This window comes from Bidens hawaiensis, unplaced genomic scaffold (assembly GCF_021521415.1).
Source record: "Bidens hawaiensis isolate Kalapana, Puna unplaced genomic scaffold, B.hawaiensis_p1.1 tig00003698_1, whole genome shotgun sequence".
In the NCBI taxonomy this organism is placed as follows: Eukaryota; Viridiplantae; Streptophyta; class Magnoliopsida; order Asterales; family Asteraceae; genus Bidens; species Bidens hawaiensis.
The window spans coordinates 2,124,099-2,196,187 of NW_027491212.1; the positions used below are offsets into that span (position 1 = coordinate 2,124,099).

The window sequence follows — 72,089 nt, forward strand, 5'->3', positions numbered from 1 at the left end:
TTTTGCATTGGTCTCGCGTACCTGTTGTACATCACATCATATCAACATTCACGTTACATTTTTCACACTGTATAACCAAAACATGTCTCCTCTAAAAACTATAGTGCTCAAGTAGATAAAAAAAACAAACCTTATGCCGATTAATAGATAGGGTTTTACAGACAGCCGGTAAGGGTTTATGACAATCACCAGATCAATGCGGTAGCTCTTCATGGCTGTTAACATCGAATCCAAATCGATAAATGAATCTACAACCAACTCATGTTGTAAAACGGTAATTTGTTTGATTTAATTATGTTAGTTTACTTAATAAGTTAGGTTAATTGTTGAAAAATTAGGTAATTGTTTGTATAGTGATAACAATCGGTTAATTGTGTTGATGCATCAGTGGGAAGTTAAATACCTGGAACTGCAAATGAAATTTAACAAAGTCGAAAGAGGTCGGAAAGCGCTCAAGCATGCGATCGGGATTTACGAGCAAGGGTTTAATATTGTTAAGAATGAAACCCTTACATTTAAAAATGGTAAGAGCATGTCATTTGTGGACTTGTTTTTAATTTAAATGTCTATATAAATGCATAATTATGCAATGTATGTGTGTTTGTGTTTCGTACAATAGGTACGCGAATCCCTTTTTTTCACGAAATCAGTCCATGAAATTACATCCCAACATCTCGGAATCGTCAATACATATCCACTTAATCATTGGTTCACCGAAAAAAACAGTTTTGGATCGTTAATCGATCAATTTTTTTTTTTACTTTTTTTCACAAAAACCGTTTTGAGGGTTTTCCCCGTATTAGGTTTTTGGCCGAGCGTTTTAGTATTTTTGCCTTGGTCTCGCGTACCTGCTGTACATCATATCATATCAACATTCACATTATATTTTTCACACTGTATAACCAAAACATGTCTCCTCCAAAATTTATAGTGCTCAAGTAGATAAAAAAAACAAACCTTACGCCGATTAAAAGTTAGGGTTTTACAGGCAGCCGGTAAGGGTTTATGACAATCACCAGATCGATGCGTTAGCTCTTCATGGCGGTTAACATCGAATCCAAATCGATAAATGAATCTACAACCAACTCATGTTGTAAAACGGTAATTTGTTTGATTTAATTATGTTAGTTTACTTAATAAGTTAGGTTAATTATTGAAAAATTAGGTAATTGTTTGTATAGTGATAATAATCGGTTAATTGTATTGATGCATCAGTGGGAAGTTAAATACCCGGAACTGCAAATGAAGTTTAACAAAGTCGAAAAAGGTCGGAACGCCCTCAAGCATGCGATCGGGATTTACGAGCAATGGTTTAATATTGTTAAGAACGAAACCCTCACATTTAAAAATGGTAAGAGCATGTCATTAGTGGACTTGTTTTTAGTTTAAATGTCTATATAAATGCATAATTATGCAATGTATATGTGTTTATGTTTCGTACAATAGGTACGCGAATCCATTTTTTCACGAAATCGATCCATGAAATCAAATCCCAACATCTCGGAATCGTCAATACATATCCAATTAATCATTGGTTCACCGAAAAAAATAGTTTTGGATCATTAATCGATCAATTTTTTTTTTACTTTTTTTCACGAAAACCGTTTTGAGTTTTTTCCCGTTTTAGGTTTTTGGCTGAGCGTTTTAGTATTTTTGCCTTGGTCTTGCGTACCTGTTGTACATCATATCATATCAACATTCACATTACATTTTTCACACTGTATAACCAAAACATGTCTCCTCCAAAAATTATAGTGCTCAAGTAGATAAAAAAAAACAAACCTTATGCCGATTAAAAGTTAGGGTTTTACAGGCAGACGGTAAGGGTTTATGACAATCACCAGATCGATGCGGTAGCTCTTCATGGCGGTTAACATCGAATCCAAATCGATAAATGAATCTACAACCAACTCATGTTGTAAAACGGTAATTTGTTTGATTTAATTATGTTAGTTTACTTAATAAGTTAGGTTAATTGTTTGTATAGTGATAATAATCTATTAATTGTAATTATGCCTTAGTGGGAAGTTAAATACCTGGAACTGCAAATAAAGTTTAACAAAGTCGAAAAAGGTCGGAACGCGCTCAAGCATACGATCGGGATTTACGAGCAAAGGTTTAATAGTGTTAAGAATGAAACCCTCACATTTAAAAATGGTAAGAGCATGTCATTTGTGGACTTGCTTTTAGTTTAAATGTCAATATAAATGCATAATTATGCAATGTATGTGTGTTTGTGTTTCGTACATCAGGTACGCGAATCCCTTTTTTCACGAAATCGATCCATGAAATCACATCCCAACATCTCGGAATCGTCAATACATAACCAATTAATCATTGGTTCACCGAAAAAAACAGTTTTGGATCGTTGATCGATCAATTTTTTTTTTTACTTTTTTTCACGAAAACCGTTTTGAGTGTTTTCCCCGTTTTAGGTTTTTGGCTGAGCGTTTTAGTATTTTTTTTCTTGGTCTCGCGTACCTGTTGTATATCATATTATATCAACATTCACCTTACATTTTTTACACTGTATAACCAAAACATGTCTCCTCCAAAAATTATAGTGCTCAAATAGATAAAAAACAAACGTTATTCCGATTAAAAGTTAGGGTTTTACAGGCAGACGGTAAGGGTTTATGACAATCACCAGATCGATGCGGTAGCTCTTCATGGCGGTTAACATCGAATCCAAATCGATAAATGAATCTACAACCAACTCATGTTGTAAAACGGTAATTTGTTTGATTTAATTTTGTTAGTTTACTTAATAAGTTAGGTTAATTGTTTGCATAGTGATAATAATCTATTAATTGTAATTATGCATTAGTGGGAAGTTAAATACCTGGAACTGCAAATAAAGTTTAACAAAGTCGAAAAAGGTCGGAACGCGCTCAAGCATACGATCGGGATTTACGAGCAAGGGTTTAATAGTGTTAAGAATGAAACCCTCACCTTTAAAAATGGTAGGAGCATGTCTTTTGTGGACTTGCTTTTAGTTTAAATGTCAATATAAATGCATAATTATGCAATGTATGTGTGTTTGTGTTTCGTACATCAGGTACGCGAATCCCTTTTTTCACGAAATCGATCCATGAAATCACATCCCAACATCTCGGAATCGTCAATACATATCCAATTAATCATTGGTTCACCGAAAAAAACAGTTTTGGATCGTTAATCGATCAATTTTTTTTTACTTTTTTTCACGAAAACCGTTTTGAGTGTTTTCCCCGTTTTAGGTTTTTGGCTGAGCGTTTTAGTATTTTTTTTCCTTGGTCTCACGTACATGTTGTACATCATATCATATCAACATTCACGTTACATTTTTCACACTGTATAACCAAAACATGTCTCCTCCAAAAACTATAGTGCTCAAGTAGATAAAAAAATCAAACCTTATGCCGATTAAAAGTTAGGGTTTCACAAGCAGCCGGTAAGGGTTTATGACAATCACCAGATCTATGCGGTAGCTCTTCATGGCTGTTAACATCGAATCCAAATCGATAAATGAATCTACAACCAACTCATGTTGTAAAACGGTAATTTGTTTGATTTAATTATGTTAGTTTACTTAATAAGTTAGGTTAATTGTTGAAAAATTAGGTAATTATTTGTATAGTGATAATAATCGGTTAATTGTATTGATGCATTTGTGGGAAGTTAAATGCCTGGAACTGCAAATGAAGTTTAACAAAGTCGAAAATGGTCGGAACGCGCTCAAGCAGGCGATCGGGATTTACGAGCAAGGGTTTAATATTGTTAAGAATGAAACCCTCACATTTAAAAATGGTAAGAGCATGTCATTTGTGGACTTGTTTTTAGTTTAAATGTCTATATAAATGCATAATTATGCAATGTATGTGTGTTTGTGTTTCGTACATTAGGTACGCGAATCCCTTTTTTCACGAAATCGATCCATGAAATCAAATCCCAACATCTCAGAATCGTCAATATATATCCAATTAATCATTGGTTCACCGAAAAAAACAGTTTTGGATCGTTAATCGATCAATTGTTTTTTTACTTTTTTTCACGAAAACCGTTTTGAGTTTTTTCCCCGTTTTAGGTTTTTGGCTGAGCGTTTTAGTATTTTTGCCGTGGTCTCGCGTACCTGTTGTACATCATATCATATCAACATTCACATTACATTTTTCACACTGTATAACCAAAACATGTCTCCTCCAAAAATTATAGTGCTCAAGTAGATAAAAAAAACAAACCTTATGCCGATTAAAAGTTAGGGTTTTACAGGCAGACGGTAAGGGTTTATGACAATCACCAGATCGATGCGGTAGCTATTCATGGCGGTTAACATCGAATCCAAATCGATAAATGAATCTACAACCAACTCATGTTGTAAAACGGTAATTTGTTTGATTTAATTATGTTAGTTTACTTAATAAGTTAGGTTAATTGTTTGTATAGTGATAATAATCTATTAATTGTAATTATGCCTTAGTGGGAAGTTAAATACCTGGAACTTCAAATAAAGTTTAACAAAGTCGAAAAAGGTCGAAACGCGCTCAAGCATATGATCGGGATTTACGAGCAAGGGTTTAATAGTGTTAAGAATGAAACCCTCACATTTAAAAATGGTAAGAGCATGGCTTTTGTGGACTTGCTTTTAGTTTAAATGTCAATATAATTGCATAATTATGCAATGTATGTGTGTTTGTGTTTCGTACATTAGGTACGCGAATCCCTTTTTTCACGAAATGGATCCATGAAATCACATCCCAACATCTCGGAATCGTCAATACATATCCAATTAATCATTGGTTCACCGAAAAAAACAGTTTTGGATCGTTAATCGATCAATTTTTTTTTTACTTTTTTTCACGAAAACCGTTTTGAGTGTTTTCCCCGTTTTAGGTTTTTGGCTGATCGTTTTAGTATTTTTTTTCTTGGTCTCGCGTACCTGTTGTACATCATATTATATCAACATTCACATTTCATTTTTTACACTGTATAACCAAAACATGTCTCATCCAAAAACTATATTGCTCAAGTAGATAAAAAAAACAAACCTTATGCCGATTAAAAGTTAGGGTTTTACAGGCAGCCGGTAAGGGTTTATGACAATCACCATATCTATGCGGTAGCTCTTCATGGCTGTTAACATCGAATCCAAATCGATAAATAAATCTACAACCAACTCATGTTGTAAAACGGTAATTTGTTTGATTTAATTATGTTAGTTTACTTAATAAGTTAGGTTAATTGTTGAAAAATTAGGTAATTATTTGAATAGTGATAATAATCGGTTAATTGTATTGATGCATTAGTGGGAAGTTAAATGCCTGGAACTGCAAATAAAGTTTAACAAAGTCGAAAATGGTCGGAACGCGCTCAAGCAGGCGATCGGGGTTTACGAGCAAGGGTTTAATATTGTTAAGAATGAAACCCTCACATTTAAAAATGGTAAGAGCATGTCATTTGTGGACTTGTTTTTAGTTTAAATGTCTATATAAATGCATAATTATGCAATGTATGTGTGTTTGTGTTTCGTACAATAGGTACGCGAATCACTTTTTTTTCACGAAATCGATCCATGAAATCACATCCCAACATCTCGGAATCGTCAATACATATCAACTTAATCATTGGTTCACCGAAAAAAACAGTTTTGGATCGTTAATCGATCAATTATTTTTTTTACTTTTTTTCACGAAAACCGTTTTGAGTGTTTTCCCCGTTTTAGGTTTTTGGCTGAGCGTTTTATTATTATTTTTCTTGGTCTCGCGTACCTGTTGTACATCATATTATATCAACATTCACATTACATTTTTTACACTGTATAACCAAAACATGTCTCATCCAAAAACTATAGTGCTCAAGTAGATAAAAAAACAAACCTTATACCGATTAAAAGTTAGGGTTTTACAAGCAGCCAGTAAGGGTTTATGACAATCTCCAGATCGATGCGGTAGCTCTTCAAGGCGGTTAATATCGAATCCAAAAAGATAAATGAATCTACAACCAACTCATGTTGTAAAACGGTAATTTGTTTGATTTAATTATGTTAGTTTACTTAATAAGTTAGGTTAATTGTTGAAAAATTAGGTAATTGTTTGTATAGTGATAATAATCGGTTAATTGTATTGATGCATCAGTGGGAAGTTAAATACCAGGAACTGCAAATGAAGTTTAACAAAGTCGAAAAAGGTCGGGACGCGCTCAAGCATGCGATCGGGATTTACGAGCAAGGGTTTAATAGTGTTAAGAATGAAACCCTCACATTTAAAAATGTTAAGAGCATGTCATTTGTGGACTTGTTTTTAGTTTAAATGTCTATATAAATGAATAAATATGCAATGTATGTGTGTTTGTGTTTCGTACTATAGGTACGCGAATCCATTTTTTTAAGAAATCGATCCATGAAATCACTTCCCAACATCTCGGAATCGTCAATACACATCCAGTTAATCATTGGTTCACCGAAAAAACAGTTTGGATCGTTAATCGATCATTTTTTTTTTACTTTTTTTCACGAAAACCGTTTTGAGTGTTTTCCCCGTTTTAGGTTTTTCGCTGAGCGGTTTAGTATTTTTGTCTTGGTCTCGCGTACCTGTTGTACATCATATTATATCAACATTCACATTACATTTTTCACACTGTATAACCAAAACATGTCTACTCCAAAAACTATAGTGCTCAAGTAGATAAAAAAAACAAACCTTATACCGATTAAAAGTTTGGGTTTTATAGGCAGCCGGCAAGGATTTATGACAATCACCAGATCGATGCGGTAGCTCTTTACGGCGGTTAACATCGAATCCAAATCGATAAATGAATCTACAACCAACTCATGTTGTAAAACGGTAATTTGTTGATTTAATTATGTTAGTTACTTAATAAGTTAAGTTAATTGTTGAAAAATTAGGTAATTGTTTGTATAGTGATAATAATCGGTTAATTGTATTGATGCACTAGTGGGAAGTTAAATACCTGGAATTGTTAATGAAGTTTAACAAAGTCGAAAAAGCTCGGAACGCCCTCAAGCAGGCAATCGGGATTTACGTGCAAGGGTTTAATAGTGTTAAGATTTAAACCCTCATATTTAAGAATGGTAAGAGCATGTCATTTGTGGACTTATTTTTAGTTTAAATGTCTATATAAATGCATAATTATGCAATATATGTGTGTTTGTGTTTCGTACTATAGATACGCGAATCCCTTTTTTCACGAAATCGATCCATGAAATCACATCCCAACATCTCGGAATCGTCAATACATATTCAATTAATCATTGGTTCATCGAAAAAAACAGTTTTGGATCGTTAATCGATCATTTTTTTTTTACTTTTTTTCACGAAAACCGTTTTGAGTATTTACCCCGTTTTAGGTTTTTGGCTGAGCTTTTTAGTATTTTTGCCTTGGTCTCGCGTACCTGTTGTACATCATATCATATCAACATTCACATTACATTTTTCACACTGTATAACCAAAACATGTCTCCTCCAAAAACTATAGTGCTCAAGTAGATAAAAAAAAACAAACCTTATACCGATTAAAAGTTAGGGTTTTACAAGCAGCCGGCAAGGGTATATGACAATCACCAGATCGATGCGGTAGCTCTTCATGGCGGTTAACATCGAATCCAAATCGATAAATGAATCTACAACCAACTCATGTTGTAAAACAGTAATTTGTTTGATTTAATTATGTTAGTTTACTTAATAAGTTAGGTTAATTGTTGAAAAATTAGGTAATTGTTTGTATAGTGATAATAATCGGTTAATTGTATTGATACATCAGTGGGAAGTTAAATACCCGGAACTGCAAATGAAGTTTAACAAAGTCGAAAAAGGTCGGAACGTGCTCAAGCATGCGATCGGGATTTACGAGCAAGGGTTTAATAGTGTTAAGAATGAAACCCGCACATTTAAAAATGGTAAGAGCATGTCATTTGTGGACTTGTTTTTAGTTTAAATGTCTATATAAATGCATAATTATGCAATGCATGTGTGTTTGTATTTCGTACAATAGGTACGCGAATCCCTTTTTTTCACGAAATCGATCCATGAAATCACATCCCAACATCTCGGAATCGTCAATACATATCCACTTAATCATTGGTTCACAAAAAAAACAGTTTTGGATCGTTAATCGATCAATTTTTTTTTTTACTTTTTTTCATGAAAACCGTTTTGAGTGTTTTCCCCGTTTTAGGTTTTTGGCTGAGCGTTTTAGTATTTTTTTTCTTGGTCTCGCGTACCTGTTTTACATCATATTATATCAACATTTACATTACATTTTTTACACTGTATAACCAAAACATGTCTCATCCAAAAACTATAGTGCTCAAGTAGATAAAAAAAAACAAACCTTATACCGATTAAAAGTTAGGGTTTTACAGGCAGCCAGTAAGGGTTTATGACAATCTCCAGATCGATGCGGTAGCTCTTCAAGGCGGTTAACATCGAATCCAAATCGATAAATGAATCTACAACCAACTCATGTTGTAAAACGGTAATTTGTTTGATTTAATTATGTTAGTTTACTTAATAAGTTAGGTTAATTGTTGAAAAATTAGGTAATTGTTTGTATAGTGATAATAATCGGTTAATTGTATTGATGCATCAGTGGGAAGTTAAATACCAGGAACTGCAAATGAAGTTTAACAAAGTCGAAAAAGGTCGGAACGCGCTCAAGCATGCGATCGGGATTTACGAGCAAGGGTTTAATAGTGTTAAGAATGAAACCCTCACATTTAAAAATGGTAAGAGCATGTCATTTGTGGACTTGTTTTTAGTTTAAATGTCTATATAAATGCATAAATATGCAATGTATGTGTGTTTGTGTTTCGTACTATAGGTACGCGAATCCTTTTTTTCAAGAAATCGATCCATGAAATCACATCCCAACATCTCAGAATCGTCAATACATATCCAGTTAATCATTGGTTCGCCGAAAAAAACAGTTTTGGATCGTTAATCGATCATTTTTTTTTTTTACTTTTTTTCACAAAAACCGTTTTATGTGTTTTCCCCGTTTTAGGTTTTTCGCTGAGCTGTTTAGTATTTTTGTCTTGGTCTCGCGTACCTGTTATACATCATATGATATCAACATTCACATTACATTTTTCACACTGTATAACCAAAACATGTCTACTCCAAAAACTATAGTGCTCAAGTAGATAAAAAAAAAACAAACCTTATACCGATTAAAAGTTAGGGTTTTACAGGCAGCCGGCAAGGGTTTATGACAATCACCAGATCGATGTGGTAGCTCTTCACGGCGGTTAACATCGAATCCAAATCGATAAATGAATCTACAACCAACTCATGTTGTAAATCGGTAATTTGTTGATTTAATTATTTTAGTTTACTTAATAAGTTAAGTTAATTGTTGAAAAATTAGGTAATTGTTTGTATAGTGATAATAATCGGTTAATTGTATTGATGCACTAGTGGGAAGTTAAATACCTGGAATTGCTAATGAAGTTTAACAAAGTCGAAAAAGCTCGGAACGCCCTGAAGCAGGCGATCGGGATTTACGTGCAAGGGTTTAATAGTGTTAAGATTTAAACACTCATATTTAAGAATGGTAAGAGCATGTCATTTGTGGACTTGTTTTTAGTTTAAATGTCTACATAAATGCATAATTATGCAATGTATGTGTGTTTGTGTTTCGTACTATAGGTACGCGAATCCCTTTTTTCACGAAATCGATCCATGAAATCACATCCCAACATCTCGGAATCGTCAATACATATTCAATTAATCATTGGGTTCATCGAAAAAAACAGTTTTGGATCGTTAATCAATCATTTTTTTTTTACTTTTTTTCACGAAAACCGTTTTGAGTGTTTTCCCCGTTTTAGGTTTTTGGCTGAGCGTTTTAGTATTTTCGCCTTGGTCTCGCGTACCTGTTGTACATCGTATCATATCAACATTCACATTACATTTTTCACACTGTATAACCAAAACATGTCTCCTCCAAAAACAATAGTGCTCAAGTAGATAAAAAAACTACCCTTATGCCGATTAAAAGTTAGGGTTTTACAGGCAGCCGCTAAGGGTTTATGACAATCACCCGATCGATGCGGTAGCTCTTCATGGCGGTTAACATCGAATCCAAATCGATAAATGAATCTACAACCAGCTCATGTTGTAAAAAGGTAATTTGTTTGATTTAATTATGTTATTTACTTAATAAGTTAGGTTAATTGTTGAAAAATTAGGTTAATTGTTTGTATAGTGATAATAATCTGTTAATTGTAATGATTTATCAGTGGGAAGTTAAATACCTGGAACTGCAAATGAAGTTTATCAAAGTCGAAAAAGGTCGGAACACGCTCAACCATGAGATCGGGATTTACGATCAAGGGTTTAATAGTGTTAAGAATGAATACCTCACATTTAAGATTGGTAAGAGCATGTCATTTGCGGACTTGTTATTAGTTTAAATGTCTATATAAATGCATAGTTATGCAATGTATGTGTGTTTGTGTTTCGTACAATAGGTATGCGAATCCCTTTTTTCACGAAATCGATCCATGAAATCACATCCCAACATCTCAGAATCGTCAATACATATCCAGTTAATCATTGGTTCACCGAAAAAAACAGTTTTGGATCGTTAATCGATCATTTTTTTTACTTTTTTTCACGAAAACCGTTTTGAGTGTTTTCCCCGTTTTAGGGTTTTGGCTGAGCGGTTTAGTATTTTTGTGTAGGTCTTGCGTACCTGTTGTACATCATATTATATCAACATTCACATTACATTTTTCACACTGTATAACAAAAACATGTCTCATCCAAAAACTATAGTGCTCAAGTAGATAAAAAAACCTTATGCCGATTAAAAGTTAGGGTTTTACAGGCAGCCGGTAAGGGTTTATGACAATCACCAGATCAATGCGGTAGCTCTTCATGGCGTTTAACATCGAATCCAAATCGATAAATGAATCTACAACCAACTCATGTTGTAAAACGGTAGTTTGTTTGATTTAATTATGTTAGTTTATTTAATAAGTTAGGTTAATTGTTGAAAAATTAGGTTAATTGTTTGTATAGCGATAATAATCGGTTAATTGTAAAGATGCATCAGTGGGAAGCTAAGTACCTGGAACTGTAAATGAAGTTTAACAAAGTCAAAAAAGGTCCGAACGCGCTCAAGCATGCGATCGGGATTTACGAGCAAGGGTTTAATAGTGTTAAGAATGAAACCCTTACATTTAAAAATGGTAAGAGCATGTCATTTGTGGACTTGTTTTTAGTTTAAATGTCTATATAAATGTATAATTATGCATTGTATGTGTGTTTGTGTTTCGTAAAATAGGTACGTGAACGTAACCGCATTCAATTGAGTTTCTAGCCCCATTTCCTTGTTATGTTTTCGGGCTGTGTGCATACTCAATGTGAATGTTAATACACTTACCTTAAATGGTAAGTGTATGTCTTAATGACGAATGTGATAGTTAAGAATGTATGCTTTACGTTACGTGAACGACCTTCGGGTATTGCACGTATTGTTAAGGAAAGAATAGTGTGGTATGTATGATATATGTATGTGATTAAGGAAGTATGTACGACGATATGTATGATATTATATGTATGGATGTGATACTGGAAATGATAATGAAAGGTAAGGTAAGGTAAAAGGGTTGCATACCTTAATAATATATGCGAAGGTTAAAGGGTTGCATACCTTAATGATATATGCGAAGGTTATAGGGCGTAATGCTCTTTAAAGCGTAAGGTATGAATATGAAAGAAAGAAAGTATGAAGGTAAGCAAGTATGAAGTATGTATGAAAGCTTGTAGTGATGAATGTATTGTATGTTGTATGATTAACTAGAACTCACTCAGCGTAGCTGACTTTTAGTATGCATACAGGTGAGTAGAATGAGACAGCTGGCTTGAGCGGGGGCACATAACAGAAGAATAAGAGTCTGGCATCTGAAGACTCAAGACATTTTATAATTTATGTTTGACTTGAAAGACAAGATGTTTGTTTAAGACGTCTTATGAATTAATATGTAATGTTTTATGAAATATTTAGAACTGTGTTTATGAGTAAATCCAATACCAAATGTAGGTCACCGGTAACGGGGCCTTACACAAAAAAGTTTGTTATTATGGTGAACTTAAAAAAAATATCATATGAAAAAATTATAGACGTTTTAAAATGATAGGGGAATTAACATGTGACTTGCATGTGGAGAGAGAAAATGTGTACAATTACTTTTATACCCTTTGTGTTTTGGTCTCTACTTGACACATGTCAATCTCTTATGTCTTCTCACACTTCTCATTTTGGTTGACTTTTGTAGAATAATTCAACATATCATTATCATATTATATCATGTTACATCTTATCTAATCTAACAATACTATTAAAACAAAACATATGATCCACGTGTCACTTAATTAGGGTGTCCACATCAATGTCACATCATTACCAAGTCACATATTTACTGTCCTATTATTGCCAAATCATCTCATACACTCTATTTAAACCTTAAGATTTTGCAACCCTAATCATTTTAATCTCTCTCTCTCTCTCTCTTTCGGCTTACTAACTCCACAATCTTCTATATTCCGGTAATGTAGATCGGGATTAATCGTTTTTCGGTAAGGTTATATATTATACTCTAATGGCGAACAATGTTATATGATTTTCCGGCAAGGTTATATCTTTTTCCGGTAAGGTTTTCCGAAAAGGTTTTATATATATTTTAATTGTTATATGATTTTGTAATAATCTTTTTAGGTTGTATATCAAAATCCAAGATTGAATTGATATTTTGAAGTTATTACGGTTTTCCGGTAAAGTTTTATTTGCTACTCTAATGTCCGATTATCATACTATTTCTTATTTCATTTACAAGTGTTTTTGTTTTCCATTTTTGTTTGTATTTATATTAATTATTATATGATTTTCTTATAATCTCTTTAGGTTCTATATCAAAATCGAAGATACAATGGAAATTTTCCCTATTTCGTTTTTCCGGTAACGTGATTCAAATATCGCGGTTATCAATTAGAACATCAATTTTACATTTGTTTACATAATTCAAATCTTCCATAATTGGTTATTTGTTTATTATGTGATATTAACTACAAAAAAATTGGCCTTAGGCAACCTTTATTTCACAAAAAAAAGCTGCATTAGGTGAAGTTGCATTAGGCCTAATGCAACCTTTTTATTAGATAATGCAACTGTTTCTTTCAAATGCAACCCTTTAAAAGTGTTGCATTTGAAAGAAACAGTTGCGTTATCTAACAAAAAGGTTGCACTAGATCTAATGCAACTTCACTTAATGCAACTTTTTTTGTGAAATAAAGGTTGCCATAGGCCAATTTTTTTGTAGATAATATTTAATTTTCTCATTTCAAGTTATATTCCCAACTTGATATAGCTAATTTCGTGGATTGAAGATTTGTTGATAAGATATCTTATTTTTTTGTTTAATATTGATGCATATTTTTGTTATTATTCATGTATTTATATATTTTTCACAATTCATGTAATTTATTTGATTTTTATATAATCAATCATATATTGTTGTTGGTTTTGTCCATTTAATATATTTTAATCAGAACCGATGTATTAAAGAAAAAATTATTTGTATCTTATATTTATCTATTTATTAGTGATAATCTCTATAATTTATAATAATTATTATAAGTTTAGTAATTTTGTTATTATTAACTTATTACCTTTTATAATTAGTTGTTACATCTTATTTTGACAGAAATAATAACATTTACACCTTACCATTTTTATATTTGAATATCTTTGACTTAAACATTATTCTGTTATTATATTGTAAGATACGTTATATTTTCTATATATAACCAATTACGTTATTATTATTATTATTTTCATTATTATTATTACTAGACTCTACACGGTTTAGTTTAAAACGTCTAACCAATCATTGGTTTGATTCATATCTCGGTCAAAGGTAACTATTCTCGATTTTCTTATGATTGTTTAATGGTTTTTACTTTTTACCAGTTTAACAAAATTTAAATTGTAATGAATGGTTTGGTCCCATTTAATCTAGCTTTAGACCGGTCCAAACCTAATTTACCCAAGTTACTAAAACCAAGAGTAAAACCAGAAGTTAAAAATCTTATCGGGTAATAAATTTCAATAAAAATAATACATGTACATTCAACCACACTGTATTCATGATTATATATAAAAAAATTAAATCAAATCGTATCAACATTCATGTTACATTTTTCACACTATATACCCTTTGCAAATTCCAAAAACTAAAGTGGTCAATTAGAGAAAAAACAAACCTTGTCTTGTGGTACGCTGCGTTCCAGAGTTTGTTTTAAGGATGGAAAGGAAAGGGTTTAGAAGGAATTGATGAAATTTTGTGTTCCTGAGTTATTTTTATGGAGAGAAAGGATGAGAAAAGAAATGAAAGTTGGAGTGTTTTAGTGAATATATCTTTCTTTTCAAATTGGAAAGATTTTGTGAGAAAGAAGAGAGAAACATCACGTTTATATTTCAGTACCAGTTTTACCCTCTTCAACAAGATACAAGATTATATCCCACAAGCAGCCTGTCTTCAACCCACCTTCCATCGTTAACCTGCAAATCCATTGCTTCTACGGGACCACAGGTAATGAATTTCTTTACTTCTATATTAAACATACATCTCGAATTTACGGTCTATGTCCCGCTTTATGTTTATTCAACAAGCTGTAAGATAATAATGAAACATTGAAAACGCAGACCTAGAACAAAACCACACCAACATCTGTTGTGTTTTAGACTCACTCACCATTAACATACAGAGTTAGGGTTTTACAGGCAAGGGTTTATCACAACCACCAGATCGATGCGGTAGCTCTTCACTGGCCATCAGCGACGAACGCAGAAATTTTTTTCACAGGGGTCGGAAATTTTTAGGTTAGTACATGGTTATATAAAGTTTTTTTTGGTCCAATTCGGGTCGCATCAAGTCGGTTCTTTTTGGTCAAATTTGACCGTTCCAATCGGGTCGGGTCATATAAAAATCAAGATGATCATATTAAATATCATTATAAATGCATAAGTAAATTACAATATATGTAAAGTTGTTCTTTAAGGATTTTTATTTTATTAAATCTAAACAAAATATCATTTACTTTGACATTTTTAAACACAAAACAACTCTTTCTAAACAACCGATGTACTACATACACAAAATTCTTTAACATTGCTTTAATTGTTTATTTAGAAGATTTGATAATTAGAATTTTAATTCTTTTAGAAAAATATTGTAGTAAAGGAAAACCAAAGGCGTATTAAGAATTTAAATTAATAAACAAAAAACTTAGTTTAAAAGTAAAATAAAACGAAGGCTACGTTCAAAAACTATAAAACGAAAGGAAATAATTGTTTGAAAACAATATATATATAAATATAAATATAAAGGTCCACTGTTAAGTATTAATTTAAGTTTTACTATAATTATTGGGCCGTGGTTTGAATAAAGAAGCCCAATTCATTGACTAATATTATGTCGTCTGCTATTTCTAGCGTTCTATGAACTCCTCTGTGCGCCGACAACCGTGGCTAAGTTTCCCTTGTGGTTCCACCAATCTTCACCATCAGAATTTCACCGGAGTTTTAACACTTTAACAATGCTAAAAACGAAAAATTCACAGGGGACTGCGATAAGGGTAGGTGTCCGCCCCTGCTGGCCATGGCGGTTAACATCGAATCGAAAACCAACCCATGTTGTCAAACGGTAATTTAATTATGTTAATTCACTTCTCAAGAAATTAGGTTAACTGTTTGTGTTTGTATACTGATAATCGGCTGATTGTAATGATGTATCAGTGGGAGGTTGAATACCTGAAATTGCAAATGAAGTTTAACGAAGTCGAAAAGGGTCGGAAGGCGCTCAAGGCGGCGATCCGGATTTATGATCAAGAGTTTAAGAAGATTAACAATGAAACCCTCACATTTAAGAATGGTGTCATTTCTGGACTTGTTTTTAGTTTCAATGTTTATGCAATCGTATTGTTTTATATAACAATGTGACTAATAATATTATTTTGAACATTGTATTTATGAAGAAGAGACTGACAATGAACGTAAGGAAAACGAAAAAGAAAAAGAAAAAGATTCAGCTGCACGGGTTTCAATGGAGATTTTATCATTGAGTAAAAAACAAGGATCAGTATCTGAAAATGTGAGTGAAGAACTTATACAAGACAAAGAAAACGAGATAAGCTGTCTACAAGAAGAAAAGAAAAGAGCCATGACCGAGCAAGGATTAAATCATCTTAAAACTCAGTTGCATAATGCACAAACTGAAAAGAAAAGGCTAATGCAGGATCTTCAAAAAGAGAGAAAACGAGCTGAAGAAATGTTGAAAACTGCAAAAACCAAGCAGGCGGACGTTGAAGATTTGGAAACAGAAATAGGCCGTCTTAAAGAGCTTGTTGAAAACGAGAGAAAACGAGGCGACTGTGAGGCAAAAAAAGCTGAAACCGAGAAGAAAGCTAAAGAAATGTTGAAGGCTGAACAAAGTAGAGCTGATGAATTGTTGAAAGCTGCACAAATCAAGCAGGCGGAGGTTGAAGCTCTCAAGACTAATCATTTGGAAACAGAAATAGGTCGCCTTTTAGAGCTTCTTGAAAACGAGAGAAAACGAGCAGATTGCGAGGCAAAAAAAGCCGAAACCGAGAAGAAAACCGCTCACAAAGTACAAAGTAGAGCGGATGAACAAAGAAAGCTAGTTGAAGCTGAAAGGAAAAAATATGAGGAATTTGCACATCAGTTGCAAAAGTTAAAGTGTGAGGCGGATGAAGCAAAGTCAAAGTTGGAAGCTGAAAAGAAAAGATCAATCAAAGAGAAAAAGAAAGCCGAAGAACAACAAAAGATTGCAGAAATGAGTACAAAACATGCTTTGGAGGAGAAACAAAATGCTGTTCGTCTTCAACAGCAGTTAGACGAGTGTCAAAACAAGTACGACAAACTGAAAAAAGAAATGGAAAATTATGAAACAAATATGAAAAATCGTGGGCAAGTAAAACAGAAGACAAATTTAGATATGGATAAAGAAAAAGCCCGTGCTGATAAGTTAGTGAAGCAACTAAGTTTTGCTGAAATGAAACTTTTGAAGAAAAAATTGAAGTTTGAAAAGGAAAGAGTAAAGCATTATGATCAAGTAGCCAAGCATTTTGAAAAGAAAAAAACAGTTGAAGAAGAACTTATTCGTCTGAAGCTTGAGTTTTCTTTGTTTTCAAGTCGTGTAGGACTTTGTGGCTGTTTTGACCTCAACAATGTAGGTAAATCTTGCCTCGTAAATGTTTGTTTTTTTCTTTGTGCACTTTATTTTTCAGTCATTGCAAAATCTTGATAAAACCATTTTTTGTTTGACAGAATGAGAGTGTGAATTTGAAGAGGCAATGTATGCAGGCTGGAAGTGGAAAAGAACATGCAAAGATTACAAAACCATCTGAATATTTGAAACCGAATTTAGATACTTCTGCACCATCTCTTCCTCTATCTGGGACTTGTACCGAGTCCACCGCAGGTACTGCTTCTAAAATGGAGCCTCTGTGTAACAGGAAAAAATTAGACAGTTTTGCCCTTGTTTCAAGCAGGTCATCTTTTTCTGATCGACATTTGCCTTTGCCTATTTCTCGGTTGTCTAGTGCAAATGCTGAGGTGGCGGATCATAATGTTAAAAGCCCTTATAAAGTGAGAAATAAAGATGGAAACACCAAGAAGCGAAAGCGGCTTCTTAATGCAACTGAATCAGTTGGAAATGCAAAAATTGCAAAGAACAATGACAAACCATTGCTTATTGAGTATAATAAAGAAAAAATAGTTGTGAACGAAGAACTTGAGAATTTTAAGAAAATGTTTGATGGTGACTGCATGAAGTTGCTTAGTTTGGATAGTGAAGTCGAGGAAGAAAGATACCGTGCTGCAATCGAAAGGCCTCTTTCACCTACTCTTCCAACCATTGAGTTTGAAAGCAGTCTGTCTGAGATCCCTGTCATCACAACAGAATCTTGGTCCATTGTTGTTTTTTCGGAGATCAGAAATACCTGGAGTCTTTCTAAGATACTTCACATGACAAAATCTTTCGGTAGTGAATTGAGCGCGTATTCTCGGAGTGATTTACTGGTTAAAAACATAACATCAACTATTTCTGCAGATGAAATTCTATCACCCAAGTAAGTATCCTGTAACCAAATTGGTTTCTCTGATTATTTTTAATATATTTAGATGTGCTTATTTGTTTATATATTTTTTATTTAGGGAAAAAGTCTCCGTGTTCTTTTCCTTGTTCTTGAACAGTTTCTCGAGCGTTTTTTTGACCAATTTTGACCATGCTAATGATGGGAAATTTTTTAGCAGTATACACACCGTTTCTGGACAATTAAAGAAAGGTTTGTGTTCTTATAATATCATATAGGGGTGGTAAATGTGACCCATGGGTTGAATGGGCTGTATTAAAATGTATATAATGGGTCAAACTAAAAAAAGAAAATGATTGAAACGGGTTGACATTTCTCGAGTTTTTTTTTTTTATGGAACGAGAAAAACGAAGAAAACTTTATAGTGTTTTTTCTTTTTTAGTTTTTGATTTATATTTCAAGTTATTATTTTTTAATTATTTTTTTTATTATTTTAATGAGGGTTTTTTGAAATCTCAACCCATTTTGACCCATTTCAAAAACCCCTCACTAAAAAATTCAAAAAAAATAATATAAAAATCATAACTCGAAATATTAATCAAAACCTAAAAAAGTAAAAGTAGTAAAAAGTTTCCTACGTTTACTCGTTTCAAAAAAAAAAACCCTTCAAGAAATGTCAACCCGTTTTGACCCGTTTCAATCATTTTTTTTAGTTTGGACCCATTATATACATTTTAATACAACCCAATGGGTCACATTTGCCACCCCTAGTATCATAGTTTCAGATTTTCTTCAAGTTTTACAATTTCGTTTTCTTCTGTTTGCAGTGATGTCTGATGCGGAGACAAGAACCGGGTTTGAAAAAGTATGAGACTTTGAAGAACTTATCGCTCTCATTCAAGATTTTCTCATTAATGAAGAAATATTGATTTGCAGTACCGAAATAAGTTCCGAGACACCATCATTACCCAGCTCTAAAGCTTCGTTGCATGAGTTGGTGGTTGGGGCGGTTTTTCTAGCTTCAGTTTGTGAAGCTTTTGACCGTGTTGACTTTTTATGTGAATTGTCATACACCATCTCTCGCGACACCAGTTCGTTGACTTCGACTCTTCTACACGTGTTTGCTTATGTGTGTGGAGAAAAATTGTTAACCCATGGTGACTACAATTTGATCATGACAGTAGTAAAATCTTTAGTTATATATCATGAGAGGGAAAATGTGTCATCGGGCTTCTCTTCTTGCGCCACATGTCCATTTTCTATTGGTGCTATTTCCATGGAAGAACTTGCATCGCGTCTCTTGAAGAAACTTGGTGACTGCACTATGCGCATGTCATGCAATTCATTAACAGTTCCCGATGATTTGTTTTCTGATTTGGATGATGTTTTGACTCTGTTGGAACTGTTGGCAACTAAGAGGGTATGAAATGTATCTTTGACTTTTAAATATTCTTTTATTAAATACATTATCGTGTATCTTTTAGTTCCTTTTCATTGGTTTGTGGGGATCTAACCAACTAAATAATTTGACACGCAGAGCTGGAGTTGGGTTTGCAAGAACATCGTGAGTTTGTTGTTGAAGATGTTGGAAGCAAGTGTTATGGAAACTCCTTTGACTTCTATTTTTGCTCTTTTAGGCCAAATGGCAAGGTGAGTTGGTCTTGCATCTGAGTAATTAATATTTTATACTATTATTCTGCGAATTATTTTTATATATTACAGACTTGGTATTGATGCTAATGGATTTCAAGATGCTGAAGTTGAGGGTATAAGAGTCAAATTAATGTCATTTATATCCGAGAGTGCTTCAAGCAAGATCAGTTTCCCGGTTCAGTTTGCTGCTGTAAGTGCTTTATTGGGTACAACACCTCTCAGTTTTAAGGATACTTGTATGAATAGTATCGAACTGCTGCCACCTGTAAGTTCTGCAACTGCAACTGATTGTATACAGAGATGGTTTTCTTTGCTGAGTGATGAGCGCAGGTCACTGTCAGTTAAGGCCCTTAACCGCTGATGCTTCTTAGCCGCTGAAATGCATAGACCATTGTTACTGCAACTACACTTTTAAGTCTTTTGTAGGTGTAACCAATCAATTTTGTAGCTATTGACAATTGATCTACCGTGTATTTTGAAGGCTAATCGTTTCAGTGCCAGCCGGGTTTTTTGCTTTTCACCGTTTGCCCTTTGTTGGTATGGCGTGGTTTAATTCATGAGTGGCCTTAGTGAAAGAGGAATATTATTTTTGTTTGTAATTGTACTTGTCAAAGTATCGACTCGTAATACAATTATAGCAGGGCTGTGAACTAGCTGAGCCGAACCTAGACAGGATGGGCTGGGGCTCGGCTCGTTTATTTTTACGAGCTAAAATTTTGAGCATGAGCTAGCGAGTCAGCTAATTGAGCCTAACAATCCAGCCAACGATCCGGGCTTGCCCAGTTACCCTGGTTTGTGCTCAGCTCGTTTACAAACGAGCCAGTATTGAGTGAGCCGCGAGCTTTTTGAACAACTTAGGTGGCAAGATGAGCTTGGGTATGGATGTGGCTGACCTGCTAACCCACTTTTATCCATTTTTCTTTATTTATTTTTGTAAACAATGAATGTTTTATTTATGATTATTGTATAACTGTTATGTACTCATTTGAGGAAAAACTTGCCATCAAGTCTTTGAGATTCACATTATAATTTAAATTATAATTTAAAAGGGGAAATATGTAATTACACTTTAATAATTGGGAAAATATGTAATTAAAGAGTTTAAGAAGGGGATATATGTAAAAATCCCTTGATTATATTACATGTATGTAACCATAAGTAAAAAATGTTTTTATAAGCTATTTCACTTTTTTTTCAAATTTAACATGTAAAGAGACTCAAACATGCAAAAAATTGTTGAGAGACTTTTGTGAGAAAAAGCAAAAAGTATGTTGATCTTTTATGGTACCCTTTTAAAAATTTATCTTTAAATATTGTTTAACTTCTAAACAACTCACACATCGCATTCCTCGTTCATTTTAGATATCTTTTTCTTTCTCCGTTTACAATACCTTGAAGTAAAATATGTCAACGATAGGGTTATTATATAACTTCTGCTAACCAACTAATAGTTCTGAAAAAGCATTTAAAAATATGTATTTGCCAAAACTCAAAAGAGAAATGCATGAACAAAAGGTATGATTTACACCTCCTTTGAATCCATCTGCTAAATACTGGAATGAAATGATTTAATGGTCGCACGTTCACAAACAAATAACAAAGAGCATTAAACGAATCCCGTATGTGTCGTGTTTAGGCCATTTACAGCTTCCCACCAATCCATTCTAACTTGTTTAGATAAATAAGCTGCATGTGTCGTGTTTGGATTACATATTTTTAAGCGTGCGTAAGCTAAGGTTATGTTTCTAACACAAATATATATACAAAGCGTCTTAAGAGTTTGCGACTGGCTAAAATCATCTGTCTGCATCTAATAGCCGATGCTCGCAATGCTAGAGAACACACAACTCCAGTTTAAATTCATATCTTGCAAGAATCTTTTAACATATAAAACTATGAACCTTTAGATACAGACACCGTTATTTATAATACATTGAATGTGTCTTAACATTAACTATAACCACTAATTCTACTTGAAAACTAACCTACATTGCAGATTGAAAAATCATCTCCGCAAGTTCCTGCACAAATGTGAAACACCAATACACACAATCCTTAAAACAACCAAAAAAATCTTTCTAAAAACATGCTCTTGAAAAATTTCAAATTTTTTTAAATACAGCATCAGACTCGCCTGTTTGCCAGAAGGAACTTGAGGTTCTCCCCATTCCATAGCCTTCTTTTCTAGCAGATCAAAATCAGCTTTTCCCGCCTGAAAGCCCATTAATATTAAATAACACAAATTTAAAAAAATAAATAAAAAGAAGCTAAAAATGACACTGAAACACATTTCCGGCCATAAAACGAGAACAGGGTTCATACCTCAATTTGAGCACCAAGTTCTGTATCAAAGCTTTGATACCGCTTGCGAACGAGTTCATCCAAAGAACCATCCTTTAATAAAAGCATAATATTACCCCGCGTAACTTGAGTATGAATTATGATGTATATAAAAACTGTGAATTAAAACACAAGATGAAGATATAGTGAAGATACCTGAATCAGCTTCGCAGCATTACGCAGACCGCGTGCTAATGTATCCATACCAGCGATATGAGCAATAAACAAGTCCTCAACGTCTGTGCTCTCCCGTCGTCTGTAAATCACATCATCATATTGATTTTCTTTTTCGGAATTATATGTTAATAAAGGGAGAGAAAAAACTATATTATTAAGGGAACTCACAATTTGGCATCGAAATTGAATCCTCCAGGCGAAAGTCCACCCTGTAATAAAAAGTAACACTTTTTTCACTAAAATTTTAATGTGAACATTTTAACTATTGGGTCCCGACAGCTTTGCTCTTGGTGGGATTTACAGAGTACGATGATGATGATGTTTGAGCCCAAAAATCATGGCACGCACATGAACCCCAAGCATGACACGTGTATTCTCGGGTTGACACGAACACCACCCGTTTGACCCCAAAAAAAAAATTTAACATATTAATACTTTAAAGTTTAATAATTACATAATATTTTGATTTTTAGAAGCAGTTGTTATATATAATTTTTTTTACTTAGGCATAGCAAATACCATAATAGTTTTAAGTTAATATGTAAAAAATATTTAAAAAGCAAAAAAAATAATAAATTGGTTAAACTTTTCAACCCTCGACCCGTTGGGTTGACACGAACACGACCTGTTTAGCTAAATGTATCCGCAGAGTTGGACCTAAAACTAACCCAAACCCGTTTAGACTAAATCTCAACCCATGAATTTCATGTTAGGTTCATGTCGTGTATTGATGAAGATCCAAAAAAACACTTGTATTTTGACTAATAGTCAAAGATAAACCATTTGAAAGTAAAACACTGCAATTTCATGGAACGGAGAGAATGAATAGTAAATCTTTGTGTGTATTAAAGCTGAAAATATTCTTACATTTTTAATAACGCTAAGCATAACCAAAGTTGCTTCATTGATATCCATCAAAAACTGATCTGTATCCCAACCTGTTATAAATATTAAATCATAAACATATTGTCAAAGTTTTAACTTTTTAACAATTACATGAACATAGTAATAATTAGATCATACCTATTTGAGGGTCACCGGTGTTGGCATCAATATTTCCTAGTAAACCATTGATTCTTGCGGTTTCAAGCTCGTGATGGCAACTTCAAAACAAAACGACCTCGTTAAAAGTCATATATTCAATTTATAATTTGACAGTAACACATGACCGCTACCTGTGCCCTGATAGAGTAGCATGGTTGCATTCAATATTCAATTTAAATTCGTCTGCAGTGACAAATGCAAGTCAAAAATATAAGAATTTATTTTATTAACAACCTTCAAAACTCTTGCAAGTTGTTCAGATCTTTTATATCATTTCAGTATTTTACTTTATCTTGAACGGGTTTAAATAAAGTAAAAAAAAAATATTACCTATAAGTCCATACTAGCGTAAGAAATTAGCTGCGGTGACCGCATCCCAATCATATCTGACAACATTATATGTGAAGGCATGAGTAAGATTAGTAAAAGATTATAAAGTAAATTACACTTTTAGTACTTTTAAGTCTTTAACTAAGGTAATTACAAGAACGTCCTTTGGTTAAAAAATAATGATACTTACTGGTGCTTCGTGGGTTCTTGAGGCTTAGGCTCAATAAGAAGTGTCCCTGGAACATAAGAGAAAGAAAAGTCAGTATATATAGATAAATAGATAAATACTATAATTTTTATTATATATCTTTCTTTGACTTTGAATATCAAACTTGTAACTTAAAAACTTACATATTAATTATTATCCTATGGTTTACCACTGATTCTTTGTATCAGTAATTTTTACTGTTTGACTTTCAAAGTCAACATAGAGCTCAAAGCCCATGTGATTTTGCGAAATATAACATCAAAAAGATGAAAACAAAAATTACCGTTGAACCCAATCTTCTTTTTATAAGCTACAGCAGCTTCAAAAAATTGTGCCTGTAAAAGAAGCAACATTTCATATTTTCATGACACAACAGATAAAACTATTATATGCCTGACAAAATGCGTATGATCTCATTGTGTTACATCTGATTATGGACATTTATAAAATAGCATTTGTTAAAGAAGTTGTTTTTCGTTGTAACAATCTTACCATATGATCGAGTTCTCGCTCCATATCAGTGTTCAGAAGAGTCAGATAACCCTCACGACCACCCCAAAAGACATAATTTTCACCCCCAAGATAATGTGTAACCTGTTTTTATGCAACAATCAAGACGTTTAAGCTCATATTGATATGATATAAAGAAACTGTATTTTATGGTCACTGATGTAAGTACCAACCTCTATTGCTTTCTTAACCTGGGCTGCAGCATATGCATAGACTCCAATTTCAGAGCTATTAAGATACATAAACCAAATTAATATAATATAATATGAAGCTTTAATTGAATAAAAATAAAGGTTTGTGTTGACCCGAAAAATTTTTGCCCAAAATTTCTTACAGCTTTATATAAACAACTAGTGTGTCAAATCTGATGAATAATATAATTTCTTGTACAAAATGATTTAGGAGGTCTTTATAGATCAAAAATAGTTAAATATCACTTTCTTGTCTTTCGGCCCGTTTAACCCATTTAACTTGTTTTATTGTTAGTAAGGTTTTTTTACTTTTATATTACATTTGACATAAAACATAACTTGAATTGATCAAAATACCTTGTCGCACCACCATGCATATAGCGAGGATGCAAGAACAACTGAGCCGTACCCCATAAAGGACGAATCTTGGTACCCTAAGAATACAAGTCAATTTATAAGAGAACAAAACTATTGAAAAGAAAAATATCAATTGGTCACATAAAAGTTTAATATTTTGAAAATTTCCTGAAGTTCTTTCGCAAGAGCTACAATTTCGTCCAAATTTGCATTAGATTCCTACAAAGATAATTAATGGTTAATTAGGACCAAACAACATGTGGGATTAACAATGTTTGATAATTACCTCCAATGTTTTACCATCGGGGGCAATGTCTCTATCATGAAAACACCACCTATCAACTCCAAGCTTTTCCAGGAACTGAAAGTTAGCCCTCACTACAACAAAACCAAAATTCCCACTTTAGAAATCAACAAAAATGGCGCACGCGTTTAAGTGTTCAGAACCTATTAATCTTACTTCTTCGCTTAGCCATGGCTAAGGAATTGGTACCATCTTCCCATGGCCACATCTTAGTCGCTGCACCAAACGGGTCACCTCCCGTCCCGCGAAACGTGTGCCAAAAGGCGACACTAAACCGCATCCAATCCTAACATGATAAAACAAGAACCTATTTATAATTGTTAAATGCTTATATATGAATGCGTTCGGTAAGTTCCCTAAATCAAAAGATGCAACTTTTTTCAAGAAAGAAGCTTCATAGTCTTTCCAAGAATCTCCTCATTGGCATTGTACCATTTATAGGCAAGCGGGTTCTTACTGCCCGGGCCCTGCACAAAACAATCAGATCAAATAACGAAAGATTTTTCTATAATCCAAATAGCAGTGTAAACCAGCCAAGCCACTCATGAGCGGCTCACTAGAAGCTTAAATCGAGCCAAATTTAAACAACTTCGACCCTAAATATAAGCTTGTTCAACAAACAGGCCCGAGCTTCATTTATCAGGCTCAATGGCTAAAAATAATTATATTTATATGGCGAGCCTAAACAAGTTTATTATTTGTATATTTTTTTGATATATCAAATATATATTTATATAATAGTTTTTCGTATAATAAAAAATTATAAGTAAAATAATTATAAATGTATATAAACTAACTAATGAATAACAGGTTGAAAACTACACACGAGCCGAGCTTAATCTTGTGAAATAGAACTGCAAACGAGTCGCTAAAGCTCAAAAAAGTTAAAACGAGCGGAGCTTGGCCTCTGATCGGCTAATTTACACCCCTAAATCGAAAGTTCACAATTAAAAAAAAGTGATGATGGTGATTAATATTTCTTTACCTCGTACTTGATTTTGGGAATGCCAGGGAAGAATTCCCCTTCCCATTCACCGGAATCATCGAAACCGCAACCACTGGCTTTGAGGGTTGTAGCCTGTAGGTATTATTACTCGGTGTTAGTTACTGTTACACGCGTCACACTGTTTTTTAGCCAAGTGCATTTGCTTTTGACTCACCAAACAATTGAAATTCAAGAAGATATGGGTCTGCTACAACCACCGCACATTCATCTTCTCTATCGACGTTAACAAACTCCAAGTTATCGACATCGCCTTCGTCCAAACCCACTGGTTCATCCCTCTCCAGTCGTCGGGCATTACCTACTGTTGTTGGCGGGTTCAATTTCATAACCCTAGGTGGCGATGGTATGGTGTCGCAGTGGTCTGGTGAGGGGTATGGACCATCGTAGCCCGCATTTGTTCTCGGATTATGTGTGGTGTGGCATGGGACTGTGGTTGGCGGTGCCAATGACTTAAAACAGTAGCAACAGTAGAGAAGAAGGGTGTTCGCCTGCCATTGTCGGCAGCTCTCCGGCAGTGGTTTCAACGGATTTTACCGAATATCTGTCGTAATCGTCCGTTTATGGCGGCGTCGACGGACCTACAACATGGTGCTGGAGACCTAAGCCATCCGACAATTTATGTGGTATTGCTACTTCGTTCGTTCTTTCATTTTATCGTAATGTAACTTTCTGTGTATGATTAACAGGTTGTATTTTTAAGGAGGATTCAAGCAGTCGATAAAGATTTGAAGTGAAGGTCCGACCCATTTTGCTACAAATTCATCTACCTTGGCGATTAAGGTAATTAATCTAATGAATTTTGTTATTCTAAGTTTGTATATTAGTGTGTTCGAAAAATAAAGGAAAGAACTGGCTCTAATCACATTTTTGAACTAATAAAAGGATAATATGAATTAGAATATTATCATCATTTTTTTTCGTCAGATTGGGAAGGCCTATTTGGTCCCCTCAAACTTGATAGGCAAACCAGTCATCTCAAAGTGTTGTCATGTCTAGCTGTTGTTGCTGCACAAGTTAAATTATTAATGGCGGTACGTACGATTGTTACTATTTTGGCACAATTTACGTTCCATCAGTTGTAGATTTCTTTCTATTGTGTGGGGCTTCAACGGGGCCGCTAGAGCCCCTCCGCTCGCACCCCCAGACGCTAACACCACACCACCGGGGCGCTAACGGGGGCGCTAACGCGAAAAACAATGCAGGCGTGAGCTGGTTAGCGGGAGAAGAGAGAGAGGAGCACACCTTTTGAGGTATTTTGGACCGTTGGGAGCCGAAAAAAACAAAAAAAATATATATTTTCTATATAGGTTTACGGAAAAGAGCCGTTGAGCTCATATTAAATTAAAAAAAATATATTTTCTTAAACTATAAATATATACCTTTATAAAATATACTTCATTTCACAATTATACACCTTTCCTCCTAAAATCCTCTCAAAACTAACACAAAAAAAATGTCGTTGTTTGAATATATTTATAAAAAAATTAAAAAAAAAAAAAAATTTCGTTGGAGCCCCTCTACACCAGGGGCCAGGGCTCCAACAGGGGCTCCAACAACCCCCTTATCCAGTTTCTCTCTCTGCCACACGTCATAATATTATTGGTTGGAGCCCCCACTAAAGCCCCCCACACTCCTCAGCCTTAGGCTTAAGGGCATCCAAGAAGAAAGCTGTATCATTAGGTATAGAGTATAGACTGATACATCTTCCTCACCATGGTATAATTGCCTTGAATCAATTGTCAATTATACTCTTTTGAAATGCATACAATTTTAAGAATGAGTAAAACCATTGGTAATTTTGAAACGGAACAACAAAAAGATAGGTAACTTTGAAGCATGTCAATTATAGGAAAATAGTAATTTTGAAAGGATCAAAACGGTAATTTTGGAACGGATCCAAGAAAAGAAAATATATAGACTTTTGAGACATGTCAAATAATAACTTGAGCAAAGTATAATGATGAACAATATCTATATATATATATATATATATAGATTTTATAATGGTAAATTGCCAATATTAGTTGAACCTAACTGAATTGAGCACATAAATTTCTCCTATGTTACAATGATTTTGAAACCTCTGGTCTGTATTTAGACACAAAGCTTGCGGGTTGGTAGTTAGATATAAAACACACGTAATTTTGAAACAGGTCAAACAGGGAATAGGTGCTTTTGAAACGGGTCAAATAAATAAATAGAAATAATAAACTGGTAATTTTGAAACAAGTAAAATGGGTTAGGTATCAAAATTGTAATTTGGAAACGGGTCAAACAAAAAATAAGTACCTTTGAAACATGTCAAAAAAACATAATGGAAATTATCAATGAAGAATAGGTGATAAGCAATGAGGGTAGGGATGTAACTTGCGTGTATTCTTTTGGTCATATATAGGTGTCACACCCCGCCCAAACGGAAGCACGGGCGTATGACGTCATGTATACCGTAAGCATATGATTATCGCCAACATACATGAATTAGGATACCCATAGTTTTTAAAAGTGTTTACAAACCATAACTTGTTTTAAACAAAAGAAGTTAAACAACAAAATGGTATCCTACTTATGCATTGAGGTCCCGTCTTCATGATTCCTTACGTGCGTTGTTAATTCTCTGAAAAACATACGTTCAAAAAGTCAACACAATGGTTGGTGAGTTCACAGGTTTTGACACTCGTATAAAAATACGTTATTCATAAATCGTTGAATCAGTTCGTAAACAAGTATACGATAATCTGTTGAAACAAATACGATGATCCTCCGTAGACTAGCTAATTCTACGAATTAATATGACGAACCTGAGCCTATAACCAAACCACGACTTATAACCGTTTGCCCTATTCAAATCTCACAGATGGAATATACGCACCCTGTTTCGATGCAATATCGGAGGTTAGCGCGACTAACCTAACAGTAAGGGGAAATGTCAACGTCAATAGTACTATTCGTATATTCCTGTGGCTAACTCCGTTAGCTAATGGTTATAGTATGCAAGCAAGGGACTTATAGCACTACATAGTTCAACTCATGTTCGCATAAGGATTGTGTGCTTTATTTCTAATTAACGTATATAAAAGCAGTTGTGTATGTTTTCCACCCCCGAATAAATAAAACAATAAAACCGTAAAAAGGGGGTAGTGAAACTCACCTCGTGAGTTTAGTGGTCGTCTCGCTAGCAATTTCAGATCAATCACAGTTTGCCGCCTTCACACGTCCTATACGTGTAAGGTCAGTTAGTTCGTTATCGACTCGCAAGTCGGTTTATGCTAGTCGCTTTCACCCAACTAGTCGTTTCGTATATTGTGTTTGTGTCGGTCGCTTTCACCAACCGAGCGTTTCGTTTATTATACTGTGTCGATCTCTTTCACCAACCGAGCGTTTCGTTTATTATATTGTGTCGGTTGCTTTCACCAACCGAGCGTTTCGTTTAATTTTCGGACGACTCGATGGGGATAAGAATTGTATATAAGTATTTATATACTTGTATAATTATTACTAACACAACTCTTATTAGTGTTGGTTGCATTTAAATAGAATGATTCGTTTGGTCGAGTAATAAATAAATATGAAAATTATATTTATTTCTATGTAATATTTTGTTATATTAGGATTAATATTCGTAGTAAAGCATAATATATTTATACTTTTGTTCAAAATCTCCCAACCAACTTTATATACCGTTTCGTTCGTTTAACTCGTATAAGTTATTATTTTTACGTTTGACGCATATATATTCTTCAAAATACATATTTAAGTAATAACCATAGTTTTGACACAAAATGTTGTTATGAGAAACAATATTTATTCTTTGTTGTTTTCAACATAAATTGTATAGTTTTATTCAAAATTATAATTTATGCTTTATAAAACTATATACACGCAATATCAACATGAAAACATATTTTTGTTTTCTTAAAATTATAAAATACGTTTTGTTGTAGAAAAATATGTGTGTCTTTGCAAGAAAACCCATATTTACGTACTACAAACTTTTAAAAGTCCATATTTTGTTTGGTTAAATCATAAATATGTTTATAAGCAGAAAATACATTTACTTAAACAAAACGATCCTTCTATTTGAAAACAAAATCTTTTTGTTTATGTCTTTATAAAATTAGATCAGTGTATCCAAGTTTGTGTAATTAATATCTACATAAGTCCAATAGATATATATTAAACTAAACGAGCTATTAATTGGTTAAATCGTGTTTCACTAATTTCTATTTATATGTTCAACTCTCTATGCTTTATTAGTTTTATTTCCCCATCTTTTCATCAAGATAATTTGTATGTATACATCCTTTTAAAGTTTCATGTTATTGTATGTTAGAATCCATCCTTTGTGCAACCATAAGTTCATAGGCATTTTCATGAGTTCACATTGTAACATATTAAGGTGTAGAGTTTTCTTGGGTGAATTACTTAGCATAAACTCAACATATATAAAGATATAGTAATTTTTTAAGAGATCTTGGGAGCTCACATTGTGCTAGGATTAAAATTAGGATGAAGATTCGAAATCTTTAGCTTGCTTCTTCGAGTTTTTGATGCTCGATTCCACAACTCAACGTTCATAGTCCGAAAACTTATACCGAACTCAATGTGTTTAGTTTACAGGAAGAGACGGAAGAGTGTTTCGGGTCAGTGCTATAGGGTGTCTCGGGTCATGTTCGGAGCTATAACCGGGTGGTGGGTAGTGGTGAAGGCGGTGTTCTGGGTGATGCTTCAGTGGAGGGAGTCAGGTTTTGAGGAGGAAGAGCCGAAAGAGATCAACGATAATTGAGAGTGTTGTGGTTTTGTTTTCTTGAAATTTCAATAATATGGATATATAAAGCTAGGACTTGTTTCTAACCACACATTTGTATTATTTTATCTAGTATGGGATGTAAGTGTTGAGTGTCATACAAGGGAAATACTCAAAAGAAGGTATGGTTGGGTTGGGTCGGCTAGAAGGGGAAAGACAAAATGAGAGTTGGTGTACTTGCATGAGCATGATGGATGGGGTGGTCAAACAGGTAATGAAGTGTTGTGGGAGTCTATGATGGATGTGGTTGATTGTTATTGCAATTTATTAATGTTACAACAATGTGATTACGTATGAGGCAAATTAAAAGTATCTCGTCACAATCATTAAATATACAATACCAACGTATGTGTTATTTGTTGAGTGTTAAAACAATCAACAAAAGTAATGGTATTGAAATGATTCGTCATAGAATTTGGAATAGAGGAATGTAAGGGGTAGACTGTGTTGGTAAAAGATTGGGTTGTGATGATTGAGTTTGATAAAAATATTTTTGACCAATCACTCGAATTTTCATATTCATGAGTGTTGTATATTATTTCAAAAATAATAATATAAATACATGTGTGTGATTCTCTTCATCTCTTGAGCACGTCACATACAGAAAAGTATTTGGTGGCAGTATGGTTTTTCTTTTATTTAAATTTGGATGCAAGTAATGATAAATATGGTAGAGAAGAACTCCATGCTATATATGTAAATTTGGTAGTTTTAGGTTAATTTATAAGTTCTTCGCATCTTTCTTAAATTGAGATGTTTAGATGTTTAATTGATATTCATAGAAGATCAGATACTAATAGTAAATCCTGAACGTACGTACGTTTACGTGCCACAGTTATAACACATCATATGATTCTAAATAAATAATAAACGCTCGTAATTCGTTCGTATTCGACGCTCGAGTATTTTATAAAAAAAGTTAATAAAATTTAATCTTATAACGTAGGATTGGACCTTCCTTGTCCATTTAAATATATGTTCGAGTCGTTTAAAGTTATCACCAAGGTTCGTATCCGTCGGATAAATCCAAAAGTTCAAGTAATTTAATTAAAAATAAATTACTTGTTCGCAATATAGTGTGCATGTCAAGGATTTCGCTAGACTCATTGTGATTATACTTAACAAATTTTAATCATTCAAGAATTAACATATTGGAATCATGTTCAAGGAATGTACGAAAGACGACCTGTTTTACGGAGTGTCACAATAGGTGATATAATCTTATCATTGTGAACTGAATTTGCAGGGTTGAAAGGTTCTAATCGGAAATTAAGAAGGGTGATAGAGAAGAGAAAGGAGGCCAGTGGGGATGCGATTGGTGAAGGATTAAATGGTGAAGGATTGTTTTAACTTGATGCCAAATGTCCAAATTAACGGCACTAAAGGGCATGTCATGGCAGGTTTTGTGCAAAGCATCCCGAGAAACAAATTGTTCGGGTGTGAAACAACCCCACACAATAACAAAGTTATATTTTAGAAATTGGAGTCCAAAATTCGTGTTGTAGCATCTAGCTTTATCTTACTAGATGAGGTGACTCAAGTAATTTGATTTATGTTGCGAGTTTTTTTTGGTGAATAACATGTTAAAACTTGCCCCCGCAACGCGGGGTAAAAATACTAGTTATTATTTAAAATAATAGTATGAAAAATATATATATGCCTTTATAGCCTTTAAATGTGTTTGGATATGCGCTAAAGACTAAAGAGTAGACAAGTTATAAACTATTAGTTTTGTAATTGTGACACTTAACAAATCGGACATTATCTAAGTATGTGTCAATATTTTGAAAAATCAAAAACAAGCACTGATGGTAACATTGTATGTGTCCTATGGCATTAGCTATCACCCGCCATGTGTCCATTTAACACTTACTTTAATAAGGTACGGAAATTAGGGATGATATTGATAATCTAACCACAACCAACTAATATATTTTGACAAACCAATGGACATACCTGATACCCACTAGGTATGTGTCAGGTAGATACCTAGTGGGTATTAAGCTTGGCATAGAACATTGTCTTACAACCAGATATCGGACCATGACTTGTAATACTCATATCTTTGTCATCCCAGATGTTAATGCTTATATGGCATCACGGCCACTCATGAAACACAACGTTGATCAATTTTTGAAAAATATGCATATATTTCTTTCAAACTTTCTGAGTTTTAAAACATTATGATATTACACGGGAATATAGTACACAATAGCCATAGATATCACAAAGGCTTTTACAAAATGCTTTATGGTATTTAGAGCACTCACAAACATCATCTTAAACACATACCCAACTTAATTCTAACGTTATCGAACACTTTTATCATTTAAGTTAAAGCATGAACTATAATAATTCATTGGTTCCAATAAATAATCTACTATTATAATAAACAAAAATAATGTTTGTGTCACGTGTCATCTAATTGACCCACATTCTGCAACGTGGCATCCATTTTACCCAGCTGATTCAAAACATTTCCACCATTAGTTTGACCCTAATAAATTCTAATTAATTGTCACACGGTCTACGCTCCTCCTTCCTTTTTGATAAATCCTAATCTATCTTTGTTTATTCGTTATATATATATATATATATATATATATATATATATATATATTATTACTAATGTCCACCGTTTGAACATAACTTTAGTATATATAGTATATATGGGTTCATTTGAACGTTGGTTTGTTTTAGAAGAACGGGTTAACTTAGGGAAGAGTGTCGTCGACAAAAAATAGGCATTGAATAATAATTATTTTCTCTTCTCACAAAGAGCGTGCAATAGATCCCCTTTGTCCAATGACAAATTTGGATGTTACCATGATAAAAACATGATCAGAAACATAAGCGTGTTGGGTAGAAACCAGTTGATCAGATTATTCTAGGTTATTTTGACCAAAGAACCTTATTTACAAGTTCAAAAACATAAGCGGGTTGGGTAGAATATCAAAGTGACTAATTTCGTATGGACCGGTTGGAACTAGAACACTCCTTGTCCAGTATTTTGATTAGCAATATGGGTGTCACATATGAATACAAAAGCCTTATTATTTTAAAATCGAGCTGAAATGAATTTAGCCAATCTTTATTTCCTTTTTTTTCCTTTCTCTTTCGATCTATTTGACTGATTGTGAATGTACAAACCGAACTGAATTGAATGAGACAAGTGTTTGGTATTAAATCATGGTTATTTTGGTTATATTTTCTTGTGAAATGCAGGTAATAGTAGAACCAATAATTGGACATCAGATGGCATCATCAATGGTTAGAGAAACTAGCAATTAATTTATTAAGTATCTCAAATCATAGAAATGAATTTGTTACGTGGATTAGATCAAATAAAAAATTGTATATTATTTTTATATGCTTTGTTGTTATATAACGTATGGTTTGTTAATGTTTCAGCAATACTGTAGCAATTTATTTGTATATATAAAACTTGAAACTTATTTGTAATGTTAGAGATTTATGAACAACTTTTCATTTTTCATTATTATATGTAATACATAATTTTAATCATATAAAGCATTTAAAGATTTATCAATTATACCGTTTTCATTGTCCAACCCGTGTAATACACGGGTTCATAACCTAGTATTTTCATATACTCTAATGAAACTTTATGTCTCATCTCATACTAGTAGGGTGTCCGCGCGATGCGGCGGCGGTAATTTGCAACGCTATAGTCGTTTATGTCGGTTCATAAGTCAACTCATGAGATTTGTATAATAGTACTTTAGTTCGTTGATTTTGTTATTCATATAATATTTTACAACACTTTATTATATAATTGTTTTTATAGTTATTATTGTTTCAAGTTAGTAGCATCAAATATGGTATATCTTTTTCATAACTGTTACACATGTAAAATAAATAATAAATTGGCATTAAAATTATCTTTTAATTAAGTAAACTGCTATGATAATGCAGTAAACTATAATAAGAATAATAAATTTCAGTCATACTTCTTCCATATCCTAATTATCTCATCTTGATTAATCAGCCATCATATTCTAAACTCGTCCCAAACCTGACTCATTGTAATCCTTAGATGAAGATGTGGATAGAGATTCAAATAAAGAAGAAAGTTAGGGTTTTCTAAATAAATTTGATTAATCTCAATAATAGAAAAAACATATTATCTACTTAATTTAGTTAATTAACATTAATATCGTATGTACGATGTTTAATTTCTAGGTTTTCTGAAATTCAAATCAAACTAAAAGATAAATTTATAATTTTATTTAACTTGATAATAAGGGTTAATATTTAAGTTCCGTACACAATACTTTTCCTTTTCCTCAAACCACTTTAATTTTCTTTTTCATGCCCATGTAAAACAAAGTGTTCTAACTAAAAAGCCTCAACAAAGATCCGCATTGTTTGTGTGTTTGGACAGAACTATAGCACATCGAACACGTTCCAAACAAATCAGATGAGCAACTGTCCGACGTCTTGGCCATCATTCAATCGCCGCCGCTCAAACACCTTCAACAATGGTGAACTCCCCAATTTGATTCCTTTCTAGGTATGATTTCTTTTGAATTGTCTTAGATTGTGTTGATTTAAGGGTTAGATTATAGAAATCGGATTTGTTGGTTTTATGATAATGGGGTTAGATCGTATCTTCTGTTAATGAATAAAGAAGTGTGATTAAATTTAGTAATTAGGTAGTTGGTTTGTTACTATGGATGTTGTATATTCGAGCTGATTGAAGGATTTATTGGATATTGGTTAACATTTTTGTTTTGGGTGCAATCCACAAATAATTTCAATAATGATTTGGTATATGCATATTAGAGTTTCTTGAGATTGAGTTGTAAAAAGAAATGAAGATGATTTTCTGCGTAGAGATAAAGGTATTAATGACAAACAATATAGTTATTAAACAGGTTTAGCCGGCAGTTGAGTTTAAACATTATAGGAATAGTGGTTTTGTTGTTGCTGACATCTCGTTTACGCCTCAAGCAAAACGCGTTTTGGAACTCTCATTGGAGGAAGTCTTTCTACTTGGTACTTTTTACTTATTTTTTGGCAAAATTTCTTCAAAAGCGGTTGTTAGATTTTATTGGATCAGATCGTTTGCTACACTTGGAGAATTTAGAGGCCGCCCTTGTAACATTCGCACTCAGGTAATGTTGTTTTTGTTAATTATATTAATTACTATTTTTGTTTTCTTTGTTATGGTTAGTTATATAGATTTTAAGAGGGCTTATAGAAAGATATGAAATTCATCATAAGCTACACTGATGAAGCTGTGATTGGTGTTGCTGAGCTAGCACATCAATATATAAGGCACTTAGCTATGTCATATGTAAATTATAAGATTAGTTTTTTCAATGTTTGATGAGTTAATTTAGATGATGCAGTGATCGATTTCTACCTAATAAAGCAATCGATTTAATTGATGAAGTCAGATCCCGTGTTAGACTTCGCCATACTCGGATACATTTATTTATCAAACCCTTGAACCTATATAGTCAAGCATTTTTTAAATCAACAAATGAGAAAAATAAAATAAAAAAATATAGCTATATTTTCACTCATTTCGCGTTGCATATGAGATTTGTAGGGATCCAAATTAAGATCACGTGAAATAATCTCAACACAATCAGAAGTAGTCTGCAAAAAAATTAATATACAAAAGTTATATAAAGTAAAAAATGAGATTAAAAACCATCAAACTTTATACTTATAGAAGGTGAATGCTTTAGCTTTTCTTTTGTTACTTGATCTATAGATTTTCATCTACATCATGTTTTGTAGCCGTGCAAACTGCTTTTACCTTACATACAAGATAAACAAAAATTAATAGTTAGCAAAATGTGCAAAAGTGTAACTTATGTAAGCATGAATAACTTGGATTAAATATTACATTGTGATCTGTGTATGCTCCCTTTATGGTTATCTTCATTATCGTAGAAGTAGATTGAGACATTGCATATATGTTTTGTTAACAACCAATTATGTCTTTAAATAGTTTTCATTTACATTTGTCTAACAAATACAATTCTGACATGTGTCACCCCACTAACCGTCTTAATATATTTGAATCACATGTGACATGGTTTAACGGTTAATTTGCGCCAAAATTTGTAGAGGGAATAAAAAATTTCAAACTTTATACATAAACTGGTCTCCTTTAATTTAGTAGGTAAACGATACATACCTTGTAATTGAACTAATAATAATAACTTGTGGGCAACATGCAATTTTAATGAACGAATTTTTAATGTGACTATAATTCGAGCTTGTTAAAAAGTTGTTACTTTTGTTCAGTTTGTGTTTTTTATATTATGTTTTAGTTAGACGATTTAAAAAGTAATTTGAAATTATAATATTATTTGAAGGTTGAAAACAAATTGTATAACTAAATAATATTATGTGTTATGTAGGTATCATCAAATAGAGGAAGCAAAAATTGACGTTTGGGTAAACTCCCAAAATGCTAAAGCAGAAGCCGAGTCAAGAAAGGGTGAGCTAAAAACATCATTTTATTATTATAACTAGTTTGAGGCCCGTGTATTACACATGGAATTAATGAAAATTATAATATTTAAACATTAAGCAATCAATAACACAATTATCATATATTGTTAATACAATTACAACTTACATTAAAATTACAGGATTTACAAAAGAAACATTACCCAAGTATTTTACAAATAAGAAAAAATTTCTTTGTATACAACATTTGTGGTTGTATTGGTCAGATTACCTTGTTTATCAGGAATCAGAATCCTTAGCTCACGCCTGCTTGTGACTCTTGACAAGGAGACGTATAATTGTCCATGTGAGAACACGAGTTCTTTTAAGTACAAAGCAACCCTAGATAATGATTGACCTTGGCTTTTGTTTATCGTCATCGCGAAACATACTACAAAGGGAAATTGTCGTCTTTGAAATTTGTATGCTATTCTGTTGTCTGATGGAGTCAGTGGCGATCTATGGATCAAAAATCTATGACCAATGTTAGTTCCAGAAATAATTTTGGCTTCAACTACACGAATACCTAAAGATATAATTTGTAGTCAAGTACCGTTACATTAGCCTTCTTTCTGGTTAAGATTTCTAAGAAGCATAACAAGAACACCAACTTTTAGCACAAGCTTGTGGTTTGGTTGTCCGGATATTCTTAGACCATTGAGCAATTCAGGAGAGTATAAAGTTGTATCAACAGTGTTATTGATGTATTCTGAACTACATATGGTATCTAAACTTAAGTACTCGACTTCATCACCTAGAAAAGAATTGAGCAAACTATCATTAATACATCAACAATTTCGTTTGTTGGTGCAAGTGTAACACCGCGTCTTTTACCCTCTTTAATTTAAGCTTAATATACTAACTTAGAAAGTATATGGACCAAAATTGTAAATTCTGAAAATCTTCTCCCGTCGTGGTACGCGACGGGGTAACAAATAACCCATCGCGTAGCGCGATGGGGTTGGTGAGTCACCGGACACGTGTCCAGCCACGTGGCACGTTGTTACAGGCCACGTGTCACCACCGCATAAGGCGGCGTAATATTGCAGCGCCGCGGTACGCGACGGGTCACAAGAACCCCATCGCGGTACGAAATCAGCCTATAAAATGGGGTGACGGGTATTGAGCTCTCCTCATCCCATTTCACCTCCACTTACACATATTTAACATCGAAAGGCGTGCCCGGTTGCCGTAATAAGCCGACGTGCTGTTTTCTCGTATTCCGTGCAAGATACGAAGTTATAATCAAGTAGCAATCACTTAAGCAAGTAGATCAAGATCCTGCCTTTTTCTTATTATCAATTTAAGTATCCGCTAGGTAGGGGTTACGTTTAAGTTATTTGAATTATAGCTTAGATTATCAATCGAGGCTATGGACTTTAACCTTGATCGTATTTTACAAATCATTCACAATCATATTTTCATAAACGTTATTTCTTGATGAAGTAATGTTAAACAAGAGATATATTTTGACGGGCATGTAGTAACTGGAAGGGGGATATCACTAGTAGTAAGTTTCTTGCCTAAGGAAAAGTAATTCGTATAAATCCCAATCAACCGAGGGACCCGTTTACTTACCTGGAGAAACTTACCAACATGTTGAACCTATTAGGCCAAAGCATGCTATATCAAACGTCACATAAAACTAAGTGTTTTCATTCACAATCAAAGATAAACGATTTCAAGGTTAAGCTTACAATCATAGCTTAATCATCATTCAAAACATTCATACAAACCTATTCATGTATAGGTTAAGTATCATTCACAATCAATCAATCAGTCAAGGTTTTCAATACCGACGGTACAGGTGAATACGTTCAAACATTTTATAACGTGAATACGTTCAAACCTTTTATAACGTGAATACATTAACCTTTTCAATCAGTCAAAACATATTTATACTCAATGAGACGAATGGGTGTTTATCTTAACGAGTCAATCAATGTCTACATGAGATAATTAAATCTCTAAAACGTTATAATACAAAGTAGAGAATAAAATCAACTCAGATCGAATACGCATGTGTCTGGATCCAAACATAACTGTTAAAGCTCAATCAATCAATCAAAGGCAATGAAGCCGCGAGCTTAAACGGTCATGACCAGTTATCAGTTCAGGGCCGTTTGGCTCGGGGAATACCGTTATGTGTGTAGGGAAGTGGTACATATACCGGAAGTAGTTTTGCTTCCGCTGAGGTTGTCAAGAAAACTATGTTTGTATTATAATCGTCATTCAAAATGTTTTATTGAGTCATACGTGTTCACCGGCATATAGCTGACGTATTTTTCCAACCCATTGCAGGTAATTAAGTATTAATAGCATTAGCAAGGATTGGAGTCTTATGAAGATAGAAGCGCGTACAAGATGGCTCCGTTTTGATAAACAAATCCTTGTATTTTGAAACATATATTTTGTAAACTATACTTGGGTGTTTAATTTCCAAGTAAATTTTCAATGTAAATTAACATTATATTCAACTTAAAAGTCTTTCGCTAAAATTAACCCATAAACTCTGATATATTTTTAAAACAGGTACCAACTTGTGGTAACACGCCTAGGCCCTAAGTCGGGGTGTGACAGCAAGTATGGCTCTATCCTGAAAGTAATCTTGGTTCTCGTAATTCTGTAGAATATCCAGATATACAAAGTCAAAAAGTATTGACGTAGGATCAACAGAATCTTCTATAAATGCAGATGTCTTATACTAACTACTTTGGCCATAGACACCGAGTAGCCATTCGATCAAAACCGACAATCAATCACGAACCATCCGACATGGAAAGTAGTAATAGTTACTATACTAGATTTTTCAGTCACAATCAACCAATCAATCCAGTGATACCCTATGGGAGCCAACCCGTGTATCTCCCTGGTAGTCAACAGTTCCCAATCGAAATTTCTGATGATGCTATTGAAGACGTTCCAACGTACTATCCTTCCGACATCCCAACATATCATCCTTCGGAAGAGCAAGAAGTACAAAGTATGATCAAACAAGAGACTGAATCAGAATCATCAAGCTGGATGAATTGTTACTCTGATCAAAGGAGATGGCAATTTGGATCACCACCATTGAACTATCAATACGAGACCCCACCAGCATCTACAGAACCCAGTCACAAACCAAAAATGAGGGTTAGCATGCCATACAAAAAGAGATTTAACCCATCGCCAATCAAGAATCCGTATGAATCGGAGGAAGATCCTGAAGAAGAGGAGGATTCCGAGGAAGATGAGAAAAATGAGAATCCTTACTTCCCTCCATACTTAGGACCGAGGCCTTCAATCTCACAACAAGCTAAAAAGATTTGTGAGGAGGCAAATTTTATTGAGGGATTTTATACCACTAATATCCCCGATGAAGAAATGCATGCATACGTTGCTAATCCGAATCTTTATCCAAGGGAAAATGTTTATCTCTTCCCAGCCGCATCTGCACCAACGGGATATCCGAACCCGCCAAATTCGGTGATGGACGAGCTAAGGAACGAGAAAGTTGACAAAAAGAAAATATGGAGAAAGATTGCCAAGAAATGTGACAAGATAAAGAATCTTGTTACAAAATGGATTAAGGATTAGATCTTGTATTATGTATCGTTGTTTGTTGTTATGTTTTCCTCATGTAACATAAATAATGTAATATAAAGTGTGTCTTTCCCTAAATTTTGTTTTATTCATGTAATAGCATGTCTAAAGCAAACAGTAACCAAGAAACACAAATAAACAACAATAAAGGAAAGACCATTGAAGAAATCATGCAAGAAAAGAACAAGGAAGAAAACATAATCAACAACAAAGAAAAGACTGTAGTAGAAAACATACAAGCAATACCGAAGGATTATGTGCTCGGTATTCGCGATCTGATTAAGGAGGTTGTGAATCCAATTTATGAAATCTTGAAAAATGATCCTAGCCGTTCCGCTTCACAATCTAACAAAGAGAAAGTCGAAGTGAAACGGTTAATTCGAAAAAAGAATCAAAGAAAGAATCCAAAAAGGAATCAGAAAAGAAGGAAAGTAAGAAAAAGGAAACCGAAAGAAAGAAAGAAACGAGTGATGCAAGTTCAACGGCTGAAAACGATCTACGTGAGAAAACAAAGAAACTTAAAATACATGAAGGTTGTGATTTCAAGGTGTTTAAGGTATATAACCCCAAAGAATTTCATGTGGGATAAAGGAGTGATAAATACTCTCCGATGGTTGGAGGAAATGGAATCAATCGTGCTGATAAGCAAGTGCACTGAGAGAGAAAAGGTTCAATATACCTCCCAGATGTTTAAGGGGGAGGCGTTGGAATGGTGGAATACCCTGATCGAAATCAAGGGTAGAGAGAATCTGTATAATTTGGATTGGGAAACATTCAAGGCAATGATACTGAAAAAGTTTTGCCCAATAAATGAGATGGATCAGATTCAAACGAAGTTGTGGAATCATAAGGTGGTAGGAACAAATCTCAAGGAATACAATACCAAGTTTCTTGAGTATTGTAGAATCGTGCCTCATCTGGTCACTCCTGAAATTAATAAAGTGACACGATACATTTACAGATTGCCAATCGAAATCCGTGACTTAGTTCGGTCACATATGCCGTCTACGATAGAATCTGCTATGGAGTTGGCCGGATATTTGATGGATGGGATGTTAAGAAATAGGGATGAGAAGAAGAAGGATGTTGGAAAGGCGGGTGTAGGAGGAAAGATGAAAAAGACGGAAAGGAAAAGAGAAGGGGGATTTGTGTATAGTCGCCCCATTTGCAAGTCATGCGGAAGAAGACATTTCGGCAGATGTCTTCGACCAACTAATACTGTTGTATGTGGATTTTGCAAGAAACCAGGACACTCGGAAGCAGATTGTAGGAAGAAGACCGGGGTATGTTTTGAGTGTGGCGAGAAGGGACACTATAGCATATAGCTAACGTATTTTTCCAACCCATTGCAGGTAATTAAGTATTAATAGCATTAGCAAGGATTGGAGTCTTATGAAGATAGAAGCACGTACAAGATGACTCCGTTTTGATAAACAAATCCTTGTATTATGAAACATATATTTTGTAAACTATACTTGGGTGTTTAATTCCCAAGTAAATTTTCAATGTAAATTAACATTATATTCAACTTAAAAGTCTTCCGCTAAAATTAACCCATAAACTCGGATATATTTTTAAAACATGTACCAACTTGTGGTCACACGCCTAGGCCCTAAGTCGGGGTGTGACAGCAAGTATGGCTCTATCCTGAAAGTAATCTTGGTTCTCGTAATTCTGTAGAATATCCAGATATACAAAGTCAAAAAGTATTGATATAGGATCAACAAAATCTTCTATAAGCAGATCGTCAGGTATCGTTGCAACACCGTCATTAGGACCGTCAACATTACCTTCACCTATATCTAAAAGCCATTTTGCAAATAATCTGGTTTCTTCAACATCTGTTGATGGCCTGCCCATAGTTAACCTTAGGTTTTTTGTGAATCTCAAGACATTGCATTCACCCCAAATGTAAGAAGAACATAGAGAGGCGTTTACTATGTCTTGTCTAGTGCCCTTTTGAACTACAGGTAGGATTTGTCGAAAGTCTCCTCCAAACACAACAACTTTTCCTCCAAATAGCAAATTAGAAGATAAAACATATTTTAAAGACCTGTCAAGAGCTTGAAAGCCATGTTTGTGAGCCATTGGAGCTTCGTCCCAAATTATTAATTTGGTTTTTTCTATTAATTGTGCCTCGTATGTGCCTGGATCCATGTAGCAAGTAGAATCCTCATTCAGATTTATCGGAATATGATCAAACATGGAATGTGTTGTGCGACCTCCAGTTAACAATAATGAAGCAATTCCACTTGAAGAAACAGTTAGGACGATTTCGTATTTTGATCTTATGGCAGTTGATAAGGTCTTCCATAAGTATGGTTTACCTGTTCCACCATAACCATATAAGAAGAACACCCCCTTTATTCTACTGAACAGTCATCATTATACGATCAAAAACAATTTTTGCTCATGGGTAATTGAATTAAATAGAGTTTGGAACTCTACTTTTAGCAAGTTTTGATCGTATGACAACTCTTCGTGAATCAAACTATTAGATGCAATAGATATATACTTGGCATCAAAGAAAGGCATCGTTTGATATTTTCTTAAGCTTGAGTTGTTGTGCAGCAAGAGTTTTTCAATCTCAAATAAAGTGAGGTTTTTTATTTGATCTTCAGTTAGCGATAACTCTGTGAAAATTACATAAAAAATTAATTTGGTAATATTAATCACTATATATATAAATATAAAGATTGTAAAACTGACTTCCAAAATATTGATACCTGGTGACTTTAAAAGACGTCATTGGTTGTAAAGAATGTCATCAGAAAGCCATTTCCAAGTATTTTTCTAGACATGCTCTGGTCTAGAAAGGTTGTCAGTTAACAACATTGTAGCGAACAACATTCGTACTCCGTGACCCAACGATGAATGAATTGCTTCTTCAATTGCCTCAACGTATTCTTGATCGTCTTCTAAAAATCCAAGAGAGTAACACGCGTCTCTAAACGAAGCTTGAAGATGATCGTTAACGGTACGAATTTCTTCGAACGAAGCTTGAAGATGATCGTCGGTGCTCGGTTTCCTTCTTGGTTTCGGTTTAGATAGGGAGAGAACTAGAGAGAAGGCTTAAGTGTGTGTTTTGGTGGTGTATGGAATATGTGTAAATGAGGAATTAAGTGGTGGTTATTGTTTATATATTCATGGATCATGGGCTTAAGCCCATGGTTTTTCCTCCTTTCTTCTAACCCAAGTCCATAACTCCTCTTCATTTAACCAATACAAGCCCAACTCATATTCTATTTATCTAAACCGATAACGACCCACTATAAAATAAACGAAATTCATTTTATTATTATAACCAAAAGTAGGATGTTACAAATTTCTACAACTTTCCTAAGTAATTGGATTATTAAATATGTGTCATTTTTATTGAGTTACCTATGTTTGGGCCATTAGGTAGCGTTTATAATAAACATCTTCACAGGCTTTATAGATAAACCAAGTAAAACTTCAAACCATTAATAAATTGAAACAAGCAACAAGAACATGTGGTAAAAATAGCCAAACATGTTCTGTTTTTCTTTTTTTTTTCAAAATTCACATCCTAACAATAATATGTTTAAAGAAGAAATAAGAAATGTGTTTGGCTACATCTATATATTATAAAGATGAATTCATACTTTTTCACAATAATATCTAATCTTAGATCAAAACAAATGGAAACGATCATTTACACCATGAAACGCCCAAAGCCCTTCCTAAAACTTTAACTTCTGATTTTCATATTACCATGTCTTTGGGAGAGAGATTGGACCAGAACTTAGCACACACGATATTGGTTATCCATAAATTATGGCAAATAATCACTAATGAAGCAAAGACTAAAAATGAAACCACAGCACATCAAGAAGTTCATGTTCTATCAGTACTATTCATGTTCTTATATTCAAAATCTTCCATGTTAAAGACCTAGGCTCGATTTTTTTGGTAATGTTGATGAAATTATTATTCTACCAGAAAACTTGTTAAATACAAAACATGGGCCTCTATATTTAAATAAAACAAAATGAACAGGCCATATTTGTGTTGTTTCATCTAATTTTAGCCGAACACGAACACATACATATAATTGAACAATATTGGTTTAAGTGAATCAATTACTATAGAGGAGGGAATTGAGATGTTACCTGATAATAAGCAGCAAAGAAACATGGCCGCATATTCTTGGTATCGATATCAAAGCAGAAAAGGAACAGGGCCGCACAATCTCTAATCGATATCTATAGAGGATGTGATGGTGGTGGCAGTCGTGGAGAGGGGCGATAGTAGTGGGTGGTGATGGCGGCCATGAAGAAGGGCGATTTCGTTGTCGGCGGTGGTGGTGGTGGTGGCGGCCATGGAGAGGGGCGATGGTAGCGATAGAGTTGGGAGAGTTTTGGGATATAGGGTTTGATTGGAATAAAATATAGTAGGTCCGAATAACATTAAACTGGATGGGATTCATATTTTAGAAAATGGGTTAAAAAGTATGAGAATGGACGAGAGTATGACAAGTGGCATGAAGTAGTAGTAATTTATTAGAGTAGTAAGATTATTTTGTGACATGTGGCATGAATGGACGAGAGTAGTTACATATTTAATCTATTCTCATACTTTTTAACCCATTTTGTCTAGATGCAAGTGTGACTGGATTAGTCATGCTGACCATAGTTGGAGGTATTCGTTTGTAGTCCTTCGAGTTGTTCACTGTTGAACCATTTTTGATTGAATATGAAATCCCTAAAAATTAAATAACTTACTAACATATTGATTTAATTTTTTGTGAAGCCTACTTCATTGATGCATAAAGGCAAACTACTACCAAGGCGAATAATATGATAGAATCATCAAGTTCATAATTGAATAAAAGTTTTTGTAAGTTTATTTAATTTGTAATGTGATGTGTTATTTGTAAGGTGGATAATAAGTATTTTAGATAAATAGAGTAAATATGTAACAAATGATTTACATATTTAATCTATTCAATTTGTAAGGTGGATAATAAGTATTTTAGATAAATAGAGTAAATATGTAACAAATGATTTACATATTTAATCTATTCTATTTATCCAAATATTTTAAAAATGCAACGAATCTACAAGTAGTTGCATATAAGAGGAAAATACTGGTAATCCTAAAATTATATATAGGCAAAGTTGCAAGTTTTATGCTTTGAATACTTGTAAATATATGCAACAATAAATTGTATTTTATAATCCACACCTTGGATTTAAATAAAATTTATATCAAAACTAAGAACATTGCAATGGTATGTTTGATTTTTTTAAAAATCATAATATAGTTGAAGATATAAAGAAAATAGTAAGAAAAATAGATTTGAGGAATATGTGGATAAAGATGATGGACTTGAAATGTAAATCTTGGTTAAATTTACCAAAAAAACCCAAAGATAAAGGATAATTATTGTAATTATATCCATATGAAATCAATTTGTGATGTATTATTGATTGATTAAAAGACATTTATAACCTTAAAATTTTAATTTTGATGCTATAGAAGTTGTACTTGTAGCAGCAAGTTATGTATATTTTGAAATTTCTGATCTCCTTAACTGGTGCTTTATATACAGTAGAGATAATAAAATCAAGAAAATAATCACGATATATATCAATAGATTTTTTAAATATTCACATCAAGAGATTGCCAAGTAGCAATTAATTAACCTCCTCACTCACTAATGCATACACTTTTCACACATCAAACGTAGATCAGTTAATTACCATGTCTATAACGTTCAATCCATTTTGCTAAATAAGTAATGATTATGGTCCGAAATCTAGTTCAATTCATTTTGAATAGGTAACGATTATGGTCTGAAATCTAACTCATGTATGTTGTTTATTACACTTCAAATCTACAAGAGGGATCTTAAAAAAACACCCATAATAAATTCCTTCATTGTAAACATCATTAAAATTCAAATGACCACTCCATCATAAAACAAAACAACAATCAAGCCAATTAAAATTACAGTATTGGATATATGATCTAATGATAAAAGTTTATGCTTTTAATGAGAGGTCGCGTATTTAATATATGATCCAGTGATAGAAGTTTATGCTTTTAATGAGAGATCAGGTGTTTAGTTTTTAGTAATAACGGTCAGTTTATGAAACTAGTGTAACTTATTTAGAAGCATTTAGTTAGGGGGGATGGGTGGTGGAAATCTCCTCACACACCCTACCTAATCAAATGATGTCATATCATCAACCCTAAATCCATCACATTTTGATGGAATTTGGTAGGGGTGGTGGTGTGGTGTGATAGGAATATATATTTTTTTTTTGCAACTTAAAAATTAAAACAATATTTTACTAGAACTTAAAAAATAAAAACAATAGTTTACTAGAACATAATTCAACTTAAAAAAATTATAATTAAAAAATAGAAGTTAAAATAAACGTCTACTCCTCGTCTGAATCCGGAAATTCTAAATCTAAAGAACCTATATGCTCAACTAGATCCCATCTCAACTGATGATGAATATCTTAATCCCGCAAATCTAATTGGACATCATCAGGAACCGGAAGTTGAGTAGGAGGATCCGGTACCCAATCTGAAAAAAATGCATTTTCATCTTATTTTATTAACATATTGTGTAATATGATGCATGCATACACATAGCTAGAGATCGTGGGTTTTTACATTGCACGAACCGGTCGACTAAGTATGCACCATCTACCCTTTAAAACACCGAAAGCTCTCTCGACATCCTTTCTTACCGATTCTTTTAACTTCTTGAACGTCTTTTCATTGGTCTCGACAGGAAACGAAAATGCTTTCACAAAAACAGACCATTGCGGGTAGACACCATCGACAAGATAGTAGCCACATCTGTAATATCTCCCATTGACAAAATACGGACAGAAAGGTGCGGTACTATTTGTTACGCTCTGAAACAACGGTGATGTGTACAGAACAGTGATATCGTTGTTTGAGCCAGGAACACCAAAATAAGAATTCCAAAACCATAAATCATTTGACGCAACCGCTTCCAGTGAGATGGTCGGTCGTTTGATATCACCCCTAACATATGCCCCTCGCAACTCCCGTGGACAATTCCTCCATTCGATATGTGTACAATCGATGCTACCGAGCATCCCTGGAAAATGCCATCTAGCCTCGTGTGCGGCGTAAAGACGTGTAATGTCGTGTCTTGTTGGTTTTCGTAGAAACTCATTGCCATACAATTTTATAATCGCGTTACAAAATAATTGTAGACATTCATGTGAAGTTCTCTCAGACATTTGTAAGTATTCATCGAATTGGTCGGGTGGGTTACCTGTCGCTAGTTGACGAATAGCGGATGTGCATTTTTGAAGCGTCGTAAAACTTTGTTTGCCCCTCGTGTCGTAAGATTCTTGAAACCATTCTTCGTTTGTTTCGACGTCGGCTACACTTTAATAATAAAGATTTCGGCAAACGAAAACGTTCCCTAAACGTCTCGTCATTATATTTCGGCTCCTCCACAAAATAGTCGTTCATTTGCACTTCGTGGGCATGTATACGATCACGCTCCACCATTTTTTTTCTTTGGACGGCTCGGGCCTTCAAGTTCGTTATATAACAACGGGAGCCATTCGAGAATGTCATCGTCCAAAGACGAAGAGCTATCGGTGTCTAAGGGAATCAAGTAATTCGGACATGCCATGTTTTTTTGTTGTGAATGAAGGGGAAGATTGAGAGTGTTTTGAGTTGGATTCAGTTCATGTTTTGATTTTGGTTTTATATTGTTTTTTTTGAGGTGGATACACTGAGGTTCGTAACGAGCAGACCGTTCGTAATGTGACTTATGATAGGAGCGGTTGCGGTAGCAAGAACTACATAAGTTACAACAATAATGACGGTGGTTCATATGGTGGCTATGGCAGTGAGAGTGACGACGGTGATCAGTCTGGTGGCTATGATGGTGAGAGTGACGACGGAGAGCATGGTGACTATGACAGTGGAGTGATGACGGTGATCAGTCTGGTGGTGCCTATTACAGCAACAGTGACGATGGTGGCTATGGCGGTCACAGTGACGGCTATGGTGATGATTCTGACTATTAGGTGCAGTATGGTAATTGTCTAATTGAGTGGTTATGGTGCTAATTCTAGGGTTTATGACTTTTATCATGGTATGTTTATTTTTGTGACGGTTATTGGAATTTGAAATCGTAGATGGTGGTTTATCTTATTATTATTATTTTGTTTGTTTGTTAATGGCACCACCACTTAATTTAGTATGGAAGGACCTTGTTTCTGGTTAAACTCTTTTTGTGTTTACATGAAAACCACTACGTGTTAAAGTTTTTGTCTATTTGAAAAGGTACGGGTTTCTACACGTAACTTTTGTGTTGCTATAACGTGAACATTATTGAAGAAACACTAAATGACCTCGGCAGATTAAGGATAATCTTAGGGTTAAGTAGATGTTTCCCACGAGGGTTAGGTCCAGCAAAGATGGTTATTCTTCTCGACCTGTAAAACAGACACCGTGAGCTCGTCACTGAGAGGGGGGGGGGGGGTTCCTCCTTGTGACCACCCTCCGGCGTGAGAATCAGACTAGATTGCTCTGAATATAAGTGTATATAGAGAGAAATAGCTAGAGAGAAGATGATAATACCGTTCCAAGGTGTTGGAGTATTTATAGCCGAAGGTAGGTTTTCAAGCAGGTACGGTCAGCTGTATAATATTCCTTTTCCACCAACTACGGGCTATGTTCGTACCACGATGGGAGTTGGTGGGTAGGCAGCTGCTGATAGTGACATTTTGTACTGGAGCGTGCTGCTCCTCGTACTATTGTCGGTGAGCTGTCACCCTGTGATTGGTTCATGGGTTGCTTTTGCCAGATCTTGTCTATTTGTCCATACCTTGGTAGGTATAGTACAAAAGATCTTTTAGAAGCGTACGGATTGGCCCTTTTGGGCGGGAATATTCCCGCCCTGCTCATTCCTTCTTCAGGTAACATTACTGAAGTATAAGAGTTAGTGCCTTATGCGTGTAGCCTTACTGTTAGTGCGGGTAGCCTTCCTTCTTGGCTTGTATCTGCAGTTGCGGGAACAGGCAGGGTACTTTACCAAGGGAGGCTTTCCTGCAGGAACAGCTGGCTTACTGCGTGTAAGGTCTTCATCTCTCTGAGCATGGTGGGTCCTGCGGATCCAGTTGGTCTTTGCGCAGACGTCCCTCTTCAAGGTGAGTCTTGCGGGTCCAACATGGCTTTGCTGGGACCTCACTCTTCAAGTCCCCCCAGTCCATTGTTCTTCTCATGAATTGTTAATAAGTGAGGGGAACTTTTGGACTTTAAGCAAGGGGTTTTGAAAAGGGTTTTTCGTTTTTTAAGGTTTTCCGTGGGGATTCTTCTAGCAGTTTTCCTAATGTCGCTTGCAGAAATTCCCGACTTTTCTGCCTGATCTTTGGGTATGATGCGGGTAGGTGTGTAACCTTATCGCAAGTCGGGAGTGTTGAGTTTCACTTGTGTAGATTTTCCACGAGGTTTTGGTAGTTTGACATAGTGATCAGTTATGTTAAACAACCATTTCCACCTTGAAGCTTCAAACAATCTAGTTCTCAACGTTCCCGCCATGCGGGGGTACTATTTCTCTTTCCGCAAGCATGGCCCATAAGATCCCTCTTGGTTTCAATTCCCTGCAGGTGCTAAGTTTGTGAAGGGTTTCGCCTTGACACTGTACCCGCACTTGTCTTACGGTTTCTTGTTTTCCAAGGTAAAGGGGGTATATTCCCTCTTATTTTTGAATCTTTTTGGAATTTGGAGAGTTGGTGAAAGGATAAGGACAGTCCAAACGGTTGAAGGGACGTTGGCGTCTTCTGACGGTTTCAGGACGTGCAGGAAGTTATGACGACGTGACAGCATGTGGTCAATCAGGACGCTTTTTCAGGCGCGTGGGCGCGAGTTTCATGACACGCGCCATTCCGACACCCGTTGCCAACTTGTTGTATCCACACGTGTCGCCGTGTCATTGCGCCTGCGCTTTCTCCCTCATCCGCATTAAATTCATCGCATTCATTGCAATGAGTATATAAGGGGGGAGAGGGTGTATCTCTTTCATTAACATTTAAAAAATGTCTTCTTCTACTCATGACCCTGAGGTTAACGTCGAGGAGTCCGACGTATACCTCGAGAACCCGACGTCCACGTCTGATAAGGACGATAAGAGTACTGCTGACGAGTGTCAGTGTACTCTTTCTGTCGATGTATACCATTACATCGTCAAGAAGTTCATGCTGGAGCCGTATGAGCCTGAGTTTCCGGAGGCCAACCAGACGGTGTACGATGCCCCTAAGGGCAAGATAGGGGTTTACGCTTCGTTCTTCTTATATGGGAATCTAAGATTCCTATTAACGAAGTTCGTGTACCGTGTTTTGGAGAAACACGGTGTTCATCTGACGGAGGTGCACCCAATGGCAATTGCCAAAGTTCGCCATTTCGAATGGGTGTGCCGTATTTTGGGTATCGAGCCTCGCGTCGACCGCCTGATGACCTTCTATACTTGGAGGTGCATCCAGGGTTGGTATACCCTTGTTACTCGGATCAAGGGTTTGAAGATCTGCGCTACTGAGCGTAGTCTTCGTTCTTGGAAGCGGGAGTTTTTCTACATCTCCGCTCGCGTCGTCCCCATCGCGATGACGTTCAAGAATGGGGGGGCACTTCCTAACCTTCACGCCTCCAATTACCAGGAGACGGAATGGTTCACCAAGATCTCCCAGATTCAGACTCCGGTTTATCGCTTCGCGGAGTCTGGGATGGTGATGCTTGGGATGAGCCGCGTGTGGAAGGATGCCGGGTCTTGGACGCCGCAAATACCCATCGTCCTTGAATACGGTTTGAACTATATCCCTTATGGTATGCTCTCTCTTTTGTGTTGGTTTAGGGTTTTTCTTCTAACATTGTTATCTTTTTTATTTTAGAGGGGAACGACTTACAGTCGCTCTTGCATCCGCGGGAGACTGGTGGTCCCGCACGGTTGGGTACTCGTGATCTCGATGAGAACGAGTTGCCTATTTTGGAGCAGACGGCGGATAGATTCGTAGAGGTCTACCCGCCAGGCCAAGAGATTTTAAGCGCCACTCGGCCAGGTAAGGAGTTCTTAAATCCTCGACCTCTTCATGCTCAAACTTCTGCTGGAATTCCTCTGATGTTGTCATCTTCTGATGAGGGATCCGCAGATGGGCCTTTCATTGTGAGGAAGAAGAAGGCGGCTGGCGCGAAGGGCAAAACGAAGGTTGCCACCTTCGTTGACTTAAGGAATCAGTCTTATTCCGAGACTGAAAGTGAGGAGGTGGCGGGGAACCTTGGTGGTGACGAGGCCATTGTCTCAGAGGTTGCGACAACGGCTGTCAATTCCGAGCCACCAAGCATTGCAAAGGTGACTGGCGTGAAAAGGCCAGTTCCTTCGGGTCCATCTCCGCCTGTCAGGTCTTTCAAGATCAAGAAAGCCAGTTATACTTTTTGTGTACCTTTTCCGCATTTCCTTTCGCCTTTGTTTTTTATATCCGGTTTTTCTTCATGCAGGAGTGGACTTATCTGCTTTCGAGAGCGGTGCGGGAGGAAGCGGTTCAGGACCCACGACGATAGGTTTGGTCGACCTATCTGAGGCGATGACCCAGGCGGCTGCGCCTGTTTCTGGTACCGGTCCAGTTGCTCATACTGTTGAAGCAACTGTTCCGGTCGTGACGTCATCTCCGCCGGCCGTCAGTGCCATCTTTACTACATCCTTCACCGGACCGGCGGTGACATTTTCCGCGTGCTCATCTGCGGCCGCTACCACGGTTATGAGTTCATCTCAAATGAGTTTATCTCCGATGGTGTCTACCTCAATGGCTTCTGCATTTTCACGTTCGGCGTCAGTGACTACCTCGTCCTTGGCCGGTTCTTCAGGTATGTTTAGAGTTGGGACCTCTAGACTTACCTCTGTTGATGAGGGAGTCTCATCTTTGCCTCCTTCCCATCTCCTTGACCTCTTGGATGGATATCCTTTAGGTTCGGGTGATGGGTTTAGCGGCTATCGGCCTGTTATCGACCCTACAGGTGCGTGGGGTTACTTTGGCCTCTTATCCCTCCTTGTCATTTTTTCCTAACTGTTTTTTGTTTTCGCAGTTTCGGATTCCAATGAGGTCTATGCGCCAAGGTGGAATCTCCGCCGAGGGACAACTCTGAGGACGGCTGCAGACTGCGTCGACTGGGAGCGCCATGCCGCTCCAAGCGGTGCATTGGGGGAGGCCATGGCTAGCTACCATGAGGGCAGGTTATCTAACGAGCTCCGAATCCTTCTCGCCCGGATGCAGCCGCGCGTCGAGTTACTTTGTCGTGAAAACGACAAGTTAAAGAATGCGCGTAGCTTGGAGGGGGCTCAAGTTCGATCACTGCGGGAAGAGAACAAGAAGCTTGCCGCCACCGCTGCGGAGAAAGAGAAGGCCTTCAAGGCTCTTGAGGCTGAAATTCAAGCTAGGCATGAGGCCCGTTCCAAGGCTACCCAAGCTATTAACGAACAACTTAGGTTGGCTAAGGAAACTGCGCGTAATGCGACCGAAAGGGCTACCAAAGCTGAAGCCGTTGCTGATCCACTTCGCGCTGAGAATGAAGAGCTGAAAGCCAAACTGGAGAAACTTCAGCAGGCTCATGAGGCTTTGGCTTTAGAGGATGCCAAGAAGCTACAGGAGCTCTTGGATCAGAGGGCTGTGCTTGATCGCACTGAGCGCAAGCTTAAAGGCGTTGAAGAGGCTGCTGCCAAGGACGTGTTGCTTGCCAACCTAAACAAGAATGAAGCCGAACGCGCCTGCGATCATGCTTAAGCTACCCTTCAAGAAGCTCTGTCCATTAAGGATTGGCATCTACGAGAAGCGTTGCCGCAGGTACACATAGCTCCATAATTTTTTGTTTTGTGCTTTTCTTTATACTTAGAAAAGTTTTTAATATATATATTTTTTTTGTAGGTTGTGCATCGGATATTCGCGAACACATCCTATGATAATGCCATGAGCGCAGCCCTCAATGCTTCTCATGAGGATGGGGAGAAGGCTGGTTTCTTGCTTGGTCTAGGATTTGCAGAGAAAGGCATCCCGCCTTCCAAATTTCCTTTACACGATGTTAACACTGAAGTTGCCTATGACCAAGCTGTGAACCAGTATGCTGCCTTCTCGCATCCGGTTGCGGAGAAGGTTAATGAAGTTGCTGCTGCTGATGACGGGCTAGCTGTTCTCAAAGCTTTCCTTGAACCGCCGCAGCCGACTGATGGTGCGGGTTCAAGTGGGTTTGGAGGAAGTGGTCTCGAAGCTTGAATCTTGAGATTCCTTCCAACCGTTAGGATAGATTTGTATTTTTTTAGGCGGGTAGATACTTAGCCATTTTGTAATGTTTGAACAGCTTTTAATGTGAATATAAATGTTTTGTTAACGCCTTGCCTTGTAAACATTATATGATTTGCTCATGCATATTTTAGTTTAACTAGGAAATTTTCTAAGTGTTTTGAATAAGTTAACCTTTCGACGCGTGTCAGATAATAGGTTAATGTTCTGTTTCCTCTATCATGATTGTGCGGGTAGGACCGTCACTTTCACTTAGTAGGATGACCAAACTTTATCTATATCTGACATGCGTGAAGGTTTTCCTCATCTTCCCCTTAGAAATATTTACTGTTTTTGTGTTTATGCGGGTTGTGCCCATTTCCACACGCAACGACTTACTTCCTCCCTCACTTGTTTATGCGGTGAAAACTGGCATATCAGTGTGGTCAGTTCATAAGTATAAAGGTAAGGCTATCAACATCAATGTGATAAGGAGAATCATTTCCATTAGAAGTGCTCTAGGCATTTTCTTTACAAGTTTGGAATTGATCTACATGTAACATCTGCGTAATTGAGCTCCATTCCATGTTCTTGGGATGGGGGTGCCATCGAGTCTTTCGAGCCGGTATGCGCCCTTTCACAGAACTTTTTTAATAATGTATGGCCCTTCCCAGACCGGGGCCAGCTTTCCTGGGCGCTCCTGGTTCGAAGCCTCGTTGTTACGCAGTATGTAGTCTCTGACATTGAAGTTGCAGAGTTTTACCCGCGTGTTGTAGTACTTTTGCATTTATCGCTTGTAGTTCTCTTCACGCGCTGCGGCTAAGTCTCTGCGCTCTTCGGTTAGCATAAGGTCTAACCGTCTTTCCGCATCATTGTCTTCTGGTTGAGTTATGACTCTTGGTGAGTGTAGACCAATCTCGACTGGAACCATAGCTTCAGTGCCATAGGTGAGGCTGAACGGAGTTTCGCCCGTGCTTGCTTTTTTCAGCGTTCTGTTTGCCCAAAGGACATGTGGAACTTCGTCCACCCAGCCGGATCTATGCTACAAGAGTCTTTTCTTTATGCCGTCGACGATGCTCTTGTTTGCTCTTTCCACCTCACCATTATCCTGCGGGTGTGCCACTGAGGTAAAGGTGTGGGTGATTTGAAGCTCTTTCAGCCACTTTTGTAGCTCCTGGTCAGCAAAGTTGGTGCCGTTATCGCTCACCAAATTCTGTGGAAGTCCAAAACGACAAATAATAAATTCCCAAATAAATTTTTTGATATGTTTTGCGGTAGTTTGGGCTAAGGATTTTGCTTCTATCCACTTGGTGAAGTAGTCGATGACTACCACTAGGAACTGAACGTTCCCTGCTGCTGTGGGAAATGGACCTGTCACATCGATGGCCCACTTCTGAAATGGCCATGAAGAAGTGACTGGAACAAGTTCGTTCTTCGGGCGATGCGTGTTGGGTGCGTAAAGCTGGCAGGACCTACATTTTCTGATGTAGGCCAGCGCATCCGTGTGCATCCCCAGCCAAAAGTATCCCGCGTTGTTTAGCTTAGCTACAACTGCGCGTGGACCTGCGTGTATTCCATAGATGCCTTCGTGTACTTCCCTTAGGAGGTACTCGGCATCTTGGTCGTCAAAGCATCTGAGGAGTGGGCCAAGAAAATTACGCCTGTAAAGTATGTCATCAACAAGTTCATAGTTCAGTGATTTACAGCGTATCTTTCTTGCCTGTGTCTTTGACCCTGGTAGTACACCCGCCGCAAGGTAATTTATGATTGGTGTCATCCATGTTTTCGTGCCGGTTTGGATGACACAAATTTCCTTGTGCGGGACTGATGGTGCTCCAAGAAGTTCAACGCGGATGTCCTTTCCCAAGTGGGTGAAGGCTAACGATGCAAGCTTACTTAACGCATCCGCAGATTTGTTTTCGCTTCGCTTGATGTGCACAACTTTGCAATCGTTGAAATCGCGCATAAGGGTTTTTGCTTCTGCGAGGTACAGGGCCATTGTGTCGTTCACGGCCGTGTACGTTCCGTTTATCTGGTTGGCTACTAGCATGGAATCCACGTGGGCTTCCAAGTTTTTCACCCCCATCTTATGCGCAATTCTTAATCCGGCAAAGAATGCTTCGTACTCCGCTTCGTTGTTCGTACTTGGGAAATCAAGCCGAATAGCGTAAGTGTATTCTTGGCCTGCCGGGTCAGTTAATTTTAACCCTGCGCCTGAACCTTCGTTGTTGGCTGCTCCATCAGTATAGAGTCGCCAGACATTGTTAATGTCTTGTGCTGGAGAGGGTTGAGTCTCTTCCTGGCACTCTTTTTCCCGCGATGCGGGGACTTCCGCAATAAAGTCGGCCAAGACCTGGCCTTTTATGGCTGGTCTTGGCTTGTACTTTATCGCGTATTCCCCCAACTCAATTGCCCATTTGGCTAGGCGTCCCGACAACTCGGGTTTGCCTAGAACGTTTGCAAGTTTGAAGTTGGTGAGAATGGTGATTGGATGACCTTGGAAATATTGTCTTAGCCTGCGTGAAGTCTGTACAAGTGCTAAGACTAATTTTTCCAGGGTGGAGTACCGGGTTTCTACGTCCGTTAAGACGCGGCTTACATAGTAGATGGGCATCTGGATGCCTTTTCGTTCTACTAGTAAGACTGCCCCGGTTGCTCTGTCTGTGGCGGAGAGGTAAAGAATTAATTCCTCCCCCACTTCTGGTGCTGTGAGCGTTGGGAGTTCGATCAAGCGTGACCGAATCTCTTGAAAAGCTGCTTCCGCTTTTGGTGTCCAGCGAAAGTGCGTTTTCTTCAAGCAATTTCTCAATGTTGACACGAATGGGAACGACCTATCCGCGTGGTTTGCCAAAAAGCGGTTAAGTGCGACTAGTCGTCCATTCAGTGTCTGAGCCTGTTTGATGGTAGCAGGTGATTCCATTTTCATAATGGCTTCGACCTTTTCAGGGTTCGCTCTGAAGCCATCTTTGGTAACGATGACTCCTAAGAACTTTCCTTCTTCCATCCCAAAGGAACACTTGCTCGGGTTAAGCTTCATGTTTATCTTTCTGAGCGTGTTGAAAGTTTCTTCGATGTCTTTCAACATCGCTTCTGGCTCGAAGCTTTTGATGACCAAGTCATCCATGTAAACTTCCAAGTTCCTCCCAATTTATGCATGAAACTCTTTGTCCATCAGGCGTTGGTATGTGGACCCGGCATTCTTAAGTCCGAATGGCATCATTTGGTAACAAAATGTGCCATCGGGCGTCCGAAATGCGGTTTTATCCTGATCGTCAACAGCCATGTGGATTTGATGGTACCCTTTATACGCATCAAGGAAGCATTTAAGGCGAAACGGTGCTAATGAATCTACCTTAAGGTCAATTTCAGGTAACGGGTAACAATCCTTGGGGCATGCTTTGTTAAGGTCTTTAAAATCTATGCACATGCGCCATTGTTTGTTGGATTTCGGTACCATGACGGGATTTGCAATCCATGTTTGATATTTACTAACGCGTACGATGCCTGCGTCAAGGAGTTCCTTGACTTGGGTTCTACACGCGTTAGCCTGCTCGGCACCCATTACACGACGCTTTTGTATGACCAGCGCAAACGCCGGGTCACACTTGAGCTTATGCTCAGCCTTACTTCAAGGTACACCAGTCATGTCAGCTGGTGTCCACGCGAAGATGTCGGCATTTTTTTGCAACAAGCGTTTGAGTAAGGTGCGTGTGGGATTAGTGATCGTTGGGCCAATGGTAACAGCCTGGTCAGGGTATTTGCCATTGAAGGCCCATTCTTCTGGCTTAGAGGTTGTTGGTTTAGCCATCTTTGGTTTGGGTTTAGATGAGACAGATGCGATGCATACCTGGGGAATGCCCGTGATCATAGCAACGCCCTCGGCTGTTGGCCATCACATCATCCCATGGACCGAAGACACCACGGCATTAAATCTTGCCATCCCATCTCTCCCGAAGAGAATGTCGTATGTGTGGTGTGGCTTCCTCATTACAACGAAGTCCACGTCCTCTGTGCGGGAGTACTTCCCGTCCGTGAGAGTGACGGGGAAGGATAGGATACCCAAGAGGGTGTTTGTGCTGCCATCGAACCCTTCCATCGAGGCGTAAACTGTTTCTAGGCATTCTTTGTCTTCGTCGTCTAGCTTGTCGAAGAACTGCCTATACATGACCGTTGACGAAGCGCCATTATCAGCAAGAGTGTGGGAGGTGATGTAGTGCCCCAGCTGGCTTTTGATGACTATGGGGCCTTCTTTGTTGGGCCCTCCTGGCACACGCGGGAAGCGCACTTCGGCTTCCTTCCACGCACTTGGCTCTGTTGTTCGTCGTTTTCTTCCTCTGACGTTGCCATGAACCATGTGAATGCTGATGTCGACGGGTTTTCGTCCATTGCCCTTGTACCGATTGTCATTCCTCCCTCCGTTCTTGATTGACGCCACGAGGTGTGTGAGTTTCCCATCTTTGACGAATGTTTCGACGATATCCTTCAAAGATGTGCACTCCTCCGTGGTGTGGCCTTTTGTCCCGTGAAAGTCACAGGATTTGCTCTGATCAGCGTTATGACGCTGTCTGATTATCGGAGCCTTTGGCCATGGGAGTTTCTCGGTGGCAAATATCTAGGTGACGCTTTTGGTGAGTGGCGTCCATCTGGGATTCCGGTTTGACGAGTGCGTGTTGTCCCTTCCGCCTAATAGAGGGCAAGAGCTGGATGAGGTGTCAAAGTTTATCCTTGACTGCCAAATACCAAGCTTCCTCTTTTTATTTTGTCGGGCGGTACGGACGTTATTTTCTCTCGTCCTCTGCGTGTAGAGGTTTGTGCTCTGGGGAAGATTTCTACCAAGTTGCTTCTCCGTCTCGGCGAAGCATTTAGCTGCTGTCATGATGGCATCCCACGTGGATGGCATGCCATCCTTACCCGTCAACGTGCGGATGAGCTCTGGGTACTCAGCGCCCTGGATGAAAGCGGCGCGAACAAGATCTTCGCTAATAGTGCCCAGACTTAGCTTCTTTGAGTTGAAGCGAGTGATGAAGTCTAGCAAAGATTCGTCTTCCTCTCGGATGCAGTTGAGGATCGTCCATTGCTCTTCAGTATATTTTCTTTGTTGACTGAAGTGATTGCTGAACTTGTGCTGGAAGTCTGCTCAATCATAGATGTGGTGGACCGGTAGACGATCAAACCACGCTCTGGCTGCCCCCACAAGCGTCATCTGGAACATGTAACACCATGTGGGTTCCATCCAATTACTGACGGTTGCCCCCGCTATAAATCTGTTCAAGTGATCGTCCGGGTCAGATATGCCATCGTAAGTGCCTATGTTGGACATCTGTTTGGCACTTTTTGGAGCGACTGCTTCCGCAATGTCCCTTGCAAATTTGGACGTTCCCGCATTCGCAACAGTTGGTCTGAAAGTTTTGGAGAAGTCACGTGGGTTTCCCCCTGTGTTCTTTGGTTTGAAGGTTCCTTCGAAATTTCTTCTCGAGTGGAAGTCTGATTCTTTACGCTTCCCTTTCCCCTTATGACGAGGGTTTGCGTCACTGTCAGATTCTTCCCAATCTTCATCGTCCAAATACTCGCAATCATTGCTCATGTTGAGCTGTTGGCGAGTACTTCCGAATTCATCATTGGCCTGTTGGAGTGAACGTAAACGTTCATCCAACTCGGCTTGGAATTCTTTTTGACGTGCTTCCGCCCAAGCCTTAACTTGTTCTAGTGTTTGGCGGGGAAGCCTCGTCTGTTGTTTCTCCAACTGGGTATCAACGAATCCCAGGGGAGGATTGTTTACTGCACTTGCCCCGGCTTGGGTAACCGGGGTAGTGTTCGTAAAAATCGTGTATTCACCGGTGTTCCCCCCAGTAGCTGGGGTTGTGGTTACCGGAGTTTCTTGGTCACTCGGTGGCTTTGGCATCGGAGTAACCTTAACCATCTTTCCAGAAGTTTGAAAAAAAACTGAGAAAAAAGATGAATAAGTTCTAGCTTAATGCACGGATGACGTCAATGAAGAATTATTAAATGACCGCGACAGATTAAGGATAATCTTAGGGTTAAGTAGATGTTTCCCACGAGGGTTAGGTCCAGCAAAGATGGTTATTCTTCTCGACCTGCAAAACAGACACCGTGAGCTCGTCACTGAGAAGGGGGGGTTCCTCCTTGTGACCACCCTCCGGCGTGAGAATCAGACTAGATTGCTCTGAATATAAGTGTATATTAAGAGAAGATGATGATACCGTTCCAAGGTGTTGGAGTATTTATAGCCGAAGGTAGGTTTTCAAGCAGGTACGGCCAGCTGTATAATATTCCTTTTCCACCAACTACGGGCTATGTCCGTGCCACGATTGGAGTTGGTTGGTAGGCAGCGGCTGATAGTGACATTTTATACTGGAGCGTGCTGCTCCTCGTACTATTGTCGGTGAGCTGTCACCCTGTGATTGGTTCATGGGTTGCTTTTGCCAGATCTTGTCTATTTGTCCATACCTTGGTAGGTATAGTACAAAAGATCTTCTAGAAGCGTACGGACTGGCTCTTTTGGGCGGGAATATTCCTGCCCTGCTCATTCCTTCTTCAGGTAACATTACTGAAGTATAAGAGTTAGTGCCTTATGCGTGTAGCCTTACTGTCAGTGCGGGTAGCCTTCCTTCTTGGCTTGTATCTGCAGTTGCGGGAACAGGCAGGGTACTTTACCAAGGGAGGCTTTCCTGCGGGAACAGCTGGCTTTCTGCGTGTAAGGTCTTCATCTCTCTGAGCATGGTGGGTCCTGCGGATCCAGTTGGTCTTTGCGCAGACGTCCCTCTTCAAGGTGAGTCTTGCGGGTCCAACATGGCTTTGCTGGGACATACCTCTTCAATTGTTGTAACGTTAACGTGTTGGGTGGCCAAAAGCTGTTGATGTCCATCGATGCAACTTATTATTTGGGAAAGTTCAAGTCAAATAATACACATTATTAGTTGTTTTTTTTTTTTTGCTCACAACTCAATTTGGCTACCAAAATGTAATATAATTTTTACATATTGCCATCAGCATTGTGAAAGGGTTTAAAAAACCATCAATAAACATGACCTATTTGGTCCAAAAAGAAAAAAAAAACAATCTAAAGACGTGATTAAGTCACTTGACTAATCAGATTTCTATAAATTCATAATAGATCCTTCAAATTACGCTGTTATAAATTCCTACATTTTTACATTATAACCACTATTTATTAATTTGGATAAGTTATCTGATAAAATAAATACATTGCTAGTAAATCATTAAGAGAAAAGCCTACAGTTGTAAAACTATTATTGTCAAAATATAAAATTTAATTAGGTAAAATACAAAAATTTAGTTTTAAAGTTTTAAGTAAGATAAAGACAAATGATCATTTTTTAACTTACTTTAAATGGAAATGACTAGACGTAAATACAACATCTTGGCCACCTTATTTCATCCCTCAAAATATAAAATGTCAGTAACTTCAAATGACACCGGCTCGTATTGGGACGGACACTATTAGGAATGAAACACATGACCGCAAGGACCTGGTTTGTGGTTAATTTGTTTTCTGACAAATCAATTACTCAAATTTTTTTTTATATATAAGTTTATTAAATTTCAGCTTTATCACCTGTTTGTAAAAAAGTCTAAAACCTTTTAATTTATTATTTTAAACTTACTATTTCTTGTATGCAACTTTTTTTAAAAATTCAACGTTTAGAGTTGGGCTACGTAAGTTCTTAAAATACAAAATCTCTTTTTACATAGTCCAAAATCTAGGTCACGTATACATGGGCGGATCTACGGTAGTAACGGGTGGTTCCGCGGAACCACCCGAGTTTCGAAATTATAGTGTATTTATATATAGAACACCCGAGTTTCGAAATTATAGTGTATTTATATATAGAAAATAATAAAGGAACCACCCTATAAATTATACAGGAACCATCTTAAAAACATATAAAGTGCATGCTCGGCTGGTAGTTTGTGGGTTTTGTAACCCGGAGGTCGCAAGTTCTATTCCCGTTTTTAATAGTTTTTTTTTTTACTAAGTTACCCTAACTGATGTATGTTAGGGTTTTTTATAACATAACTACATAAGCAAAGCACTGAAGCAGCTGCAGCGCCTCTCAGCCTCTGGCCTCTCTTGAGAGTTGAGTCTCTTCGCAAATCGCAAACAAACAACACTACAGCACGCAGCCAGCCACTGCCCAGCCGGCAGCCCACTGACCACCGTCCACCCTCAGCCACTCCCGCTGCCCACTGCCCACTGACCACCGTCCTGTCGTCCACTGCCCACTAACCACCGTCCACCGCCGTCCCTATCAGTCTCGAATCCTCCCGGCTCCCACTTTGAAGGTAATAATTTATTTTTAAATGTTAATTGTTCATAAATCATAATTGTTAAGTGTTATTAACACTTAACTGTTAGATTATTGTTCATAATTGTTAGGTGTTATTAACTACTTAAATGTTAAGCTATTTGTTAAATTTAGTTTTAGTTTGTTAGATTATTGGTTTTAATTTGTTAGTTTGTTAGTTTTTGTTAGTTTCTTATTTTTAAATTTGTTAGTTTGAAATTGTTGATTTGTAGGTATTTTGAATATGAAGAAATATTATCAAAGTGAACCATCGAACCTTGGATCATCATCTTCAAGTAGTAAACCATTAAAAATAAATTTGGATGATCTACCATGGGATCCTTCCGAAAGGCAACCAATTTCATCTTATCACCCAAGTCAAAAAGATGAAATTAGACGGGCATGTCTACTTAGAGGTCCATGTCAACCAACCGGGCATGATTGTGCTCTAACAAATTTTAGTGGTAAATTAAGACGTTTTAATGAGAAATGGTACACTAGTGAATTTGGAAATTTGTTGGAATATAGTGTCAAAGCGGATAAAGTGTATTGTTTGCATTGTTACTTGTTTAAGGAAAGTGGACAAAATGATGCATTTCTAAGTGAAGGATTGCGATGTTGGAATAGGTGTCGGGAGAAATTTAGCAATCATGTTGGAAAAATCAATAGTTTTCACAACAAAGCACGTAAAAAGGGGAAAGACTTACTTAACCAAGCTCAGTCTATACCTGTGGCCATTGATAAGGGAACAGGTCTACATAAAAAACAATATAGAATCCGATTACATGCTTCGGCTAGACTTACCAAAGCATTGTTGAATGGTTCATTAGCTTTTCGTGGTCATGATGAGTCTGAAGAATCTCTTTACAGGGGAAATTTTATTGAGTTCTTAAAAGTGTTTGGAGAACTAAGTGAAGAAATTGGTAAGGTTATATTGGGTAATGCTCCCGGGAATAATCAAATGACGTCTCCATCAATCCAGAAAGAACTTCGTAATTGTTTTGCAGAAGAAGTATTAAAGAGGATATTTGAAGAACTTAATGATGATGTCTTTTCCATATTAGTTGATGAATCGAGAGATATTTCTAAAAAAGAACAAATGGCCGTGGTTTTAAGATATGTTGATAAATTATGATTTGTGAAGGAGCGATTTATTGGCCTTGTTCATGTTATGGAAACAACCGCGTTATCTCTTAAAGCTGCAATTGATGACCTATTTGCTCGCCACAACTTGAGTATTGGTAGAGTAAGAGGCCAAGGATATGACGGTGCAAGCAACATGTCCGGTGAGTTTAATGGTTTGAAAGCTTTAATTTTGAAAGAAAATTCTTCGGCATATTATGTTCATTGTTTTGCTCACCAACTTCAACTTGTTGTTGTGGGCCTTGCAACCAAACATTATGAGATTTACAGACTTTATAAAGAATTATCAAATTTAGTAAATGTTGTTGGTGGATCTTGTAAAAGAATAGATTTGCTAAGAGAAAGTCAAAGAGAAAGTTTGGGATTGAATTCGGAAGTTGAAACCGGAAGTGGAAAGAATCAAGAGTTGTCACTTGCAAGAGCTGGGGATACACGTTGGAGTTCTCATGAAAAAACAATTCTCCGTTTGCTTACTTTATATCCTTGTGTTATTGAAGTGCTTGAATATATAGAAAAATCGGGAGAGTTTTCAAATTACCAAAATGAATCACGTGGGCTTCAAGAATTCATAAAAACTTTTAATTTTGTATTTTATTTACATTTGATGAAATACATCTTGGGTGTTACTAACACATTGTGTCAAGCGCTTCAAAGAAAAGATCAAGATATGTTGAATGCAGTTAAGCTAGTTAAGTTAACTGATGAAGGCCTAAAAAGGTATCGACTTGAAGGTTTTGACTCACTTTTGGAAGACGTCACATCCTTTTGTGAAAAATATGAAATTGAAGTGGTTGATATGGAAGCCGAGTATGTTGACCCGAGATTTAAAAGAAAGAAGACCGGTATCACCAATCGTCATCATTATGTGGTTAATAATTTCAACACTGTTCTCGATATGCAAATTCAAGAGCTTGGAAGCCGCTTTAATGAGGTAACCACTAAATTGCTTACTAATATGAGTTCTTTGAGCCCGTCTTGTAATTTTAGTGCCTTTAGTATAGTAAACTTGATAAACTTGGCCGAGATGTATCCATGTGATTTTGATTTTGATGAAAAGGATAAGCTTGTATATGAACTTGGCCACTACATTACTAATGTGAAAGAAGATAAGCGGTTTGCCAACTTGAGTGGCTTAGGCGATCTTGCTAAAATGATGGTGAAAACAAGATTACACATTGATTATCCGTTAGTGTATCGTTTAATAAAGTTATCATTGGTTTTGCCGGTTGCAACGGCAAGTGTTGAAAGATGTTTTTCTTCAATGAAGAATGTGAAAACGGATTTGCGTAATAGGATGGGTGATGAATACATGAACGATTCTTGCATTTGTTATATTGAAAGGGAATTCCTCCAACAAGTTTCGGTTGAAGAAGTAATGCAACGATTTCAAAAGATGAAAACTCGTAGGGAACAACTAATTACGTGGATATTTGAAGAACTTAATGATGATATTTGAAGAACTTAATGATGATGTCTTTTCCATATTAGTTGATGAATCGAGAGATATTTCTAAAAAAGAACAAATGGCCGTGGTTTTAAGATATGTTGATAAATTATGATTTGTGAAGGAGCGATTTATTGGCCTTGTTCATGTTATGGAAACAACCGCGTTATCTCTTAAAGCTGCAATTGATGACCTATTTGCTCGCCACAACTTGAGTATTGGTAGAGTAAGAGGCCAAGGATATGACGGTGCAAGCAACATGTCCGGTGAGTTTAATGGTTTGAAAGCTTTAATTTTGAAAGAAAATTCTTCGGCATATTATGTTCATTGTTTTGCTCACCAACTTCAACTTGTTGTTGTGGGCCTTGCAACCAAACATTATGAGATTTACAGACTTTATAAAGAATTATCAAATTTAGTAAATGTTGTTGGTGGATCTTGTAAAAGAATAGATTTGCTAAGAGAAAGTCAAAGAGAAAGTTTGGGATTGAATTCGGAAGTTGAAACCGGAAGTGGAAAGAATCAAGAGTTGTCACTTGCAAGAGCTGGGGATACACGTTGGAGTTCTCATGAAAAAACAATTCTCCGTTTGCTTACTTTATATCCTTGTGTTATTGAAGTGCTTGAATATATAGAAAAATCGGGAGAGTTTTCAAATTACCAAAATGAATCACGTGGGCTTCAAGAATTCATAAAAACTTTTAATTTTGTATTTTATTTACATTTGATGAAATACATCTTGGGTGTTACTAACACATTGTGTCAAGCGCTTCAAAGAAAAGATCAAGATATGTTGAATGCAGTTAAGCTAGTTAAGTTAACTGATGAAGGCCTAAAAAGGTATCGACTTGAAGGTTTTGACTCACTTTTGGAAGACGTCACATCCTTTTGTGAAAAATATGAAATTGAAGTGGTTGATATGGAAGCCGAGTATGTTGACCCGAGATTTAAAAGAAAGAAGACCGGTATCACCAATCGTCATCATTATGTGGTTAATAATTTCAACACTGTTCTCGATATGCAAATTCAAGAGCTTGGAAGCCGCTTTAATGAGGTAACCACTAAATTGCTTACTAATATGAGTTCTTTGAGCCCGTCTTGTAATTTTAGTGCCTTTAGTATAGTAAACTTGATAAACTTGGCCGAGATGTATCCATGTGATTTTGATTTTGATGAAAAGGATAAGCTTGTATATGAACTTGGCCACTACATTACTAATGTGAAAGAAGATAAGCGGTTTGCCAACTTGAGTGGCTTAGGCGATCTTGCTAAAATGATGGTGAAAACAAGATTACACATTGATTATCCGTTAGTGTATCGTTTAATAAAGTTATCATTGGTTTTGCCGGTTGCAACGGCAAGTGTTGAAAGATGTTTTTCTTCAATGAAGAATGTGAAAACGGATTTGCGTAATAGGATGGGTGATGAATACATGAACGATTCTTGCATTTGTTATATTGAAAGGGAATTCCTCCAACAAGTTTCGGTTGAAGAAGTAATGCAACGATTTCAAAAGATGAAAACTCGTAGGGAACAACTATAAGAATTTTTTTTAATTCATAAAGACTATTGTATTGATATTATGTGTTTTTTAATTTCTAATGACGATGTCTCTTTTATTATTTTATCGTATTTTTATTATGTAATGAACTTTTCCCGAACCATCGAACCGACCCGAACCTCAAGCCGACCCGGAATTTTATATACCCGACTCGGTGAAATTGAAACATATAAAAGTAGTGCACCACCCAAAAAAAATTCCTGGATCCGCCACTGCGTATATATCGTCCACTTAATTTCTAGCTATCACAAAGATATATTAGAAGTATAAAACACATCGATCATAAAATCAAAATCTTCTTGTAAACATGAATAGATAATCTATTTTTCACAAAATAAAAAAATTAAGCCATTCCAATAATAAAATAATCTTTTAAATCAACCATCCTAGTAACGGTTACTGTGACGGGTGCAGTGGAGCGTACGGGTTTAGTGGTGGTGCAATTTATACGTTAGTGGGCTGTTAACCTCCGTTACCGTCGTTATCACAGTAACGGAAAAGGACAATTGCACCGTTACTCTTTCACCTTCCCTGCAAGTATTCCGTTTATAAATACACCCTCACTCTCTTCTTCATTTCTTCACATCCTTCAACAATCAAAATCAAGGTTCACTCATTTCGTTCTCTTCACCATTTTTAAATAAAATCATATTTTATATCATTATTATTTACTTGAATTCAATCTTCTTCATGCTTGATTTTGCTTGATGAATAGCTTGCGGTTTCAAATGCATTGAAACGATTCATCGTTTCATGCTTATCTGTTTGATTAACCCTAGCTAGCAAATCTGCATTTTTCTGTTTATTTTTGGTCTATGTGATTTCAATCGATTTTTTTTTAGCTTTCTATGTCATTATTATGCTATCTGTTTGTAGTATTCGTAATCTGTTGTGGATCCTCACATTTTCATGTTGATTACTTAAATTTATCATATACGCCTCTTCATACTTGAATCTGCATGATGAATAGCAGATTTTTCAAACGCAGTGAAACGATTCATTGTTTCATGCTTTTTGTGTTTGATAAACGCTACGAAATCTGCATCTAGTGTTTCATTATGAGATCTGAATCGTTTCGTCACATTAATTAATTTCAGCTTCCTTATTGTTTAAATCGATTATTTAACTTTCTATGTCAATATTATACAATTTATTTGTAATAACTGAGATCTGTTATGGTTTCTCACAGTTTACTAGATATTTTTCATATTTCATGCTTATTTGTTTCGTTAATTTATGAGTTACGTGTTTATTTCAGCTTCCTTTAATCGATTCATTCTCTAATGTCAGTCATTATTATGACTTATGGAATTTGTTTATAATATTTGAAATCTGTAACTGTTTGTTACAGATTAACTACTGGAAATGACGAAAGGATCTAAATACGCTTCTGCTAACTCCGGTTCAAAAGCGGTTGCAACAACCGGTTACGGCTCATCCGTAAGCGGTGGAGCAGCAGGAAGCTACCAGAGCAAATCACAAGTCAGTTACGGCGATAAGCAGACCGGTTCGTACGGAATACAGACCACTACCGAGAAGGCGTCCGCTGGAGACTTCCACTGGAAGAATGGGTTACATTAGTTATGTAATCATTTGGATGATTGTCGTAGCTCAATTATTTTGTCGGTCATTGCCTTGACCTTGTAAGAGAATAGTGTATTTCGACTCTAGTTTCTTTTAAATGATGCACAGTAGTTTTAAAATTTATATATACCCTTTTAGTATTTGATGTATTCACTATATTATCAAAATATTAAATTTGAGTTTTATTTATCAAAACGGTTCGACTAATGTATCATATTTGCTACAACCACTAATAAATCAAATAGATTAAATAAATTTATATTTAAATTTTGCTTTACGTATAACACTGCAACATTTTGTCATATTTTTCTGTGAACAAACAAATTATATAATGGCTAACTACCAAAGTTAATATACAAAAAATGGAATTATTTTTAAGTTCGTCTCATGTCTACTCTAAATAGTTTTAAATTATTGTAAGGGTATACGATTAGTTTTTATCAAGATTATCAAAAACTTAACATTTCGTTTTACTAAAAAAATGTTTCAAAATTATGTTATATTTTCTCCAACTTATGAAACACAAATCAATCATGCAAATATCAAACGCCATTGTGTGCAAATACATTATAAAGTAATACAGTAAACAATTATGCAAATGAATTTCATATCATGAGAAAAGTCATATCATTATAAAATATAGTTTACAGAAGTAAAGCATTCTATCACGTAGACTTCATAAACGATCACCATCTAACCAAAAACAATGGTATATCCATGCAATGATCTTTAATAAAAATTTTGTTCAACAAATAGAGCGTCAATGTGGCGGTTGATTATTAGGTTATCTTCGACGGTGCAATTCGGTGGTGGTTGATTACCCGTAACATTTTGGTGGCGGTTCATAATATTAAGTCACCATCGCATTTTGACAGCGCACCAATAAGAACTTGTGACTTGTAACATTTCGGCGGTGCTTAATCACCCGTAACTGTAACATTTCAGTGGCGGTTCATCAACCGATGCGGCCAACGTTCTTGCTATCCCATTTCGACCACCATATTTTCTTCTGTCGAGTGTGCCACCGAACATGTTTGGTCAACGATTCTCATAAACATAAATTTTCCCCTTACGGGATGTTAATTGGTGGTTGTTTGACGAACGATTGCTTTGGCAACCGGGCGGGATGTCGAAGGTGATACATGATCGTTTGGTTATAATAATTTCGGAAGTTGGGGTTGGCCGTGGAGAATGAACGAATATTTATAGGCTTCAGAAGGCTGACGGTTGTCGGCTATTTTTGGTTAATAGGCGGTTATTTTAGAAAACGACACGACCTTTGAGTAAATCGTTGGTTTGTTTTTAAATAATGTTTTTGATCAAAAAGGTGCCAAATTATTTATGTCGGTCTGAATGGTAAATAACTAAATTCCATCACCTATTGGCATGGGTATTATTAGTTAATAAAAATCATTTACGTGGGCGCTAAAGGATTAGTTAATAAAAATCATTTATGTGGGACGCTAAAGGATATACACGTGTATGCTTGAATTCTAAATATAGTTATTAGAATAATGTCTACTCGATACTTACATGATCTTGTGTGTTTATTAAGTTTAGAAATATATCTTGTTTGTTTTTGCTTTTTAGGCAGTAAATTCTCTTGCAATTTTAGGTTGAAAACATTTTTATGAATAAGTGTTTTATGATATTTTTTAATGGCAATAAGTGATATTAAAATAGTAAATATATTATTATTTTCATCTTGTCCTATATAGACAAATGGATATGACTGTATGTATAGAAACTTAGAAAGGTAGGAAAGATCAAATCATCGAAAGGTGTCTTATGTCTCCACGCATCGTCCTAAGCCTTCTAGTCATCCACGCCAAGTCACGTCACCACTTTAGTCTCTAGAGATGTAGGTAAGGATATCAAAAGGGTCACCATTTTCTTTTGAGTTTTCTATTCAACTCAATATAATGAGAATCATCCCTAAATCATAAGAATTTCAGGAAGTTCTCGGCTTCACCATTCAGTTTCATCAGGTTGGATGATAACACCGCTATCAGCTTCTTAATGCTATTTATTTCGGTTTGGTGATACATAGATGGGGGAAGAGAGATTTGAGGTCCTATCATATGTATTTATTTTTAAATCGGTTTTTTAGTTTTTATTTGTTTCCTATATTAATACCTTTAATAGTCTAACACACTAAATAGGTTGCTTGATTTGTTTTGTCTATGGTTATTTTCAACAAGTCTACATAGACGTGAATGCCTTCCGCCACATATGTGCAAACTGAGATCGAACTGTTAATATTTACTTTTAATCAAAGACAACTAAACTGAATAAAGCGTATTGAAAATATTCAATGGAATACTAGAATGTTTCGCCTTCGGTTCACTTAGTTGTACTTTACTTGGTAAATATAAAACCAGACTCAGAAATATGCATAACGATTTCCTAGCAAATCTTTGTTTAACTATAAAACTAATGTGCTACTTAGTTGAAATGGCACTAGAATTCTCACAAAAAGTGACGGTTCACAGATGAAAGATGTTTTTCAAAATAAGAGACAAAATGAGTCAGGTAATTCAGAGTCCGGTAAAAGAATTTATACAGTGAGGCCAAATAAGTCATCACCCAAGGACCAATTTACAGGCTTACAACCATTATCAGATTATTGTTAAAAACATTTTGTGAGAACGAATGGGTGTGGGAAAATCAAAGTGTCAAAAATTAGAGAACAATTACCAATAATTTCATTTCAAAATTGAAGAAACACTAGTGATCTGCAAGAGTAGAAACTATAATGGTGAAGAAACACTAAGTGACCCCGGCAGATTAAGGATAATCTTAGGGTTAAGTAGATGTTTCCCACGAGGGTTAGGTCCGGCAAATATGGTTATTCTTCTCAACCTGCAAAACAGACACCGTGAGCTCGTCACTGAGAAGGGGGGGGGGTTCCTCCTTGTGACCACCCTCTGGCGTGAGAATCAGACTAGATTGCTCTGAATATAAGTGTATATTGAGAGAAATAACTAGAGAGAAGATGATGATACCGTTCCAAGGTGTTGGAGTATTTATAGCCGAAGGTAGGTTTCCAAGCAGGTACGGCCAGCTGTATATAATATTCCTTTTCCACCAACCATGGGCTATGTTCGTGCCACGATGGGAGTTGGTGGGTAGGCAGCGGCTGATAGTGACATTTTGTACTGGAGCGTGCTTCTCCTCGTACTATTGTCGTTGAGCTGTCACCCTGTGATTGGTTCATGGGTCGCTTTTCTCAGATCTTGTCTATTTGTCCATACCTTGGTAGGTATAGTACAAAAGATCTTCTAGAAGCGTACAGACTGGCTCTTTTGGGCGGGAATATTCCCGCTCTGCTTATTCCTTCTTCAGGTGACATTACTGAAGTATTAAGAGTTAGTGCCTTATGCGTGTAGCCTTACTGTTAGTGCGGGTGGCCTTCCTTCTTGGCTTGTACCCACAACTGCGGGGACAGGCAGGGTACTGTACCAAGGGAGGCTTTCCTGCGGGAACAGCTGGCTTATTGCGTGTAAAGTCTTCATCTCTCTGAGCATGGTGGGTCCTGCGGATCCAGTTGGTCTTTGCACAGACGTACCTCTTCAAGGTGAGTCTTGCGGGTCCAACTGGGCTTTGCGGGGACCTACCTCT

General features: G+C 36.4%; 2 pseudogenes across 2 annotated transcripts; one reads left to right on the forward strand and one right to left on the reverse strand.

Moving 5' to 3' along the window:
- The first annotated feature begins 16,105 nt into the window (after positions 1-16,105).
- On the forward strand, positions 16,106-20,329 carry LOC143624200 (uncharacterized; annotated as a pseudogene). Its single transcript, XR_013152058.1, has 7 exons — positions 16,106-17,251; positions 17,350-18,152; positions 18,238-18,368; positions 18,944-19,536; positions 19,654-19,766; positions 19,839-20,099; positions 20,251-20,329. The product of XR_013152058.1 is annotated as an uncharacterized LOC143624200 (transcript).
- Positions 20,330-21,549: 1,220 nt separating this feature from the next.
- On the reverse strand, positions 21,550-26,562 carry LOC143624201 (xylose isomerase-like; annotated as a pseudogene). Its single transcript, XR_013152059.1, has 20 exons — positions 26,428-26,562; positions 26,216-26,308; positions 25,623-25,697; positions 25,387-25,516; positions 25,213-25,304; positions 25,068-25,145; positions 24,927-25,003; positions 24,552-24,606; positions 24,361-24,462; positions 24,152-24,203; positions 23,851-23,896; positions 23,661-23,716; positions 23,462-23,513; positions 23,310-23,389; positions 23,154-23,224; positions 22,455-22,495; positions 22,266-22,365; positions 22,092-22,163; positions 21,904-21,981; positions 21,550-21,790 (listed from the first exon to the last, which is right to left on the reverse strand). The product of XR_013152059.1 is annotated as a xylose isomerase-like (transcript).
- Positions 26,563-72,089: the final 45,527 nt, after the last annotated feature.